The 72,089-nt window shown below is 42.8% G+C and overlaps 1 long non-coding RNA gene across 1 annotated transcript; it reads left to right on the forward strand.

Moving 5' to 3' along the window:
- Positions 1 to 20,109: 20,109 nt before the first annotated feature.
- On the forward strand, positions 20,110 to 20,515 carry LOC123727759 (uncharacterized). Its single transcript, XR_006759639.1, has 2 exons — positions 20,110 to 20,280; positions 20,443 to 20,515. It is a non-coding gene; the product is annotated as an uncharacterized lncRNA (long non-coding RNA).
- The last annotated feature ends 51,574 nt before the right edge of the window (positions 20,516 to 72,089 follow it).

Genomic DNA, 72,089 nt, shown 5'->3' on the forward strand with positions numbered 1-72,089 from the left:
TATATATATATATATATATATATATATATACACTGCTCAAAAAAATCAAGGGAACACTTAAACAACACATCCTAGATCTGAATGAAAGAAATAATCTTATTAAATACTTTTTTCTTTACATAGTTGAATGTACTGACAACAAAATCACACAAAAATAATCAATGGAAATCCAATTTATCAACCCATGGAGGTCTGGATTTGGAGTCACACTCAAAATTAAAGTGGAAAACCACACTACAGGCTGATCCAACTTTGATGTAATGTCCTTAAAACAAGTCAAAATGAGGCTCAGTAGTGTGTGTGTCCTCCATGTGCCTGTATGACCTCCCTACAATGCCTGGGCATGCTCCTGATGAGGTGGTGGACGGTCTCCTGAGGGATCTCCTCCCAGACCTGGACTAAAGCATCCGCCAACTCCTGGACAGTCTGTGGTGCAACGTGGCGTTGGTGGATGGAGCGAAACATGATGTCCCAGATGTGCTCAATTGGATTCAGGTCTGGGGAACGGGCGGGCCAGTCCATAGCATCAATGCCTTCCTCTTGCAGGAACTGCTGACACACTCCAGCCACATGAGGTCTAGCATTGTCTTGCATTAGGAGGAACCCAGGGCCAACCGCACCAGCATATGGTCTCACAAGGGGTCTGAGGATCTCATCTCGGTACCTAATGGCAGTCAGGCTACCTCTGGCGAGCACATGGAGGGCTGTGCGGCCCCCAAAGAAATGCCACCCCACACCATGACTGACCCACCGCCAAACCGGTCATGCTGGAGGATGTTGCAGGCAGCAGAACGTTCTCCACGGCGTCTCCAGACTCTGTCACGTCTGTCACGTGCTCAGTGTGAACCTGCTTTCATCTGTGAAGAGCACAGGGCGCCAGTGGCGATTTTGCCAATCTTGGTGTTCTCTGGCAAATGCCAAACGTCCTGCACGGTGTTTGGATGTAAGCACAACCCCCACCTGTGGACGTCGGGCCCTCATACCACCCTCATGGAGTCTGTTTCTGACCGTTTGAGCAGACACATGCACATTTGTGGCCTGCTGGAGGTCATTTTGCAGGGCTCTGGCAGTGCTTCTCCTGCTCCTCCTTGCACAAAGGCGGAGGTAGCGGTCCTGCTGCTGGGTTGTTGCCCTACGGCCTCCTCCACGTCTCCTGATGTACTGGCCTGTCTCCTGGTAGCGCCTCCATGCTCTGGACACTACGCTGACAGACACAGCAAACCTTCTTGCCACAGCTCGCATTGATGTGCAATCCTGGATGAGCTGCACTACCTGAGCCACTTGTGTGGGTTGTAGACTCCGTCTCATGCTACCACTAGAGTGAAAGCACCGCCAGCATTCAAAAGTGACCAAAACATCAGCCAGGAAGCATAGGAACTGAGAAGTGGTCTGTGGTCCCCACCTGCAGAACCACTCCTTTATTGGGGGTGTCTTGCTAATTGCCTATAATTTCCACCTGTTGTCTATTCCATTTGCACAACAGCATGTGAAATTTATTGTCAATCAGTGTTGCTTCCTAAGTGGACAGTTTGATTTCACAGAAGTGTGATTGACTTGGAGTTACATTGTGTTGTTTAAGTGTTCCCTTTATTTTTTTGAGCAGTGTATATATATAAAAATGGAAACAGTATGTTTCGTTAAAAATGTATAAATGCCGAAAGATCATTTGTTCGGTCGACATGGTGGGATCTTTTTGTATCGGTAAAATGTGTTATTTTACATTTACATTTTACATTTTAGTCATTTAGCAGACGCTTTTATCCAGAGCGACTTAAAGTCGTGAATACATACATTTCATACATTTCATTTTCTGTTATGTGAGAAATGGAGATGGAAATGCCTTTATGCACAAATATTGATATAACAACCATCATATTGAAGTAAACTTGGAGTCGCGATGACAAGGTGTGTAGTCCTACCAATATGACTCGGGAAACCATGCAGTTTACCAGGCTACAGACAAAATCAGTAGAGTAGAGTTGAAAATGCAAGTCCGTTTTGTGGAAACACCATCGCTGGGAAAATGCGCATATTTTCTTTATGCACATTTTAGAATGTTTGCATGAAAATCTGTCTGCAATTGGATGAAAACCTAGCTAATGAGAGAGGTGAAAAATAATTTCTTAGTTGTACATTCTCTAAATCTAAAGGATTTTTGTTATCCAAGCCAATGTCGCAAGTAGTTGAACATGTTATTACTCCAACCTTGTGAAAGTGACAAAGTAAAAATTTCTGTCAAACATAACTTATCACCTCTCGAGTGGCACAGCGGTCTAAGGCACTGCATCACAGTGCTTGAGGTGTCACTACAGACCCGGGTTCAATCCCGGATGTGTTGCAACCGGCCGCAACCGGGAGACCCATGATGTGGCGCACAATTGGCCCAGCATTGTCCAGGTTATGGGAGGGTTTGGCTGGGATGTCCTTGTCCCATCGCGCTCTAGCGACTCCTTGTGGCGGGCCGGGCACATGTACGCTGACTTTGGTCGCCAGTTGTACGGTGTTTCCTCCGACATATTGGTGCGGCTGCCTTCCGGGTTAAGGGGGCAGCGTGTCAAGAAGCAGTGCGGCTTGGCAAGGTCGTGTTTCAGAAGACGCATGGCTCTCGACCTTCGCCTCTTCCGAGTCCATACAGGAGTTGCAGCGATGTCACAAGACTGTAATTACCAATTGGATATCACAAAATTGGGGAGAAAAAGGGGTAAAAACCCCATAACTTATCATTAAAGGAGTGCCTTTGATTTGCCGGCCTGCACATGCGCAGTTCGGTGCGAAATAACTTAGACTGGATGATGTGTTTCTGCGCATGAGCTTACGTAGACAACGTCAACATGACATCGCATAGAAGTCTGATCAGGGATTTCTATCTTCATACTGTACTGTCTTTGGTAATGTCATAGGACAACTTAAATGTTTCTCTCTCTCACTACCTCTGCCCTTAAGCAATTTGAATGTCTAGTCCTAAATGTGGGCCTTGGAAGTAATGCCCAACCTACGCTAGTGGGAATTTATTGCGCTCCCTCTGCCTCAACATGTCCTCTTAGCCAATTGTCCCTGAAAACTGAACTACACTAAACAAAAATATAAACGCAACATGCAAAGTGTTGGTCCCATGCTTCATTAGCTGAAATAAAAGACCCCACGCCTGACAGGTGTGGCATATCAAGAAGCTGATTAAACAGCATAATCATTACACAGGTGCACCTTGTGCTGGGGACAATAAAAGGCTACTCTAAAATGTGCAGTTTTGTCATACAACACTGTTACGTACGCCTCTTGGAGGAGGGAACGCAACACCCAGCTACTCTCAATTCCCCGTGGAGTGAAAGAGGTATGGGATTGCAGGTGCGGGTAGGGATGACAAAGGCAGATAATTTTACTGTTAACATGGAATTTATTCCTTCACACGGTAATATGGGGAAAAGGGGCTGGACGGAACCAAAGCAAAGAAAGTAAAAAGGTTAAAGAGCCACCTCTCCTTCCTACAACTTATCCTCCGAAACACAACCCAACCAAGCCGCACTGCCTCTTGACACAACGCACATCCAACCCGGAAGCCAGCCGCAACAATGTGTCGGAGGAAACACCGTACACCTAGTGACCTGGTCAGCGTACACTGCGCCCGGCCCGCCACAGGAGTCCCTAGTGCGTGATGAGACAAGGATATCCCTGCCGGCCAAACCCTCCCTAACCCGGATGATGCTGGGCCAATTGTGCGTCGCCCCATGGGCCTCCCGACCGCGGCCGGCTGTTGCAGAGCCTGGGCTCGAACCCAGAATCTCTAGTGGCACAGCTAGCACCTCATAAGTCTAAAGCCAATGGATTTTTTGCTAATGAGTTCAGTGAACCTTGTCCCGTTGCCTGCATAAGAGATGCAAAGCTACCTAAATCTCACCCTCACATTGTTACAAAGAGAAATTATAGGAATTTCAATGAGCAACAATTCTTGTCTGATTTGGTATTGTGTGAATGGGGTATTGTGTCTGATACTGTATCTTTGACTCAGATCAGGCCCTAAATCGTTTTACTTCTTTTCTCAACTCTATTGCAGATAAGCATGCTCTTAAAAAAACTAAGGGTAAGAGATAGAGATAATCCCTGGTTCACGCATGAACTATCAGAGAAACTTCCGGAAAGAAATGCTTAGCTTGGACTAAGGCTAGTCTGACTGGCAGTCCTTTGCTTCTCCCAGTACTTGATTACGGTGATCTAAATGCATGCAGCAGCCTCTGCTTTAAAACCTTTAGATTCAGTGTATCATTCAGCACTGCCTTTTAATACTGGGGACAATTTTCGTACACATCACTGCATTTTGTATAGTTCCATTGGCTCGGGGTCTCTGACTACCGGAAAGGCCAAGCATTGGCTACTTTTTGTATATAAAGTGGTTCATCAGAGACTCCCCCACTACCTCAGCTCATGCATTAACTGGAGATCCAGGAAGGTATCCATTGGACAGTTTAGATTGAGTTTAAGGGAGGTGATATGTGAGAGTTGTGTTTGTTTTGATTAATCTTGTTGTATTTTCTGTACTGTTATTATTTGTTGTAGGTTCATGTTCACAGGGCTCCCTTTGCAAATGAGACCCTGGTCTCAATGGTGACCCACGATGTATAAACAAAAGTTAAATAAATATAGATTCTATTAAATTGCTAGAGGGGCTATGCCTTAAACCCTCAAAGTTCCAGAATGGGGTGAAAATGACTTCAATATTGGTCAGGGAGAAATCCAAACCAGTCTAATTGGAATGCATGGCAAGAGAAGCATAATCCTTTTTACTTATGCAGGGAAAATACAAGTAAGGCATGTGATATATCAGAAATTGTGTAATATTTATTGTCAACCTAAGATATTGTCATATAATTATAAATATACTATATACAGGTTTTATACCAATTGTATGTATATATATAGCCTCTAATATACATGTAAACAGACCATATTAATGTCAGATTTCTTTCTTTGGAAAGCTGTGAGTGCAATTATATGATACAATATCAGCACATTTACAACCTATCATTAACTGATTCTAGCCAGGGTATGGCTGTGGATTGACTGCATTGTTTAAATGGAATGTTGGCATATTGGCAGTTAATTTGAAACATGTAAGTAATCATTCCTCTAACATTGGCTGGCTAGCTAGCTAACATACACTACAGTGCAGATACATTCTTCAAATTCATTATTTGACACTATCCTATCACAGCACTGGAAAACCATGGTTGGCTAACTCCCTGACCAATATGGCTTACCTTTATTGCATCATATGAAAGTTCATGTCCAGCGTTCTGTTGTTAACTCTTTACTTGTGTTATAATTTTGTCAACAATAAACATACTTATTTTATACAAGTGTTAGCCTTGATTGTATTAGCATCTGTGGTAGCCTGCTGTGGCCATGTTTGGTTGGCTATTCTACTTGGAAGGTAGCTAGCTAGCTAATGTTAGTCATCTGTGTGTCTCTGATGTGCAGAGCTATAAAGTTAGCTAGCTACAATAAATACAGCAAGCGTTCCGCTACATTCAATCCCTTTAGGTACCATTGAAATGTCTTGCTCATTGCTCATTTAGACAGCAATAAATGCTAGCTGTCTTCTAGCTGATGCTAATCATGGCTATGACTCCAATGTGAAACGAATGTCTATATATATATATATATATATATATATATATATATATATATATATATATATATATATATATGTGGCTAGCTAACGTTATATAGACAATGCATAATGTCTACAGACATTGGAGTTAGCTAGCTATAATCTTAGCTACTACAATCAGTGTCAAATCTTGCAAAAAAAGGTTATACAGACAATCAATGTATATAGATATTTCTTCATAGCTAGCTTCTACAATCAGTGTCAAATCTCCCATTGAAATCAGAATTTCAGCATTGCTTACCTGCTCAGGTAGCTAGCTACTGTCTGAGCTTCACGAGGCACTTGAATATTTGGCTCCAATGTTATTGAATGTTGTAATAAGTTAGGCAATAGGCTTTGTGTAGCTTTAAGCTATGTAGACAGACAGTGGTTGACAGAGCTTGTGGTGCTTGATTGACTCAGATAAGTTTCAGATCTTGAGGTTAACTGTCTGTGACCACCGCTGACAGGCAGGTGTGCATGCGTACATGATTTCAGCTGTGAAATGTCCCGTGTAGTTTCTGGTATCACATGTTGAAATTTTGCATCCCCATGTCACATTTATTTAACATGAGATCGTGTTCTCACATGTGCTCACGTTGTCACGTGTAGTTTCATGTTATCACATGTTGCTTCACATGTTGTCACATGTTATCACATTAACTTCATATAAAATCACATGTAATCACACAAGATCACACGTGTTCCCGTGTTCACATGTGGAATTCATTTGTTTTCTTCCATAAGGGACACCACAAACACTCAATTGTTTAGTCCAGATGTTGTTGTTTAGTTGTCAGATGTTGTTGTTCAGTTGAGAAAGGCCAGTTAATGGAACGTAAAATAATAAACATTTCATGATTTGTATTATTATTTTATTATTTCTCCTGCACAAAATGTTAAACATGCCAATGTTGTTCTCATGTTCTCAGTAAAGGCTTCCAATATTTCGTTGCATGTCATGATTTATGCATTTTTTCAAGCTGTTACATTTCACCCCAAGCCCTGTTACAACTGACCTGTGAGGTAGGGTAAATTATAATTTCACTCCTTATATTTGAGACAAAGTCAAAACTGCTAAAAGTGTTATAACCATCCCCGGTCTCCCCTATTTACTTCACCGGCCCTCCCCATAACTTCTATGTACAAATAAGAGAGCAGGTGTCACGACTTCCTCCGAAGTCGGTCCCTCTCCTTGTTCGGGCGACGTTCGGCGGTTGACGTCACCGGTCTTCTAGCTATCGCCGATCCACCTTTCATTTTCCATTTGTTTTGTCTTCCCACACACCTGGTTTCAATTCCATCAATTACATGTTGTGTATTTAACCCTCTGTTCCCCCCATGTCCTTGTCCGGTATTGTTTATTGTGCTTGTGCACGTTATGTCTGGTGTGCGTCGGGTTTTGTACCCATTTATTGATTGTTCTGTTTTCCGGTGGTTTCTATTATTAAACTGCGCCGTTGGAAACACAGTTTTTGCTCTCCTGCGTCTAACTTCTCTGCCGCCAGTACGCACCCCTTACAGCAGGTCTGGAATCAGTGTGGCAGGATATGATGATTACACAGAAGGATCACCAAGCTTTTACGTGATGGTCTTTCTGGGAGGCAGGAGGAATAATGAGGAGGCAACTTGATTTAACGCTGATAGCTTTTAATATAATATTTACGGTGCCAACAGTGAAACAATTAGGTACCGGATCCGGACAACAAACTAAGTTAAATCTGAGAGGTGCCTGCTCAAATTATGAACTGGTGGGCTCCCACTGCAATAACAATGAGCAGGTAGTACAATTACAGTTCATGTAATAACAGTTGAAGAACAATGATTATGTTAAATGATTTCAGAACGTTAATTTGAACCATAGGTAGGTTGTTTACAGTAGAGTTTGTTTCTCTGCAAAGAAAGGTTTTCTTGTACATTTGCTTCAGTGTTCTTATTGTTCTGGTGATATAAACTTGAATAAACAAAGTTAGCCTTGAAGACAATCTGTTTATGAGTTAATGGGAATACTAGTCCTTTATACTGTTGCAACTGTAGTGCACCAAACTTTCTATTCTCTCTCTTCAGCTCATCCTCTCTGTTCAATCACATACCTCTGCTGAGTTAGCCCAGGTCTCAGCTGTGGACTCCTCACAGTGGCAGTGTAAAAGCTGGCTTTGTTACACTGAGTCACAGACATACAGCCAGGTTTTATTTGGCAAACCTCTCAAATCTAAGTGAAGGTGGGCATTAGCTCTTTATCTTGCTCTGTGTGTGTGTGTGTGTGTGTGTGTGTGTGTGTGTGTGTGTGTGTGTGTGTGTGTGTGTGTGTGTGTGTGTGTGTGTGTGTGTGTGTGTGTGTGTGTGTGTGTGTGTGTGTGTGTGTGTGTGTCTGTCATTGCAGCTGCGGATCATTAAGGGGCATCATTGTATGTATCCCATTTTGTCAGTGAGCCCTACAAAACCATGATCTGGAGAACCATCCATCATTATCCCCTCTGTGAACAGTTTGGCATTTCCCACCACACAGTTGAGTGTCAGGCGTGCAGTACCATGTGCAGTCAGTGGGACTGTGATACATGTCCTCTCACAGTACACTTCACCTGATGCATGACTCACATATTAAACTGTCTTTATTTCCTTTTATTCCTAGTTCTGCTCAACCTTTTCTATTAAACCTAACCACTTCTAGTGTATTCTCCAGGAGGAGAGAGAGAAGCACACACACAAGCATGCACACACTCACACACACACACACACCACACACACACACACACACACACACACACACACACACACACACACACACACACACACACACACACACACACACACACACACACACACGTCTGCCACTGATTAGCATAATGTTTTTGTGTTTTTTGGAGGGGCTGAGAGAAGGTAGTTTGCAAAACAAAGGCTGAAACCACGATTGTCTGGAAGAACGTTAGAACTTAAAAACAAACAAGCAGCGGAACACCTGTGTCTCTCTCTGAGCTGTTGCTTGAAGTGGCAAGGAGGGTGGGGAGGGGTGGAGGAAAGGAGAATCTATTTACGCTACAGCACCAGAAACAGGAAATAAAGCATTCCTCTAACAGCTAAATTAGCACTGTGGAAATGTTTTTTTCCATGAGTTAAGATTATAGGCATCCAAATCAGCACTGAATAACAAACCTGCTTAGTCAGTCAGTCCCTTACCAACACATTTCTGTTGAAGGTATGCTTTATGCTACTGCTGGGTATGTGCAGTGCTGTGCAGGGCTGTGTATGGGAGGCTCAGCAGTGAGCCATGGACCCCGAGCTGTGCAGCGATTTGCAGTGTATAATTGATATCTAGAACAGAGTAATTAGAAAGTGCTCCAGCACCTGTTTCTGACCCCGTTATAATGTTTCACTACCTGACGAGTCCTCCCCTGCAGGACTCCGGTTTTGACAAATGGGTGCAGTGAGAGTGGTGATGTTCTGCCGATCATAATTACTGCAATGTTTATCACTGTTTAATGTAATGCTAATCACTCCCCCTGTAGTGATTGAAATTAAGCAGAACAGAGTCGGCAACGGGATATTTCAGGGTAATTCCACCTGGGTCCGGCTAATATGGCCATCATGATGCTGTACTCATAATCCTCTTTGCGACAAGTGAGCCTTCGATACTGCTGCAGCTCCGCTCTCTCCTATATAATCAGCCCCTATCCCTCTCTGTTCTCCATCACTGCTCATTTCTATCCATTTCTTTCTGACCTTTTCCCTCTTTTCACCACTCTCACTTTACCTTATCTCTAATCTCTGTCTACATCTCTGTCTCTGGTTCACACCCCCCCCCACCCCCTCCTGGAGGCCCTCAATCATTTTTGTAGCCCCACAGAACAGATCTAAGACCAGTTCCTGTGTTCCTTCAAACATCTGACTCCAGGGTCAGTCCCCTTCACATACCTGACTCCAGGTCAGTCTCCTTCAAACACCTGCTGACTCGTGGTCAGTCTCACAGTCTTCACACACCTGACTTTAATTTTAAATTTCCATTGTTGTCAATGAGGAATTTTCCAATTCAATTGAAAACTGAATTGACCCCAAGCCTGATTTCACAGGCCCACAGGTTGTGACTTAAGATCATGTAGGGCAGATACCTTACAGTAGTGTATTAAGTTGATATGCAGACAGCTGTTTTCTCCTTAAAGGGAGTACTAGGAGTGGACAAACAAGCTGCCCTCCGGACCCAGTCATCTCTCTGGGGAGATGGAGAGATCAGGGGACAGCAGGCAAAGGAAGAGGGATGGAGAGGTGGATGCTTCGTAAACAACAGGTGTGGACTAACAGTGAAATGCTTACTTGAGGGCCCTTCCCAACAATGGAGAGACAAAGAAATTAGAAAATGAATAGAAAAGTAAAACACATAATAATAAAAGTAATAATAGATACACAATGGGCAGCTGGGAGGAAGTGCTCTTATTCTCCATGGACTTTACAGTGTCTCAAAACTTTTGGAATTAGTGCTACATGATGCAAATTTCTGTTTGATAAAGCTAGCCTTAGCTTTCATAACTGACTGTGTATATTGGGTCCTGGCTTCCCTGAAAAGTTGCATATCGCTGTGGCTATTCGATGCTCATGCAGAGCGCCACAGGATGTTTTTGTGCTGGTCACGGGCAGTCAAGTCTGGGGTGAACCAAGGGCTATATCTGTTCTTAGTTCTACATTTTTTGAATGGGGCATGCTTATTTAAGATGGTGAGGAAAGCACTTTTAAAGAGCAACCAGGCATCCTCTATTGACGGGATGAGGTCAATATCCTTCCAGGATACCTGGGCCAGGTCGATTAGAAAGGCCTGCTTGCTGAAGTGTTTTAGGGAGCGTTTGGCGATGATGAGGGGTGGTCGTTTGACCGCGAACCCATTACACACACAGGCAATGAGGCAGTGATCGCTGAGATCCTGTTTGAAGACAGCAGAGGTGTATTTATAGGGCAAGTTGGTCAGGATGATATCTAAGAGAGTGCCCATGGTTACAGATTTAGGGTTGTACCTGGTAGGTTCATTGATCATTTGTGTGAGATTGAGGGCATCTAGCTTAGATTGTAGGACGGCCGGGGTGTTAAGTATATCCCAGTTTAGGTCACCTAACAGTACGAACTCTGAAGATAGATAGGGGGCAATCAATTCACATATGGTGTCCAGGGCACAGCTGGGGGCTGAGGGGGGTCTATACGAAGTGGCAAAGGTGAGAGACTTGTTTCTGGAAAGATGGATTTTTAAAAGTAGAATTGTTTGGGTACAGACCTGAATTGTTTGGGCACAGACCTGGATAGTATGACAGAACTCTGCAAGCTGTCTCTGCAGTAGATTGCAACTCCGCCCCCTTTGGCAGTTCTATCTTGTCAGAAAATGTTGTAGTTGGGGATGGAAATTTCAGGATTTTTGGTGGCCTTCTTAAGCCAGGATTCAGACACGGCTAGGACATCAGGGTTGCCAGAGTGTGCTAAAGCAGTGAATAAAACACACTTAGGGAGGAGGCTTCTAATGTTAACATGCATGAAACCAAGGCTTTTATGGTTACAGAAGTCAACAAATGAGAGTGCCTGGGGAATGGGAGTGGTGCTTGGGGCTGCAGGGCCTGGGTTAACCTCTACATCACAAGAGGAACAGAGGAACATTAATGATAGTCAAGTCACGACATTGTCTCCCTGGCTACAAGTCCAAGGTGCTGACACCCACAAATATCTGACAGTGAACTCCCACCTGGATAAGCATGTATAATTATCAATGTGCGCTGGGAGTAAAATCAGGTGGAGAAGAGGTGAGAGGGGAGTGTAGTGGAAGGCGGCTCGACTGTATCTCTATGACACGGAGCACATCGTAATTGCCTTTACAGCAGGATCGATGACCGCTCAGTATTTGGCATCTGAATGAATCTGACTGTCAGTGATGATGGCTTTTACACTTCTGCTGTCATGTGTTTTAGTCATTTCTGAGAAGACCATATGCAAGGTATCTATCTCCGAGACATTAAACCTTATCGTAGCTGTGGCCTCCAGGTTATGTTCGTCATAAGAGACAAACTTGGTCATTTTTGTCATTCTCAAACTTGGTCTTTAACTTGTATAAGTAACAATCTGACTTTGTCATCTGAATAGACTACACAAGATGGTGTCCCTTCACCCACTCATGCTTCATCTTACATCTGTACTAGGGTTGCAAAGCTACCGGTAATTTAACAAAGTTATCTGAACATTTTGTAATTAATAGGTAATTTATGGCAATCTATGTTATCTTTGGTAATTTATACTTCAATAATTATTTTTTATCTATGTCCATATTGCCCATGAATTTGTAATTGATAGACCATATGGTTCAAGAGAATATAGCCTAATTAATGAAAAAAGAATCTGCATTATTTTAAATTAACTCTGTAACAATTTTATTTTTCACAACTGTCACCAGTTTGGCTTCAAAACATTAAGAACAAAGACAGAGTGACATAGTAAATAAATAAAAGTGTGTAAAATATAATTGATATTACATGCTGAAACCCTCATATAAAACACCAATTGTATTCACTAAGTTGATGGTTTATGATTAGGAGCATGTTTTACTGCTTTGTCATTCACATATTTTTTTATCATCTTATTTGAATATTGAATGTATTTTACATGTGATAAGGTCACACAGAGGGCCAAAGATAATTACATAAACATGATAATCTGAAGTACCCAAAAAGGTACAGAATTCTGGTACTTTACTGGTAAACTTAGAAAGTTTCCAGTAATATACCCTGCCTTTGCAACCCTAATCTCTACTTTTCGGCTTCCTCATTTCCTCCTTATCCTCCCCACTTTCCTTCTCGTCTCCCTCCCCCCTCCATCCTCCCATCCCAGAGAGTGACTTTCACAGTGAGAGTAATTAGCTGTTTAATTAAGATCAACACTGTCCATGTGGCTGCCAAGCAAAGCCAAGTAGGAGAGTGGCAATATTTAATGGTCTCTGCTCTTCTCTAATTGATTAAAATTCCCTTTTATGAACGCACAGGGACACATAATCGTATACACCCTCTCTTTGACAGCTGTCTAGTCTAGGCCTGTCCTTTTCAGTCTGATCGCTCTCCATTGCCCTGATGTCTTTGTCAGGGTCACATTATCATCAGGAGCATTTTGGGTCCTGCTATTTGGGGTCTCTCTCTCTCTCTCTTTCTGAATATAGCTGACCAAGGCCTTTTAATACAAATAAAGATCTTCCACCCCTAAGATGTCTTTCATATGCCTGCCATCCAACCATCCCTCACCTTTTGTCTGTGACCCTTTCTCCCATGCTGCTGTTGATTCCTCCTGCTGCGTGCTGCATTATCTGTATTCTGAAGAAACTGTCAGAGGAAACATGAGTATTTGACACAGTTCATAGTGTGGCTCTGTATTTGAAAGCTGGCTCATATGTTGTCTCTCAAGGGGTCCTGTTTAGATAAATAATACAAATTAGGTGGGAGCAATTACGGTTAAGTGACTTGCTCAAGGGCACATCAGCAGATTTTTGGCCTTGACAGCCTGGGGATTTGTACTAGTGACCTTTTGTTTACATCCTCACTCTAACCACTAGACTACTGGCCACCATATAGTCTTAGAGAAAAAGATGCTATCTAGCACCTAAAAGGGTTATTCGGCTGTCCCCATAGCATAACCCTTTGAAGAACAATTTTTGGTTCCAGGTAGAACCTTTTTAGTTCCAGGTAGAACCCTTTTGGGTTTCATGTAAAACACTTTCCACAGAGGGTTCTACATGGAACCCAAAAGGGTTCTTTGAGGAACCTAAAAGGGTTCTCCCTGGAACCAAAAAGGGTTTCTCAAAGGGCCATCCTATTGCGGCAGCCGAAGAATCCTTTCAGAACCCTTTTTTTGTAAGAGTGTAGAGGACAGAGAGAAGGGGGAAAATAAAATGTGATGACAGATAATGAATACAATTATGGCAGTGACTGCCCATTACTGCTTATAATTTTTTAACCATAATTTATTTACATCAATTTACTTTAATAAGATATTTCAGTTGTTGTGTATATTACATTTGTTTTATTTGATATTGTTTCATTAAATCATCAAATCAAATCAAATGTTATTGGTCACATACACATGGTTAGCAGATGTTAATGCGAGTGTAGCGAAATGCTTGTGCTTCTAGTTCTGACAATGCAGTAATATCTAACAAGTAATCTAACAAATTCATAACAACTACCTTATACACACAAATGTAAAGGTTTAAATAAGAATATGTACATATAAATACATGGATGAGTGTAACGCGGGTCATATAAAGGGGACCAAGGCGCAGCGTGTAGAGTACTCATTTCTTGACTTTAATGGAGACACTTAAACAAAACGACAGCCTACAGTTCCGTCAGGTACACTTGACAAAACGGAAAACAACTACCCACAAAAACCCCTACTTAAATATGATCTCCAATCAGAGGCAACGAGGATCAGCTGCCTCCAATTGGAGATCAACCCCAACATAGAAATAGAAAACCTAGAACTCAAACATAGAAATAGAAAACATAGAAAAACACAAAACACCCCCTGTCACACCCTGACCTACTCTACTATAGAAAATGACATCTTACTAGGGTCAGGACGTGACAATGAGTGATTGCTGTGAGGCATAGGCAAGAAGCAGTAGATGGTTTAGAATACATATGAGATGAGTAATGTAGGACATGTAAACATTATTAAAGTGGTGTTATTTAAAGTGACTAGTGATACCTTTATTACTAGTGATACCTTTAAGTCAATTTATTAAAGAGGCCAGAGATGTGAGCCTGTATGTTGGCAGCAGCCTCTCTATGTTAGTGATGATTAACAGTCTGATGGCGTTGATGGCCTTCTGTTTCCTAAAGTCCACGATCATCTCCTTTGTTTTGTTGACGTTGAGTGATGAACAAAACTTTCCGAAGATTAGGAGTCATGCTCAGAAGATGTTTGTACTGTTTAGGTCAACCTATGCATGTGAACAGACACAGCCTTACTCCATGGGCCTTCTCCGGCCATAACCTGCTCCCATGTCCATCTCTCCCGATTGTCCAAATCACAATTCCTCTGCTCCTTCCTCTGCTGCTTGGTCCTGGTTTGGTGGGAGATTCTGTCACGGCTTTCTTCGTCGGAGGACGATATAGCGAAATCGTCGTCTGAAAAGGTGGACCAATATGCAGCAGAGTTGGTGTTCATTTTCTTAATTTATTAAAGATACGTTGAACACGAAAAACAAGAAAACAATAAGCACGACCAATGACAGTTTTGCAGGCTCACAAAAACACGCAATGCAAAAACAATCTCCCACAAATACAAGACAAACACACCCAACTAATATAGGACTTCCAATCAAAGGCAACACCAAACAGCTGCCTTCAATTGGAAGTCCACCCCAATTAACTCAACATAGAAACACACTCACTAGACTACACATAGAAATACATAAACATAGACCATAACTCAAAACCCGGAAATAATATATCAAACGCCCTCCTAACTAACACACCACCCTGAACCACATAAAACAAATAACCTCTGCCACGTCCTGACCAAACTACAATAACAAGTAACCCTTATACTGGCCAGGACGTGACAATATGACTATTTTACACCATTTTAAAGACAAGACTCTCCTTTATCTAACCACATTGTCCGATTTCAAAAAGGCTTTACAACGAAAGCAAAACATTAGATTATGTCAGAAGAGTATCCAGCCAGAAATAATCACACACCCATTTTTCAAGCTAGCATATAATGTCACAAAAACCAAAACCACAGCTAAATGCAGCACTAACCTTTGATGATCTTCATCAGATGACACTCCTAGGACATTATGTTATACAATACATGCATGTTTTGTTCAATCAAGTTCATATTTATATCAAAAACCAGCTTTTCACATTAGCATATTTTGTTCAGAACTAGCATACCCACAATTTACTAAATTACTCACAATAAACGTTCACAAAAAACATAACAATTATTTTAAGAATTATAGATACAGAACTCCTTTATGCAATCGCGGTGTCCGATTTTAAAATAGCTTTTTGGTGAAAGCACATTTTGCAATATTCTGAGTAGATAGCCCGGCCATCACGGCTAGCTATTTTGACACCCACCAAGTTTGGCCCTCACCAAACTCAGATTTACTATAAGAAAAATTGGATTACCTTTGCTGTTCTTCGTCAGAATGCACTCCCAGGACTTCTACTTCAACACCCAATGTTGTTTTGGTTCCAAATAATCCATAGTTATATCCAAATAGCTCAATTTTGTTCGTGCGTTCAAATCACTATCCGAAGGGTGACGCGCCGGCGCGGTTCCTGACAAAAGAATTCAAAATATTCCATTACCGTACTTCGAAGCATGTCAAACGTTGTTTAAAATTCATTTTCATGTGTTTTTTTCTCTCGTAAAATAGCGATAATATTCCAACCGGGAAATGTATCCATTCAAACACTGAAATAAGAAAATGGAGTCTTCACATGCACGCGCACACCAGTGTCATTGTTCTCAGAAGGACCACTCTCCAAAAGCCCTACTGTTTTTCGCCCAGAGACTGCAGAGTTATCATTCCAAGTTCTGGCGCCTTCTGAGAGCCTATGGGAGCCTTAGAAAATGTCACGTTACAGCAGAGATCCTGTATTTTTGATAAAGAGGCTACAGAAGGCCAATAAATGGTCAGACAGGGCACTTCCCATATAGAATATTCTCAGGTTTTGGCCTGCCATATGAGTTCTGTTATACTCACAGACACCATTCAAACAGTTTTAGAAACTTTAGGGTGTTTTCTATCCAAATCTACTAATTATATGCATATTCTAGTTTCTGGGCAGGAGTAATAACCAGATTAAATCGGGGAAGTTTTTTATCCGGCCGTGAAAATACTGCCCCCTATCCATAACAGGTTAATCATCACCGCACCAGTGCACAAATTCATCCTCTGCCTCCCGTGGCTCCAATGTCATGACCCCACCATCTCCTGGTTGAGGATGGAAATCCCTGACTGGGAACCCAGAAGCCAAAGGACCTGCTTTCCCTTGCCTTGTGGTTCCATTTTGGTTGAGAGTCCTGTGATTGCCCTCCAGCCTGACATACCAGGATATCCGGGAGGTATTCTCCAAGACCCAAGCCACATGTTTCCCTCCTCATCGCCCCTTGACCTGCTAGAAGGCTCTGCGCAGCCGTGTCTATCCTCTGTTGGTGGCTGAGACCACAAGGCTCTCCAACAGGGTTTTGTCTGCTCATCCACCTCTCTTCGTGACCAAGAAGGATGGGGGTCTGCATCCCTGCATCAATTAAAGAGGTCTCAATTCCATCACCACTAAGAACCGTCACCCTCTCTCGTTGGCACCGGCCATTATCAAACAGCTCTGCTGAGCCAGTTTTTTTTACTAAGCTGGACCTGCGGAGGGCCTACAATCTTATCCGCATACGAGAGGGGGATGAGTTGAAAACAGCCTTCGGCATGACATCTGGGCACTTTACTTGGTGATGCCTTATGGACTAGCCAATGCTCCGTCAGTGTTTCAGGTGTTCGTAACCAAGGTGGTCCGGGACATAATCAGTTGCCAGGTGATCATGTATATCGATGACATCCTGGTCTACTCGGTCACCTTGGAGGAGGATCACATCGATCACGTCCTGAGATGCCTCCTGGATAACAACTTTATATTCAACCGGAGAAGTGCCAGTTCCATCAGGTCGACTTCTCCTTCTTGGGATACCGGATCAGCCCGCAGGGGGTGCGTATGGATGAAAGGAAGTTCAAAGCAGTCAGGTCATGGCAATGGTTTCTAGGGTTTGCTGCCTTCTACCAAGAACTTCAGCTACATCGCCTCTCCTCAAGATCCTAGTAAGTTGGTGTCCTGCAACCGATGAGGCCTTCCGCCTACTGAAGGGGCGTTTCACCTCCGCCTGTGGCTGAAACACCCAGTTCCTGCGCTGCCCTTCGTGGTGGAGGAGGATGCCTCAGAAGTGCGCATGGGAGCCATCCTGTCCCAAATTCAAGGTAACCCACAGAAATCTTATCGATTGCATACTTCTCAAAGAAACTATCTCCTGCAGAGAGGAACTATGATGTCGGCAACCGGGAGCTCCTGGCGATGAAGTTAGCATTGGAAGAGTGGAGACACTAGCTGGAGGGCACCAAGGAGACATTCCTCATCCTCACCGACCATCAGAATCTGGAGTGCATATGGACGGCGATGCGTCTGAACCTGCGTCAAGCAAGTTAGGCCCTTTTCTTCACTAGATTCAACTTCACCCTGTTATATTGTCCAGGTTCTAAGAACATCAAAGCCAATGTCCTGTCTCTATGATTGGGAATAGGTTCTGATCCTGAGTGCGCCCGTCATTCCACCCTCTAATTGATACCTGCACTCCGGAGCGCACCTACATCCCTACGGGGGTAAGTGATCGGCTGTTGACCTGGGCACACAACTCTCGCTGCTGGACACCCAGGTATCATCCGCACTATTCAATCTCTCTCCGCTAAGTACTGGTGGCCTACCTTAGCGCGGGATGTTGCCCACTATGTCAACTCCTGCTCCGTATGTGCCCAAACCAAATCTCCCCGGCACGCTCCGGCAGGGAAACGCCTTCCCCTTTCCGTGCCTCAGCGGCCTTGGTCCGATCTGTCACTGATATTCTCCTTCCTGATGGTTTTACCACTGTTGTTGACAGATTCTCTAAATCCTGCCATTTTATCCCTCTCTCTGGTCTACCTACCACTCTCCAGGTTGCTGAGGCACTATTCCGGCACTTTAGCCTACCGAAGGACATTGTTTCTGACCGTGGTCCTCAATTCATGTTGCGGGTATGGAGAGCCTTTATGGAGAAGCTGAGCGCCACGGTCAGCCTCACATCTGGGTACTGGCCTCAGTCTATTAGGCAGGTGTAGAAGATCAACCAGGAGCTGGGGAGGTTCCTTAGGAGTCACTGCCAGGGCCGACAGGGGGAGTGTGCCCAGTTCCTTCCCTGGGTGGATTACGCCTAGAACTCACTTCATCATTCCTCCACTGGGCTGACTCCTTTCCAGTGCATCCTGGGATACCAGCTGGCCCTGGCTCTGTGGACTTTGAGCCAGACCGAGGCCCCTGCTGTGGATGAGTGGTTACAGCTCACAGAGGAGGTGTGGAACACCGCCCACGTGAGGCACCAGTTAACCCCATCGCCTCCCCTGGATATCAAAGGGACCCCCGCCTATGCTGTTTGGTCCCTCCTGGACTCCCGACGTCATGGGGGTCGGCTCCAGTACCTGGTGGACTAGGAGGGTTATGGTATGGAGGAGTGCTGTTGGGTCCCAGTGGCCAACATCCTGGACCACAACATCATCTGAGATTTCCATCTCTGCTGTCCGGACAGGCCCGCTCCTCGCCCTCGGGGCTGTCCTCCTTGCCGGTGTCATCCTGCGGCTGGAGCTGCATGTCGGGGGTACTGTAACGCCTACTTCCGCTACAGAACTAACAACTGTCTTTGTAAAGTGTAAACATCTAAATTACATGATACATGATAACCATTCATAATGACTACTCGTTATTGCTAATTGATTTCACATAGTGGTAACCAGAATTGGTCACCATATAAAATGTTGTGTGTGTGAACACTTGCAATTTCTTTCAACATGGAGCAGGGTAGAGAGCAAGCAAGAGGAAGAAATCAAAGAGCTCGTGGAAAAGGGGCCCATCAGAGTGATGGGCATGGGCCCGTCAAAGAGGTGGACATCAGAGCGAGGCAGACGGCAGGGAACTGTTATCTAATGAAGTCCGGGCCATTGTCGTTGACCATGTGATAAAGCCTTACCATTGCAGAGACTGCCAGATTAGTTCACCCCAATCTGAAAAGATCAACTGCAAATTCGATCATGAGAACATTTTGCCAAGAAAACTGGTAACTCTGCAGGATATGCACTATGCTTTAGAGTAAATGCCATATTGTAATGCATGTTACAGTATTCTTACAGTATTATCTATTGACAGTATACTCTGTTCTACCCTCAGAATTGACAGAAGACCCCATTGTGGTGGCCGTGGCTGTGTGCAGCAGGAGTGGAAAGCGGTGGAAATGGTGAGGACCAGGAATGACATACGGCTGTCTGAAATAAAGCAGGCCTTTGAGGAGAATGATGACACCTTTCCAAATGTGGCATCCATCAGCCTTGCAACAATGGCCCGCCTTTTGAAGAGGCAACACGTATCTATGAAACACATTTACCTTGTGCCTTTTGAGAGAAACAACGACCGGTTGAAACAACTGCGGGCTGAGTATGTTTAGGTACTGCACTATATACTGTATTTGTAAGTGTTGTTACATAGATGCTGTGTTCACTATGCATGATTAATACATAATTCAAGGTTTATTTGATGTAGTAAATAAATAAATAATTTATTGATGTATAGATAAGAATTTAAATGTGATGTAACAGGTAAATTAACGTTAGGCCATTGATTGTGTTTTTATGTTCCATCCCGGAACTAAGGTTCTCTGTTGTGTTACTGCTACGGAATTTGTTAATTGACTGTGTGCAATCTAACTTAAGCAGATCTTAGTCTGAGTCATAATTGTTGATGGCAGAGGCTAAGAAAGACAGTAAAGGGACTTTCAAGGGACTTTAAGAATTCAAGAACCTCTTTTCAGGACAAGCAGCCAACGAGGTATTTTGTTCAACCTATAGAACTTTGTTTATAGTCGCGCCAAGTTCCATTTGTATTGTCGCGCCAAGCGCCATTTGTATTGTTGCGCCGAGCACCATTTGTATTTCTTTGTTTCAGTACTGTATAATTTATCAACGTTACTGTGTTCATTCAAACATATAGTTCTCACGGCGTGACGTGGATGCATCGGAGAAAAAGACGTGCAATGCAATAAACGCCCGTTTCAAAGAACCAACCTGTGTCTGTTGTCGTGAAGAGAGCCACAGTGAGAACTCGCCTGCTCAACACGGGTAGGAGAGACAACAAGATCGCCGCGGGTAACGACGCAACGAAGATCCAGCAGATCAGATAAGCAAAGCCCATGACATTGTCGGCTTAGCGACAGCAAGGAACGGTGATTGGACTGTGTTGAAAGCGCAACTTTTCAGGCCAAAAGCACTCTACCACAACATTCAAGTTAAGGTGGGATGAGAAGTGGTTCTACTTGGAAATTGCAACTAAGGACTCAGCTCTATGAATCATACATACTGTGCTTAGCCTACATGTTTTGGGGATAAATCGAATGTGCTGGTGTTTGTGGTTGTTACTTGTTACGAGATTTAAAGGGAAACTTAACTCCATAAGCAAGTGAACACGTTTTGAGTAAAGATAAAAGATAATCATACATTGAAATTAAGATTAGTGTTTTATGAAAAGTGGTGTTAGCCAAGCTTAAAGGGCAATTTAAGCAAGGTTTAAAAGGTACCTCCACTGATGTGAAATTATTTTATTATGTGAAGTGATATGTGATTTAATGCATTATATGCATATTCATTCTGTGATTAAGGTTTATACTAAGTTTATTTGTACCAAAGTAATTTTCAATCTTATTTCGAAATTGAAGTCAACTTGAAGTCTAGCTAAGTTTAAATGCTGATAGTTATCTTGATGCAATACTGAAGTTTATATTTAGAAGTTAGGCTACCCACCTAGTCTTCACACAGTTAAGGAATTCATACAGTTATTAACCTTCCTGGCTAATCACATTTAGGCCTACTGTAGCCTACATTCACCCATAGCCTAATATAAATCCAATTCAAGCTCAATAGTTGAGACACACATACCACATCCATCTCAAAATGTCAGACACAAACACTGAGACATGCCGTGAAATTACCAAATCACCTGCTCAACCCGACGCAACAGACACAGAGTCTGCAGAAGAAGTGGAAAGGCTACGAAGAAGTGAAAGAACCCGATCCCTAACAGAGAAAGGAAAAGAACTTCAAGAAGAAAGGCTGAAGAGTGTACAACGTCGGTACAGGATCATCCATGAGAAGTGGAAGTATCATGCAAGAATAGGCAAGGAAATATTGACTGATTCGGCCTCCGAGGACGAATTAAATGAGCTGATTGAGAACATGAAAAGCACCTGTTCTGATGTACAGGTCATTTATGAAGAGTTACGTAGAATGCAAACTCCTGAACCAAACCTGCGACGCAGAATTGACACGTGCATTTCGCTTTCAGGATTTATCATTCAAAAGGCAGAAAGGCAACTTAAAGGGCATACATCAGATGAGGAGGAAGAACCTTGGCCCGATGTTGGCTCGATCCTAGACTCAACAGGTTCTCTATCAAGGCCACCGTCTCGTCGATCAAAATGTGTTTCTATCCACTCTAGCATCCACTCAGTTAAAAGAAATGAGGCTGCAGCTGAAGCTGCCGCATCCAAGGAGATTTTGGCAGTGTTGGATGAACAAGAAAGGGAAGCGATAGAACTTCAAAGGCTAGAGGCTGAAGGAAAACAGCGGCTGACACAATTTGAATCTGAGAACCTAGCCAGACAACAGGCAATGCAAGACAAGCGTAGAAAGCTTGAACGTCTAGAGGAAGTGAAGAAGTTGAACGCTGCAAGAGCTCGAGTAAAGGTCTACGATCAAGTCGAAGACAATTTTGAGACCACTGACTTTCTGCATGATGTTGAACCAGCAGGAGAACTTCAAGTTCTTAACCTCACAGTTCCTCCAGACCGCCCTCAATCTCTACCAGTCACAACGCAAGCCCTATATGCCTCAAGTCCCTCATTCATTCCTCAATCTCTACCAGTCACAACGCAAGCCCTATATGCCTCAAGTCCCTCATTCATTCCTCAACCTCTACCAGTTACAAGTCAAGCTCTTAGTTCCCAAAGTCCACAATTGGTACCTCAAGCTCCACCAACTTCAGTGTCCATGCATCAAGTGCAGAACAGCTTTGATCTGGTCAACATGCTAGCAGAAGCTATAAGTGCCAATCGTCTCCCAACACCAGAGCCTGCACTATTCACTGGAGATCCTTTGAAATTCAAAGACTGGCAGCTATCTTTCGAAACATTAATAGACAGGAAAAACATTCCAAAGAATGAAAAACTGTATTACCTAAGAAGGTACTTAGGTGGTGCCGCAAAGAAAGCTGTTGAAGGATTTTTCCTACTAGGCACTGAAGCAGCATACGACTCAGCCTGGCAGCTGTTGCAAAAACGTTTCGGAGACCCATTCATAATTGGGAAGTCCTTCAGAGACAAGCTGCATGGATGGCCAAAGATAAGCTCTAAGGATGGTTGTGAACTAAGAGACTTTGCAGACTTCCTCAAGAGCTGCGAGGCTGCAATGCCCCACATTAAGACATTGGAAGTTCTCAATGACTGCAATGAGAGTCAAAGGATTCTGCTGAAGTTGCCAGATTGGCTGGTATCCAGTTGGAACCGCAAAACGATGGAAGTCAGACAAGCAAACGCTGGGTACCCACCATTCAAGGTGTTTGTAGACTTTCTATCAAAGGAAGCAGATCTCGCTTGCAATCCTATATCCTCAATACAAGCGCTCAAGAGTGTGGAAAGCGAGAAACCAAAGCATCCACGAAGTCAAACCATTCAAGCAAAGACACTGTCCACAAACACAACACAGAGCAACATCCCATCATGCATTTTTTTTGCAAAAGAACAGGACATGTCCTCGTCAAGTGCAGAAAGTTCAGTGAACAGACGGTTCAAGATCGTGTCAAGTTTGTGCAAGCAGAAAAGCTTTGCTTTGGATGTTTGAAGACCGGTCATCACTCAAGAACGTGTGATAACAAGAGTACGTGTGAAAGGTGTCAGAAGAGACACCCGACATGTTTGCATGATGACAAGTTCAAGGAACATCACAGGTCGACACCTCCAAAGGTAGACGACTACTCAAAGCACAGGGCAGACACCAAGGAAATAGCTGCAGCAGCAATTACCAACAGAGTCATACAAGAAGGCCTAAGCACACAAACGTCCTCAATCATACCAGTCTGGGTCTCGTCCACAAAACAGCCAGATCAAGAAGTTCTCGTCTACGCGCTCTTAGACACGCAAAGTGATACGACTTTCATCCTAGATGAAGTGGCCCAAGAACTCAACACAAACAAAGAGAATGTCAGTTTGCGGCTGTCCACAATGTCTACAAGGTCAACAGTCATACCCTGCCAGAAACTGACAAGTCTACAAGTGAGAGGGTACAACTTAAAGAAAAGGATCCCATTGCCACCACTTTTCACACGAGAATTCATTCCAGCAGACAGGTCGCACATTCCAACTGCTGAAACAGCTCTAAAATGGCCTCATCTGGAACAATTGGCAGACAAGATTCCACCACCACTGGATTGCGAAGTAGGCCTTCTGATCGGCTATAACTGTCAACAAGCCCTTCTTCCAAGGGAGATCCTGTCCGGTGAAGAAAATCATCCATATGCACAGCGAACTGATCTCGGCTGGAGCATTGTTGGCTGCTCAACTCAAGCAAGTGACTACGGTGATGCAATAGGAACGTCACAGAATCATAGTGCGACAAGTGACACCTGCTGTGCAGCCATCAGTTGAGCTGAAGAGAGAAGTACACTTTGTGTGCAAAACTCAAGTCAAAGAGATCAATCCAACAGACATAATCAAGGTCCTCGAATCTGATTTCGCAGATCACACTGCAGATGACAACCCAGTTTCTCAGGAAGACCTTCTCTTCTTGTTTAAAGTGAAAGAAAGTATAAGGCAGAAGGAAGACGGCCACTATGAACTCCCACTTCCTTTCAAGACGGACAAACCTAATCTCCCAGACAATAAACGAAGTGAAGTTCAGCTGAAAGAGTCTAACTGGCTGAAAGGACCCAACTTTCTTTGGCAGCGGAGTCTTCCACGTGAAGAGGAAATGGTGGGAGAAGTAGAAACAACCGACCCTGAGCTTCGCAAGGCCCATGTCCACGCAGTCAAGATGAAAGAAGTGAATTCAATAGTGAATCGCTTCATTAAGTTTTCTGACTGGTCCAGAGCCGTGAGAGCCATCGCCAGGCTCCAGAAATTTGTCAGGGAATTCAAAGGACTCACCAAGAAACTAGTGGAAGCTTGCCAGGGTTGTAGAAGCTCATCCTACTGCAGACGGCATGGTGCGAAAGCTGAAGCTACTAGTCAGTGACACTACACTTGGTAAAGGAAAACCATACACTAGATCAGTCCACCTTGAAAGGCCTATTCACAACCTTACTAGAGGATAACTAAATCACATGCGTTCATTCAGACTTAAAACATTTTATTAATTATTTTCATAATTTTGTTTAAAAGAAAATCCCACATTCCAAGTTAATGAGTGATTTGGTGGGAGTGTAAGTGTTGTTACATAGATGCTGTGTTCACTATGCATGATTAATACATAATTCAAGGTTTATTTGATGTAGTAAATAAATAAATAATTTATTGATGTATAGATAAGAATTTAAATGTGATGTAACAGGTAAATTAACGTTAGGCCATTGATTGTGTTTTTATGTTCCATCCCGGAACTAAGGTTCTCTGTTGTGTTACTGCTACGGAATTTGTTAATTGACTGTGTGCAATCTAACTTAAGCAGATCTTAGTCTGAGTCATAATTGTTGATGGCAGAGGCTAAGAAAGACAGTAAAGGGACTTTCAAGGGACTTTAAGAATTCAAGAACCTCTTTTCAGGACAAGCAGCCAACGAGGTATTTTGTTCAACCTATAGAACTTTGTTTATAGTCGCGCCAAGTTCCATTTGTATTGTCGCGCCAAGCGCCATTTGTATTGTTGCGCCGAGCGCCATTTGTATTTCTTTGTTTCAGTACTGTATCATTTATCAACGTTACTGTGTTCATTCAAACATATAGTTCTCACGGCGTGACGTGGATGCATCGGAGAAAAAGACGTGCAATGCAATAAACGCCCGTTTCAAAGAACCAACCTGTGTCTGTTGTCGTGAAGAGAGCTACAGTATTACTGTTACCACTTATTGCACATGCTACTTCACAATATCATATTGGAACTAAACTGTAAAAATAACTAACCAAAATATATTTTTAGAGGCTGATGGTTCTTGATGCTGCTGTGAACCATGACCAGTAGATCTTTGTTGATGAAGTGGGCTTCAACCTGCCAAAACTCGACGCCCTGGGCGGAACCTCATGGGCAACTGTCCAAGTGCCTGGGCAACTGTCCAAGTGCCTGGACAACGTGGGGGAAACATCTCCACGTGCACAGCTATCTCTGAACATGGTGTGGTAGGCTGTAGGCCATTACTTGGATCCTACAACGCTGCAGACCTCATTGTTTCTCAATGAAATTGAGCAGGCCTGTCAAGGTGAAGTGGTCACCTATGTCATTGTGTGGGACAATGTCAGGTTCCACCATGCAGAGGTGCTTCAGGCATGGTTTCGCACCCATCCCTGATTTGTTACCCTAGACCTGCCCCCATACTCTCCTTTCCTCAACCCTATTGAGGAATGTTTTGTTTCAGTATGGAGGTGGAAGGTGTACGATCGCCATCCCCATGAGCGTGCGACCTTCCTTCTGGCCATGGATGAGGCATGCGACAACATCAATGCAGACCATTGACAAGCTTGAATTCGCCATGCCAAAAGGTTTTGCCTGCGATGCATGAACAATGAGGACATTCACTGTGATGTGAATGAGAATTTATGTCCAAATGCTCAAGACCGGCTTGATGCAAATTAGTGTGTGCTAACCGTTGTATTATTTTCATGAATTTAATTTGTTTAATCTAATTTATTACATTTGATTACAGACAGTACATCTATGTTGCAATTATACCTGAAAAACAAAATCTTATTTTTTTGCATGAACAATTGTAGGGGATGTCTTCATTGATCACACCTTGGATTACACATTGACAGAAAATCTATAATTTCAATATTATCTATCCAATTTTGTTGGGTAATGTAAGTGTATTGCTTAATGTGAAAACTGTAATGTACGGTAGAATATTACTTTCAGCACTACTAAGAGTGATTTGAAACACTGATCTTGCATTGTTTGCTATTGGATTAACTGGTAGTTAAAATGACTACATTTAAAACATATCATTATGTTTTACTTATCATTATGTTTTGGGGATTAAACCAATGTTCTCATTACATATCACAAACTTATTTTGAATCAATGGTTGTGTGGTGAGAGATGTTTACAATCTAAATGAATGCACAATGACAGGTTTTGAATGAAGGACTGGCTGCATTACAAATGTGACCAGTTTGGAGTTTTGTCCTAAGAGTTGTGAAAATGTACCACATACTTGTGAAAATGGTACCAAGGCGATTAAAAACTTGAGGAAAAAATAAAGGACATTTCTGTTAATCGCACAGCACTAAATGTTGTACTTACTCTAATCTTCAGGACATAATAATGGCTTAGCTCTTCAGGAGACAGGCTAAAGCACAATAAACTACAATTAACTATTTTTTTAAGGAGAATCTCTTAAAACGACCGGCCTCTCTGAGAGAATTTAATGATCAGCTCAGTCTCACCGTCTGAATCCTATTCAAGCTACACTCGTCAAAGAGTGGTTGTAATCCTGTGTGTGTCTTCTCCTTCCCTTTCAAGTGACTGAGGAAGGACAGCTAGAAGCAGAAAGAAGACACTTAAGTCTTTTCGGGATATCCTCATCCTGTTTGTCTTGTCTCCTTTAATCTCAGAAGCTGGGGTCCGTGTCCTCCCAGGGGAGGTGGAGGAGGACCTTCTGTGATGTGCCTTTTAATGAGGAGAGGCTTCTGTCTGGCTACTCTACCACCAAGGCCCTTCTCCCCCGATTGCTCAGTTTGGCCGGGCGGCCAGCTCTAGGAAGTGTCATGGTGGTTCCAAACTTCTTCCATAGAAGAATGATGGAGGCCACTGTGTTTTAGGGGACCTTGAATGCTTCAGAAATGTTTTGGTATCCTTCCCAAGATCTATGCCTCGACACAATCCTGTCTCGGAGCTCTACGGACAATACCTTCGACCGGATGGCTTGGTTTTTGCTCTGACATGCACTGTCAACTGTGGGACCTTATATAGACAGGTGTGTGTCTTTCCATATCATGTCCAATCAATTGAATTTACCACAGGTGGATTCCAATCAAGTTGTAGAAACATCTCAAGGATGATCAATGGAAACAGGATGTACCTGAGCTTAGTTTCGAGTCTCATAGCAAAGGGTCTGAATTCTTATGTAAGTAAGGTATCTGTTTTTTATTTTTAAAACATTTGCTAAAATTAGAAAAAATCTGTTTTTTGCTTTGTCATTATGGGGTGTTGTGTGTAGATTGATGAGAATTTTTCCCCCCCTCAATTTTAGAATAAGCCTGCAACGTAACTAAATGTAGATAAACTCAAGGGTTCTGAATACTTTCCGAATGCACTGTATATGTATATTGTATAGCTATAACCATTAACTAAAAATGTTTACGTGTGCAAATCTTTGTCTTATAGAAGCACAACAATAAGATTCAAAGTAATTCGGATGACCAAATCATATAAACATTCTCAAATAGAAACGTGTGTGTGTGTGTGTGTGTGTGTGTGTGTGTGTGTGTGTGGTGACTATCAAGAGTACAGGGATGGGCCTCAGCATCATGTCCTGACCGGACAGCACTATAGTGGGAACCAAGCCATTCAGTACATAGCGGTGAGGGCATTCACAGCCGACCGCTCAGACTGGCGAGGGCATACCAGCCAACCGTTTTTACGTGGTCCTTCTAGACGGATTTAGTGACCAACAGTTTTTTACACGGTCCGTAATTTCTCTGGATTTAGTGACCAATAGTTTTTACAGGTACTCAGTGATGTGTCATGTCGGATTTGACCCAAACGCTTTGTATTCAGTACATAAAATTAATTTCTTTGCCACATTTTTTGCAGTTTTACTTTAGAGACTTTTTGTAAACAGGACCATGTTTTGGAATATTTGTATTCTGTACAGGATTCCTTCTTTTCACTCTGTCATTTAGGTTAGTATGGTAATGTTGTTGATCCATCCTCAGTTTTCTCCTATCACAGCCATTAACCTGATACGTTAATAGTATTGACACGGCTGGATAAAAAACATCCCCGATTTAATCTGGTTACTACTCCTGCCCAGTAACTAGAATATGCATATAATTATTGGCTTTGGATAGAAAACACCCTAAAGTTTCTAAAACTGTTTGAATGGTGTCTGTGAGTATAACAGAACTCATATGGCAGGCAAAAACCTGAGAAGATTTCATGCAGGAAGTGGCCTGTCTGACAAGGTGTCGTTCTTCTTGTCTCTGTTTATTGAAGAGTGAGGATCTTAGCTGTCCCGTGACACTTCCTACGGCTGCCATAGGCTCTCAGAAAGCGGTAAAATGCTGAATCGTGGCTTTGCAGGCTCTGGCTGAAAAAAAGTACCGCGTTTGGGTAGTGGCTGGTTACAGTACTGTGAGACTCAGGCTCGTGCCCGCGTCGACCGAAAGCTTTCTTTTCTTTCCTCTGTTTAGCTAAATGGACATTCCCGGTCGGAATATTATCGCTTTTTTACGAGAAAAATTGCATAAAAATGGATTTTAAACAGCGGTTGACATGCTTCGAAGTACGGTAATGGAATATTTCGATTTTTTTTGTCACGAATTGCGCCATGCACGCGACCCTTATTTACCATTTAGGATAGTGTCTGGGACGCACGAACAAAACGCCGCTATTCGGATATAACGATGGATTATTTTGGACCAAACCAACATTTGTTATTGAAGTAGCAGTCCTGGGAGTGCATTCTGACGAAGACAACAAAAGGTAATCAAACTTTTGTAATAGTAAATCTGATATTGGTGAGTGCTAAACTTGCAGGGTGTCTAAATAGCTAGCCCGTGATGGCTGGGCTATGTACTTAGAATATTGCAAAATGTGCTTTCACCAAAAAGCTATTTTAAAATCGGACATATCGAGTGCATAGAGGAGTTCTGTATCTATAATTCTTAAAATAATTGTTATGCTTTTTGTGAACGTTTATCGTGAGTAATTTAGTAAATTGTTAGTGAATTTGCCGGAAGTTTGCGGGGGGTATGCTAGTTCTGAACGTCACATGCTAATGTAAAAAGCGGTTTTTTAATATAAATATGAACTTGATTGAACAAAACATGCATGTATTGTTTAACATAATGTCCTAGGGTTGTCATCTGATGAAGATCATCAAAGGTTAGTGCTGCATTTAGCTGTCTTCTGGGTTTTTGTGACATTATATGCTAGCTTGAAAAATGGGTGTCTGATTATTTCTGGCTTGGTACTCTGCTGACATAATCTAATGTTTTGCTTTCGTTGTAAAGCCTTTTTGAAATCGGACAGTGTGGTTAGATTAACGAGAGTCTTATCTTTAAATGGCTGTAAAATAGTCATATGTTTGAGAAATTGAAGTAATAGGATTTTTAAGGTATTTGAAAATCGCGCCACTGGATTAGACTGGCTGTTGCGTAGGTGGGACGAATTCGTCCCGCCTAGCCCAGAGAGGTTAAACTCAAACTGTTTTAAAGTCACCATTGGCCTCCTTCCTGTTGTCGTGACGTTACGTTTAACGTGGCGTTAATGTTTTCGTTATAACGTCTTCATACAACTTTTAATGACATCACAAAATAGACATTCATTTTCCATCTCTCATCATTCCCAACATTCGGATGTTGAAATATATTGTCCCAGTGTCCATTGTTTGGGGTTGAAGTTTTGGGAGGAAAACCCTTCTGTAACACAAAGACATTCTATCACCTCAACTAGGTGTCATAAAACTCCCAACATCAATCCCTCCCCCCTCTGCGGGTGAGAGGGCTCTATTGAACACTGATCCACTGTGACCTGATCCTTGAATCCTCACAGGAGAGTCATGACACTATCCGGCAACTGAGTTAGGAAGGGCACGTCTCTTTGTAGTGACTGGGTGTATTGATACACCATCCAAAGTGTAATTTATAACTTCACCATGCTCAAAGGGATATTCAATGTGCTTGTTTTTTTACCCATCTAGCAATGCCTCTTTGCGAGGCATTGGCATTGGAAAACCTCCCTGGTTTTTGTTGTTGAATCTGTGTGTGAAACTCACTGCTCAACTGAGGGACCTTACAGATAATTGTATGTGTCGTACAAAGATGAGGTAGTCAATCAACAATCATGTTAAACACATATCTTTGCACACATAGTGAGTCCATGGAACTTATTATGTGACCTGTTAACCTGTTGGGGATAGGGGGCAGTATTTGCACGGCTGGATAAAAAACGTACCCGATTTAATCTGGTTACTACACCTGCCCAGTAACTAGAATACGCATATAATTATTGGCTTTGGATAGAAAACACCCTAAAGTTTCTAAAACTGTTTGAATGGTGTCTGTGAGTATAACAGAACTCCTATGGCAGGCCAAAACCTGAGAAGATTTCAAGCAGGAAGTGGCCTGTCTGAGAAGTAATGTTTCATCTTGGCTCTTTTTATTGAAGACTCAGGATCTGTGCAATAACGTGACACTTCCTACGTCTTCCATAGGGTCTCAGAGCCCGGGAAAACGTTGAACGATATCGAGGCAGGCTCTGGCTGAAACACTTTATCGCTTTTGGCATGTGGCCACTCAGAGTACTATGGGCTTAGGCGCGTGCCCGCTTCGACCGAATGGTTTCTTTTCCTTTGTTTGTTTATCTAAACGCAGATTCCCGGTCGGAATCTTATCGCTTTTTTTATGAGAAAAATTGCATAAAAATGGATTTTAAACAGCGGTTGACATGCTTCGAAGTACGGTAATGGAATATTTAGAATTCTTTTGTCACGAATTGCGCCATGCTCGTCACCCTTATTTAGCCTTTAGGATAGTGTCTAGAACGCACGAACAAAACGCCGCTGTTTGGATATAACGATGGATTATTTTGGACCAAACCAACATTTGTTATTGAAGTAGAAGTCCTGGGAGTGCATTCTGACGAAGACAACAAAGGTAATAACATTTTTCTTATAGTAAATCTGACTTTGATGAGTGCTAAACCTGCTGGGTGTCTAAATAGCTAGCCCTGTGATGCCGGGCTATCTACTGAGAATATTGCTAAATGTGCTTTCACCGAAAAGCTATTTTAAAATCGGACATATCGAGTGCATAGAGGAGTTCTGTATCTATAATTCTTAAAATAATTGTTATGCTTTTTGTGAACGTTTATCGTGAGTAATTTAGTAAATTCACCGGCAGTGTTCGGTGGGAATGCTAGTCACATGCTAGTCACATGCTAATGTAAAAAGCTGGTTTTTGATATAAATATGAACTTGATTGAACAAAACATGCATGTATTGTATAACATAATGTCCTAGGGTTGTCATCTGATGAAGATCATCAAAGGTTAGTGCTGCATTTAGCTGTGGTTTGGGTTTATGTGACATTATATGCTAGCTTGAAAAATGGGTGTCTGATTATTTCTGGCTGGGTAGTCTGCTGACATAATCTAATGTTTTGCTTTCGTTGTAAAGCCTTTTTGAAATCGGACAGTGTGGTTAGATTAACGAGAGTCTTATCTTTAAAAGGTTAAGCAAATATTTACTCCTGAATTTATTTAGGCTTGCCATAACAAAGGGGTTGAATAATTATTGACTCAAGACAGTTCAGCTTTACATATTTTATTCATTTGTAAAAATGTCAAAAAACATAATTCCAATTTGACATGATGGGTTATTGTGTGTAGTCCAATGACACAATATCTCAATTTAATCCATTTTTAATTCAGGCATTAACATAACAAAATCAGGAACAAGTCAAGGGGTGTCACGTCCTGACCAGCAGATGAAGCTATTGTATTAGTTTTGGGGTCAGGACGTGGCAGTTTTTGTATGTGAATGATTGTGTTGTTGATTAGTGTCTCAGCCTCCAGTATTTATGCTGCAGTAGTTTATGTGTCGGGGGGCTAGGGTCAGTCTGTTACATCTGGAGTATTTCTCTTGTCTTATCCGGTGTCCTGTGTGTATTTAAATATGCTCTCTCTAATTCTCTCTTTCTCTCTTTCTGTCTTTCTCTCGGAGGACCTGAGCCCTAGGACCATGCCTCAGGACTACCTGGTATGATGACTCCTTGCTGTCCCCAGTCCACCTGGCCGTGCTGCTGCTCCAGTTTCAACTGTTCTGCCTGCGGCTATGGAACCCTGACCTGTTCACCGGACGTGCTTGTTGCACCCTCGACAACTACTATGATTATTATTATTTGACCATGCTGGTCATTTATGAACATTTTAACATTTTAACATTTTGACCATGTTCTGTTTTAATATCCACCCTGCACAGCCAGAAGAGGACTGGCCACCCCTCATAGCCTGGTTCCTCTCTAGGTTTCTTCCTAGGTTTTTGGCCTTTCTAGGGAGTTTTTCCTAGGGAGTTTTTCCTAGCCACCGTGCTTCTTTCACATGCTTTGCTTGCTGTTTGGGGTTTTAGGCTGGGTTTCTGTACAGCACTTTGAGAATATCAGCTGATGTACGAAGGGCTATATAAAAATAAATTTGATTTGATTTGATTTGATTTGATTGGGACTTCCAATTGAAGGCAGGTGTGTTGAGTTGCCTTTGATTGGAAGTCCTATATAGGTGTGTGTGTTTTTCTTTGGGGTTGTGGGTGGTTGTTTTTGCACTGCGTTTAATAGCCTGCAGAACTGTTGCTGTTGTCACCTTTATTGTTTTGTCAAGTGGATGCTTTACTCCTTTTTTGAAATTAAATATGAGTATTCACATACCTGCTGCGCCTTGGTCTTCTCTCCATGACAACTTCTGTTACAAGGGGTGTGAATACTTTCTGAAGTCACTGTATCTACCTCAATTACCTTGTACCCTGCACGTTGACTCGGTACTGGTACCCTGTGTATAAGTTATCGCTACTCATTGTGTATTTATTCCTCGTTATAATTTAAAAAATTCTCTATGCAATGTTGGGAAGGGGCCGTAAGTAATCATTTCATTGTTAGTCTTCACTTGTTTTTTATAAAGCAGGTGACAAATACATTTTTATTAGATTTTATTTATATTTCAAATATTTGAGCGGGCTTGTCTTAATTTTCCAAATTCCAACCTACTACTTGTGTGTTTGTATGTGTGGGAGAGAGTTAGTGTGTGCACGAGAGCGTGAGAGTGTGACATAGGTTAGCAAGAGTTCATACTGCAGAAAAGCTGAAAAAAATCTTCCAGTGCGACTGTTGTTTTACTTTAAAACATTAAGAAGAATGTGTGCAGCGTGACGCGTGTGTAGCAGCCTACTCAGTCTGAACGCAATGCATATTTAATGGCTGTTCCTGTCACCTCACATTTAATTGGTGGGTGGCAGGGTTGTAACAAGCCCAAAGAGGACAAGACCTTTTCACAATCACGTCTTAAAAGTTCAAAAGCAGACATGTTTGAAAAGCTAACACGCAGTGGAACACGATTCCTTGAGTTGTATGTGCAAGCTGGTATTTATGTACTATGTATGATGCTCTAATGTATTTCTCTCTTCTTGGTAAAAGCTGATACTATGTGGTAGTTCTGTAGAACTATACATCATTGACTGTAGTAATGTATTATTATAATTTTTTAGAAAGTAAGTCCCATCACATATTTTCTTTGTATTATTGGTTACAATATCATAGAAAACACAATCTAGGAAAGGTTGTTGAGTATTGCATTTTGCGTTGGGAACTAGGTTTCAGTTCATATTCCTTAGCTGACTGAATTGCGTGTATGCGTGCGTGTAAGGTAACATCTCCTGCTGCTCTCTTGCCTTGTGCAGTTAGAGCAGACTCTCCTCCCCAGGTGCTCCTGTTGTGTTGTGTGTGTGTGTGATGAGGACTGTGACCACAGCCCTTCGTTAGGTGCTACCCCACCAGGAGCCAGGAATGGGGAGGGAGGTAAGGCGGTCAACACTCCTCTTCGCCCCTGCATCTTCACCCAGCTTCCCACAGCTGCAGCGTTAGTGGGCCACCAAAGGCAGGTAACCCCCAGGTGAGGAAAAGAGGAGACAGGAGAACACAGAGGAGAGCACAGTAGAGAAGTCAATGACGAATATCTCAACTCCTCCAGCTTGGTACATTATTCTGAGTCCTGGGAATAATTTCTAATACTTTTAGCTGGGCATGCCTAGCAGAATGGAACCAAAATAAAACTTGCAAAACTGCAAACCCCACTAATCTGGGACTCCGGGCATGCTAAAGCAAATTCTTGAAGTATTGGAAAGATTGTAAATAGTATTTTAACCAAGGTCTGTTACCCTATGACCTAGTAGCCATGGCATTCGCTGTGTGTGTGTGTTATACTAAGTAGAATATTGAAACGAAAAGCAGACAGTAAATCAGAATTCCAGCCTCCCTTATTATTCCTGCCCTGGGTCAGTTCTACTCTGTTACTTGCAGCCAAGAGGGGCTGAATTTATTACCAAGCTCCTTTATGATTTAATATACACTGTTCTATAGTCCAGTTATTTATTGATGTTATCATTTGAATGATTCCCAAGATAGTGTGTGTGATTAAATAAGAATAATTTCCGCCTCAATAATTATCTTTGGAAGTACTGTAATCATACGAAGCTTAACAAACACAAGGCTGGTTTGGGTAGACTAGAGACAGAGAGAGGCTGAGACAGAGAGCAACACAGCCAGGCACCACTGAATATTCATACAATTTCTACTGTACATGCCGAGGAAGTTTTTTCCAAGCCCATGTTACCCCAGTGGAGGTATCAAAACACACTGATTTATAAATATTTTATTATTTTGCCCTTGCCTAATTTGTCTACAGCATGCTTCCTTGCAGTATAATAATTGAGTCTGGTTTAGTTTAGTGGTGGGGGTAAGGAGGGAAGGAGAGAAGCAGGATGCTTCTTTCTTCCTGAGGGTGTCACTGTTGACCCATGTGTGGCTCCGCCACATTGGTGTGTATGAGGTCTAATCCAGGACTCTAACTGCATTGATCGGCTCCACACTGGTGAGTCAGCCCACTGTCTGTCTTCACTGGACACATCAGCACACATGAACACACATACAGGCAGGAATGCACACAGACATAAGGGTGCGCACATACAGGCGCTCACACACACATACTGTTGTCATGGCAACATTCAAGCTCCACCCAATTAACCACTCTGCATAAATAATGTAAATACAGGTTTGATGAGAACAAAACACAAAAGATGTAATTCTGCAATCTGAAAGTCACGCACTCTCCACTTAAGAAATTATTGGTAACATTTTATTTGGATAGTCTATCTGTAGATGCTCTGCAAACTATCTACAGACTATTAGTAACTATTAGTCAACTGCATCTCTGTTGCAGTAATGTCTCCCTTCCTTCTGGTCCTTGCTCCACTGCTCTATGACGGATTCCACTGGGGAGCTGGAGATTAATGGACTCAGGTGGCTCTGATTTATGTGCGCATACTGTATCTTCGCTCATGTTCACATGTACATGAACATGAGTTAACATTATCTCTGTGTTATTTGATTCTCCCTTCCTCAGCTCTCTTCCCTCTACACACATTTATATGGATGTGGCCAGAAAGCTAAAGCTGTGTTGATGTACTCAGGTATGAAATAATGCTTCAATAAAAACGTATGACAATAAAGCATCACGCCAGAGGGGGGGAGGGAGGAGATGAGAGAGGGAAAGAAAGGAATAGAATAATGGGAGGGAGGAGGGATGGCGAGATGACTGTTGATCTCTGGAGCACTATTTTATGTAAATTCTCCTCCATGCCCCCGTGACAGTCACCTTACCAGAGCCCAGGGTGGCAGCACCACTCCAGGCTATCCTGGGCCACCTGCGGAGACCTGCTCTGGATGATGCTGGGTTTTGTGGCGGATCAGTGGGATTGAGAAGGACAAACAGGCAGTGCTGTAGGCGCCAAGCCTGCAGAGGCAAACTCCTTGGCTCCACTCCTTGGCTGTGCTCTTTCCTGATAGAGATGAGGGAGGGTCCTCTTTTTGCTGCTAGATGAAAAGTCATCAGGCAGAGGTTATGGATACATCATAGTAAACGTTATTGGCTGTCTATAGGATGTTATCTTATTCTTTGTTTTGTACAAGGACAGCATCAATGTCTTTCTACCCGTTATGAAACGATGACGTTAACCAAGAGTGATATTCTCAAGTGGTCGTTCAGTCAAAGGTCTTCACCTTTCAAATTTACTCCACATGGGTTACATATCAGCTTATGCAAGCACCCAGGGACAGTCTTATGAAAAATGGTCTGAAATGATTGTGATTGCAGCGTACTAATGACGTCCACCATTAGCCCCCAGCATAATGATCATGAACCTAATGTGTGAAACAGCATATTAGCTGGAGGCCAAAGGTCACTGATGTGATCTGATGTGATCTGACAAACATAATTTGTTCTGATGAAGTGAATGTGACAGGTCACATCCATCCTGCCCTTTAAGATCCCTATTCCACCACCTGTTGTACCTAGACAGCATATAGGAACACTTTACATATAATTCCATTAAACTGTATGGAGTTTCTTATCCTTAAAGGTAGAATCCTTAATTGATTTGATAAAAAAATTAGGGATGGGCCTAGAGAAATGTAACCACTCACCAATTCATAGACAGAGCTATGGATGCAAGGACTGACCATCTCTCATGAGGCTATAAAGTTTGTTAACATTTACATTGTTCACAAACATTGGTGTAAAACAAGCTTATATTTTGGGTTCTAATGCGGTACGACAGTTAAACTGAACTCATGAGGTATTTATAAGTTATGTTCTACAAGAATCAATGGGTATATATAATTAATTTATACTTTAAGTCCAAAATTGGATTTAGCAAATACGGATTCCAGCTTTAAGAATTACATCTTGCTTTGTTAAGTGTCTTTGTTTATGGTAAAGGGTGTTTGTTTGTTTTGCATTATAAGCACTTGTGACAGTTAACTGGGTTTGCTATTTTGCCTCTCCTTTGAACTCATACTGCATTACCAATTATTTTCAAACACTGCAATTATCGATCGTCGCCTGTCATATAGCGTCTATGATGGCTGGATATATCAGCTTATTACGTAAAGCTATTTCCTGTATATCGGCATCTTAATAGGGACAGACCACTGTATTTGGGACCAACTTGGATTTAAATGGTCTATGACTTATGTGCTATTACAGTAAATACATCCTCTGTACACAGGCAGGTCATAATGTAGGCACAGCAGTCCATTGGGAATCATTTAGGTCTTACATGGTGAATGACCCAGCATTTACTACTCTTCCCCTGAGAGACAGTTGTGACACTCTTGCAAGGTTGTGTGTGTATGTATGCTTGTGTATGTTTTTATGTATATATTTTTTTATTTAATCTTTATTTAACTAGGCAAGTCAGTTAATTAACAACAAATTCTTATTTACAATGACGGCCTACCCCGCCCAAACCCAAATGACACTGGGCCAATTGTGCGCCACCCTATGGGACTCCCAATCATGGCCGGATGTGATGCAGCCTGGATTCGAACCAGGGACTGCAGTGACGTCTCTTGCACTGAGATGCTTTACCTTAGACTGCTGCGCCACTCGGGAGCACACGCGTGTGTGTGTGTGTGTGTGTGTGTGTGTGTGTGTGTGTGTGTGTGTGTGTGTGTGTGTGTGTGTGTGTGTGTGTGTGTGTGTGTGTGTGTGTGTGTGTGTGTGTGTGTGTGTGTGTGTGTGTGTGTGTGTGTGTGTGTGTGTGTGTGTGTGTGTGTGTGTGTGTGTGTGTGTGTTTTTGTGGGGTGATGATCCTCACATGTTCCTTGATATCCTTGGGACGTCCCTACCCCATTGAAGTTGAAATGAAAAAGGGTTAGGGTTAGGTAAGAGTTATGGTTAAGGTTATGGCAAAGGTAGGGGTTAAGGTTATGGTTAGGTTTTAGGGAAGGGACATCCAAAATGATCCCAGATAGCATAATGGCATTCTCTTTTAAAAGTCTGGCTCTGCTGTTAGTATAAATGCAAGAAAGTAGAATGATATATTAATCTGGTGTTTTTTCTCCATCCTACAGACAATGCAGATTTATCAGCGCTATGGTGGTGGGTGTCTGTTTGACCCATATGAAACATACAGTCACGGCCTTCGCTGTCTGTCTGCTGAGGACAAATGGAAATTTTGAGGTGAATAGCCTACTTAGTAGTGCCTCTCCTCCTCCCAGTCCTCTCCCTGGCTGTGTCGAGTAGACCTCTGTGTAGGCAGACGCAGGAGGGAAAAAAGTAATTTTGTGTTCGGTTTACGGTTAACGGAGTCTGAGGGCTGAGTGATATGTATCACCAGAGAAACATTCTGTGCTTTGAAGCCCCGGCAGCGCAGCCATTGCAAGGCAGGAAATGAGAGGGAGGTTTTTCATTTCCCTGTCGTGCTATCTCCACTCACCAACTAAATAAGTTCCTTTTGCCACAAGTCCCTGATTCCATCTACATAATCCTAGTCAGGGAGGGTGGTAAAGGAAGATAGCGGCTGTGGTTCTGCAATCAGGGAATGTATTCTATATCATGTATTTTATATTTATCAGGGGGGAGGGGGTGCTTGACAATTGATTAAACTACCCCTGTTTGTGTGAGGTGGGAGGCAGGTGAGGTAGGCAGAACTGGAACCAGGCAGGGAGGGATGGTGAGAGGGATGGGGGAGGGAACAAGGAGGGAGGGGGTGAGGGAGGGAAGGAGGGGGGTAAGGGAGGGAGGCGGGCAGGATGGGACAGAGGGAGGGAGTGTGATTGACACCGTGAGGGGCTGTGGGAGACGCAGGCTAAATGATGGATAGATAACATCACATCATGGAGGGATAGAGTGAAGCTGGGATTATCACTTCATAACACCTTAAGAATGGCGGATGGCAAATATGTCTTATCTCTGCTCCAGTGATTCTCTTTAATGTATTCTCTCCATTTGCTCCACATGGGCTCTTCATTTTCTTTTGCATATCAACGTCCTATGAGTTGGATCTCTCTCTCTCTCTCTCTCTCTCTCTCTCTCTCTCTCTCCCACTGTGTATCTTTGTCTATCTCTCCTCTTCCTTCTCCCTCTATTTCTTTGTGACTGTCTCTGTTGTGCCTCATAGTCGATGTTGTAGTTGCCAGAATGCAGAAATAATGGATCATTTTCACACCTCTCCTCATTACTTGTCTCTTCATGGCCAATGACAAATGGGATGACCATACAGTGGTTCCTCCTATAAAAGTTGCGAGCTTGCACCACGGGACTTGCTTCAGACCACCACAAGGGGGAGTTAGAGCACTCATTATGCATTTGGGTTGCAAGGTTTTTATATGACCAATCATATCGAGTGGTTCCAATCACGAATTTTGACGCGAGCCACCTTTGCCTTGTGGCGTTCTTCAACAAAGATGGCTAACAAAACATTACGGTGGAACCAGATGTAAGTTGTTATAATGCCATAACGAGTCAAGCAAAAAATGTACAATTGAGAGGAATATGTTAGTTAATGTAGAGACAAACGTTTGTGCATATATTTGTCATAAAGTTCATTTACGAAAATCACTATTTAGCAAGTTATCTGACTAGCTAACATTAGCCAGCTAGCTAGTGTTAGGAGAATGAATTTGTAATTTGTGTTGTTTAATGTTTTAGGGACTCCTGAGAAAACCAGCAAACCAGGCTGTCGTCTTGTGAAACAGTGGATGTAAAGAATCTAGCTAGCTAGATTTACTGCATTTACTGCAAATTGAATAGTACAATTGTGTAAGCTTGCCTTGCAATGCAGCTGAAGTAACATAGCTAGCTAACTATTTACTTGCTTATTGTGTAGTGGAGGATAAAAACAACTATGCCTATGGATGTGTAGCTACCTACAATATGTAGCCGATCTGTGTATGGACCCTAAAACGTTAGGTTCTGAACTAATATTCATACCAATCTATGAACCTCAGCTATCATAGTTGTTGTATCAACTTCAAGTCTGAATTAATGAAACCTATGGATAGAGTAGAATATAATAGCTTTATTGTGCCAAAGATGCAAGTCCTATATACAGATATACTGTAGTTATTACCACGCATGAGATTCCCACATTGTAGCCAGTACACTGAATATATTCATTGATCATCTACTCTTACATGGCAAATAAAGTTGCGGTTCAGGTAGGAATCTCTGAGACATTATTTTTCAGTCAGCATGTATGTATTACAATTATACACTTCAACAGTGTTTACCACTCCTGCTCCAGGGACATCAATGATTACACATTGTAACTATGCAATAGACTAGAAACGTGATTGATTTGTAATTCATATATACAGAAAAAAAAACGATGCATATCTAACTCCCTTCATCTGCATTAATCTGAGGATACAGGATAGTATTTCAATGAGATACTTAATTTCAAACAGTGGAGAATGTGAAACACTTTATTGAAAGAAGTTCAGGTGTTATAAATACATAAATGCATTATAATTATGATAACTGTAACATTATAAATACAAGTTCAATCTGTACTTCAATGCACATATGGTGTGCATTATAAAACGAGGAAGAAAGACAAGGTGGGGAGAGAGGTGTAGAAGACAGAAAGGGAAAGAGGTAAGCACAGTGGCAGACAGCATATGATTCGTGAATTACAGTGCTACCCTAATATTCGCTCAGTTCATGACAATTGCGGTGTCTCCTAACCAGCCTTGGGACCCCAGTTGGCCCGAAGGTTATCTTAAGAGCAAGTGAGGTGGCGATGACGGGACTGGCTTCCTCTCTCACATCAAAACATACCTGCAGATGAGTGACAGATGGATAGAGGGAGAGCATGATTAAGCCTTGTTTTTTTTATTCTAACACGGTCAGTCATCTTAAATCAGGAGGTGAAATGCAAAACTGACCTTGGATCATTAACTCTGGGACGACTACATCTCTGTCTGTATTTAAATGTAAAGCATCTCTTTAATAATACTTCCTGTTGACCCGACCAAGTGACATCTCACCTATTATCATGCTGTGCCCTCTGTGTCAGCCAGTTCAGATGGGGGAGGGGTTCACCAAAACAGCTGATATAACCTAGAGGATTTAGGGAGAAGGTGGAGAGGGATGAAGTGAAGAAAAGAGACTGTTATTGTGTGTGTGTGTGGTCTCACCTGGTGTCCACACTATGTGGCTACAGAGTACTTTATGCTGAAAAACAGACACACGAGGACAAACAGTAGAAGATAATGTCAATAGAAGATACTGTTTGTGATGCAGACACCTCTCGGAGTGTACCTGAAACATGTAAATATAGAGGGCTATGTGTCTCACCACTTGGTTATTGCAAGGCTAACCCCCATGGAAATCATGACTTGGCAGCAACAGATAGTCCAGTGAAAATGGCTGTGTTTATGTGGTGTAAATCTGAAAATTAGCAGCTGACATATTAAGGGTTTTTTAATTAATGCATGTGAGACAGGTTCCATGTACAACAAGACAGGCAGAGATAGAGAAAAATAACAGAACAGTTTAATTACCTCTGGTTATGGACACTTTTGCCAGCAATAAAGCTTCCACGGCCTGTTCCTCGGACAGTGAACATCTGGCAATATCTACATTTTCGACCTCTTGGCCAGCTCGCTCTCTGAAAGTAAAGAAAACAGCTTATTTTTTATAGATATGAAAACAATAACTGAGATATGACCGTTCAATCTAAATGTAGTTATACATCAAACTTGCCAGTATATTAACTACCCAACGTTTATTGACTTGATTATTCTTGTCATTCTTAGCTTAGCTTAATGGTATAGTCGTTGTGCTTTCTCAATAGACATTCGGGTGCATTCGTAAATTCGCTCTGGCTATCTATAGGCTCGACAATAGAACGAGTCAAAATTCAACCAAGGCTGAACAGCTTAAGAACGTTGGCTAAACTGGAACACTAGCGCGAGCCCATAGGAAATTAATGGAATCGAACTTTAGCAGAGCCTGTTTTGACTGGAGTGATGCTTAGAAATCCATTAAAAATGTATCTCTTTTTTTTTTACCACTACAATCTGTTCGTCGGATGAAAATGGAAAAAAAACTTCAGACTATTTCTGGTCTTGCGATCGATGACAAACGAGCTCGCTGCCCAGACTTACATAATTACAAAGAGGAGATTCTCCTGATTAAAATGGTGCCCGTGTAACAGTTTTGCTTCCGTCCCACTCCTCGCCCCTACCTGGCCTTGAACTAGGGGCAGAGTGAGTCTCAGAGTGAGTGACATCACCGATTGAAATGCCATTAGCGTGCACCCCGCTAACTAGCTAGCCATTTCACACCGGTTACACCCGTCATGAAAATAATCTAAATATACACATTGCGAGATATTTGGCGAAATAGACAGACATGCCTATATTTCCCCATAGGAAACAATGGGAAGACGGCAGAGTTCCAATATTATTTTTTTTGTTTACATTTTGTTGTTTGCATTTTAACTATAAAACAATGTGAGCAGGTCTCATTGCCAACAATAGCGAAGCAGGCATTGTGACGTTGAACATAAGCTGGGAATAGAATGTTCGGAAGGTGAGTTGGTGCCACAGTGCTCAATAGAACTAATAGGAGCTGGCAGGGTAAAAAAATGCACTAAAATAAGGCCTGTTTCTTCGCGATTACTTCAAAACAACGGCAAGCAGCTGGGAAATATGGTCATATTATGAAACATCCGCACCTCGATGGTGTCAACTGTGTTTATGTCTGCATAATGAAAAAGTAGGGAAAAATAGGGGAAAATAAAAACTTCTGACTATTTCTAGTCTGGCAATCAATGACAAACAAGCTCACTGTCCAGACTTACATAATTACAAAGAGGAGATTCTCCTGATTAAAATGGTGCCCATGTAACAGTTTTGCTTCTGTCCCACACCTCGGCTGTGCTTCCCTTTGTAGTATGTAATAGTTTGCAAGCCTGGCCACATCCGACGAGCGTCAGAGCCGGTGTAGTACGATTCGATTTTAGTCCTGTATTGACGCTTTGCCTGTTTGATGGTTTGTCGGAGGGCATAGCGGGATTTCTTGTAAGCTTCCGGGTTAGAGTCCTTCTCCTTGAAAGCGACAGCTCTACTCTTTAGCTCAGTGCGGATGTTGCCTGTAATCCACGGATTCTGGTTGGGGTATATACTACTGCACTGTTGAAGCTATGAACACAAGCATTTCGCTACACATAACATTTTATTTTATTTTATTTAAATATAAAGCCTGCTCCTGCTTGGCCCACTTTTCTTCTGCAAAATGAAAACAATGGTGCCTATTTGATTGGCCGTGGCCTCCCTGGACTCTGTGGGAATTGAGGATAAAAAGCAAAAGCGTTTAATCTATATTCATCCATCTGCATAGAAAATCAATGGGCCTCTTGTCTCTGAGACATGTCCTGGCTTTCTAGGAATCATGCCTCTGGCCTGAGTCAGCAGTACCAAACTTGTGAACTGCCTGGCTGTGGATTGATGGGCACCGTCACTGTCACAACTTGTCTTCATAAATCCTCCAGCAGTTCAGCATCTCTAAAACAGTTTGTGTAGTATTAGATATGTTGTTATGAATCAAGATTAGTTTATTTGAAACATTCATGGATATGGCTATGGACTTGACTTTCAGCTGTTGATGGTGAATTTGGTGTTAGTGTGTGTGTGTGTGTGTGTGTGTGTGTTTGTGTGTATATGTACTGTAGATAAATTAAGAATACAAGATTGACTGCACGGTTAGCCAGGTTCTCCAAATGAGACCGGTGGGGTTGCCTTGGGCTATATAGGGTGCTTGTTAACCTTTATGACGCCTATGGAAAGGTTACTGGGCTCATAGTTTTTTATCTGTAATTTTTTATATTATTAATTTACCCCTCCTGTAGCTAAAGAGGAATCCTTAGATTGACAGTGGGTTAACCGTGCTACTAAGGAAGGTATTATTGTACAAATGCAGTTTGTGTTGCACAATGTCATTTTGTCATTAATTAAAAGTAAGTTTTACAGTGATAGGGGTGATATGTGATTGTCTGACCAACTTCAGTCGAATGCTCTACTAAATTACTTAAAATGGTCATAAAAAAATATGTGAACTTTGCACTCATTGGTCAAAGTAAAATGGACTTAACATTGCATAAACTTACTTTACTCCACCTCACAATGTTAAGTGCATTTAAATGTCTCATCCGACAGACAGTCAGCTTTGTGCTGTAACACGTCACACGCTGCAGAAGAGTTAGGATGGAGGAGGAAGAGGAGAGGAAAGGGGGAATGTTGCCACCCATACACGCTCCCAGATAGAAGAGAGGGAAACGAAGTGAATGGCTGATTGAAAATCAATCAAGCGAGTCTGTCTGATTGACAGCTTGCCAAAGTGTTTTCTGTGGAGGTGTCAAGAGAGGCACAATTGCTCTCTCTCCCTCACTCCCTTCTCTCTCTCTTTTTCTCTCATGTCTCATCCGTCACTCACTTTCTCACCCATCATCACACTATCCTATTCTCCTGAACGTCTCACCAAACACCCTCAATATTTCTACACTTTTCACTCCATCGTACCTCTTCCTCCAATCCCTCTCTCCACCACACCCTCTCATTTTTTTCTCTTCTCCGTCTCCGTCTCATTCCTTTAGGAGAGATGCACTCACCGCCAGCCACTTAGGGTTGCTGACTGACACTTCTTTAATCTTGTTGTTCACTAACCTTCACAGGAAAGGGAAGTGATGCTCCAGTGGCACTGCCTTCATATAAATACCCCTCCATTCCTTCCCTCCATCCCTACCTCCCTCTTTCCCCCACTCTATCCAGCACAGTAGCTGCTTTCTTCCATTTGTTTTCATTAATATGTCTGCATATACATTATAGTTGCAGGGAGGAGAGAAACAGGACGGAGGAAAATGGCATTGGGTTTGTCATTGAGGTTGCGCCAGGAAACCTGTGTAACTTCTAGACTTCCAAGCTCCAAGCTGCACTTGCAGCTGTATTCAATAGTCTGACGACAGTGCTGACATTAAATGTTGTAAAATAGGCCTGAATATAGTGTGGTATTGCCTTGATCCACAGAGTAAAAGTCATAGTGCACAGGATGATAGACAGTGGTGTAAACTATTAAGTAAAAATACTTCAAAGTAATACTTCAGTAGTTTTTTGGGTATCTGTAATTGACTTTACTATTTATCTTTTCAACAACTTTTAATTTTACTTCACTATATTCCCTAAATAAAATGATGTACTTTTTACACAAGTAGTATTTTACTGGGTGACTTTCACTTTTACTTGAGTCATTTTCTATTAAGGTATCTCAAGTATGAGAATTGGGTACTTTTTCCACCACTGATGATAGAGCATTCACTTGTTGTTAACCAACTCGTTTAGGAAGCCTCCCAGTTCAGGTTAAGTTTTTTAATACGATTTAAAAAAAAAAGTTTGTTCAGTCCTTGAAAGTGAGGTGAAGTAACTTGCAGCAGCTACTTTGGGTCTGTTGCTTCGATGGACTTCAGAGACCACGTTCTAAGATTGGGAGGGCGTTAGGAATGGAGCCCTGTTGAAATGACTTGTCAGTCAGTCTGTTGTACTATAAGTGCAGGGAAGACATATTGACTCAGCCATCGCTGAGCGCCTTTGCTGGCTGGCTTCTAGACAGAGTGAGCCTTAATGCTAATTCGAATGGGAAGCCAAAATCTTTCTGGCTGGCACATAAAGACAAATGGTAGGAGCCCAAAAATCATGAATCATATATTTTCTTTCCACAGCTGTCATAAGGAGAGATATTCATTATTGTATCACTCACTGCTCTCAGCATGAAGTCGATTGGCCACCTACTAAAGAGACAAATAGTGTTTGTTTAACAGTATCATCCCAATAAAAATTATTCTGTTTTATGGGTAAAGTATTTTGCATTTAACAAGGGAATTTGGAACTAGCTGTGCGTTTTGCACACTGCACATATTTAGAAATGTTAGCTGACGTGGACAATTAAGACAATGAAGCAGCTGGCATTGCCAGGATACAGATATAAACAAACCATTGTCCTCATGATCATATATATTTATATATTGTATATGCTTGTATTTATCCAGAAAGCATGCATGTACGCACACATATATGCAAGGATGAAAACATGCACACACCATTTTTACATAAAAATATTAATTGATTAATTTTGATTGATTGTTCATGAGTGTCTGAGACACAGTGGTTCTAAAATTCAACTGAGTTAGGAATGTGAAAGGGCTTTCTGTGTGCTGAATAGCCAATAAGCATTTGGAATAGTGATGATGTAGACTGTCACTGCTCCTCACAGAGGTCTTACAGTCCTACAGCTAGCCGCAGCAGCTAGCCAACATAATGTCATTTCAATTTGCCCCCTAGAATCAGGACTTTGAGTACATCAGCACTTCTGCTCTGCCTCTAGCCTACCTACTCTGGAGACCTAGGAAGGAAGGCAAGCATGCAACGACAACACATCCAAGATGGAAGGAGGACAGAGAATATGTATCTTAGGATGAGTGTTTAATGCTACCTTCTATTGTATGCTAGCGTTTGATGATGCCACACTTACTTCAAATTTTGTGAACAGTGTAAACTGTTTTCTGTATGTGTCTAGTTAAACTCTTTTACGCAAACATAATTCCACCTGCTTTTCTGCAACATGAATGAAACCTTCATAAAGATGAATGTTTTTGTAAGACACAAATGAATAAAAGGAACGCAAGTCACTCAATCCTTTAGTGTTGTTTACAAGTACATTGGGACGTCTTTATTTGCATTATCACAACTCATTTTATGACAAGACAGGGAATTCTTGATTCATTGTGTTACCTTTGTTGACCATTTAAATTATATTTCTTCTCACTGGATGTGTTATTGCTATTTAAACCCTGTGACTTGGTATTGATATTATCCTCCGTTCACAGTTCAAGAGTGTGAATGAGTGAAGCCCATAGCTTTGGAGCTGCTGTATGACTGTATTTTACTCTATATATTTTTCAGGGAAAGTAAAAAATGGTAACACTTTCTTTGAAGGGTACCTTCACAAACGTTTTTGTCATAATTTCAGTAAAAGTGATTACTCAAAGTGAAACATTTGACAGTTATAATGCAATTATCCTGTCTATCTGTGGTGCACAGAATTATAACCTTCCCATCTTTATTATGTCTACAGATGCATGCTCTTTGAGATCAGCATAGCTCGCTTCATTCCTAATGACAAAGGTTAACATAGGGATGAGACAGCTCAATGGACTGGTTATCAGTACAGTAATTGGGGCTGCAAAATGACAGTGGAGAGCCAAATGTCAGAGCCATGGTAGTGGTAAATCTGGAATGGAGCTGCTCTGGTAGTGGCAGCAGAATAAAGAGGATTATGAAAGATAATCAGACACTGAGTTTCACCTAGCGGAGAGAGGGAACGAGAAAAGGAGAGAGAGGGGCAGAGAGAGATAGAGGTAGAGAGAAAGAGCAGGGATTAACCAGCGTTTTCTTAATCTGTGCTTTGGTTCCGCAGAAAAAGGCACCTTGGGAATTTCATAAACAGGCCTTTCACACAGTACATAGATACTATATTGGATGTGTTACAGATGGATAAGAGCAGAGGTGGCAAGCCGATGCTCTCAATTCTGAATTCATTCGGTACTCTTCACTGTGTCTTCAATACAGGCATTGTGCTCTTGTCATTCAATGCATGTCTGAAGCTCACATTTTTCTGCTGCAAAGAGTTCAATTATAAGACAGTTCTCTTGGTATGTTATTCAAGATTTATTGTCTAATCTTACATTTCTACCTTTAGTAGAAGACGATACATAAAGGGTCCATTTGATGCAGTTCAATAATCGGTCTATGGCTCCTGTTGTTCCCTTTCAACTGGAATGGCCTGAAGAGTTCTTCTGCCTTGTTTTGTATGTTTGTATCTTGCTTATTATTTGTACAACCTTCATGGAAACACAGAATTCAATGGCTTTGCAAATCAAAACTATTTTGTTCCCAACATCTCAACTTTTTCACCATCTTCTTCTTTTCTCTTACTGGGACCTATACTACTGTTGCATTTCCAGGAAAGCCACAGTGTCATGCCCTGATCTGTTTCACCTGTCCTTGTGCTTGCCTCCACCCCCTTCCAGGTTTTGCCCACCTTCCCCACTTATCCCCTGGGTATTTATACATGTATTTTCTGTCTGTCTGTGCCAGTTTGTCTTGTTTTTCAAGCTTAGAAGCGTTTGTCCTGTCAGCTCCTGTCTTTTCCCACACAGTCTGCACTTGTGTCTAACCTTGATACCTGATAGTACGAACTGGCCATGACTGACACAGCAGACTTGGACCAGCTCCGCAACGCCATCTCCTCCCAAGGAGCCACCATTTGTAAGCACGAGGAGTTGCTTCACGGTCTGATGGAAGGGTTCCAGGCCATGGCCGAACGTCACGACCTAGCCTTGGATGCACTGTGGGTGTCACACCCTGATTTGTTTCACCTGTCCTTGTGCTTGTCTCGACCCCCTCCAGGTGTCACCCATCTTCCCAATTATCCCCTGGGTACTTATACCTGTGTTTTCTGTCTGTCTGTGCCAGTTAGTCTTGTTTTGTCAAGTCAACCAGCGTGTTACTCTGTGCTCCTGCTTTTTCCTTTTCTCTGTTTTTGCTAGTCCTCCTGGTTTTGACACTTGCCTGCCTTACCATACTGCCTGCCCTGACCTCGAGCCTGCCTGCCACTCTGTACCTCCTGGACTCTGACCTTGTTATGATCTTTTTCCTGTCCACGACCATTCTCTTGCCTGCCCCTTGGATTATAATAAATATCAGAGACTCAAACCATCTGCCTCCCATGTCTGCATCTGGGTCTCGCCCTGTGCCCTTATAGTGGGAGCAATTCCGTGGGTTGCCTACTAGGCAGCCTACCACAATGGTAACCTCCCAGCCCCTCTGTAACCCGGCTGGTAGCAGCGCTGTCACCCCAGTTTTCCGGGAACAACCACTTACCTCCCCCGGAGCGCTATGACGGAGATTCCAGAACCTGCTGGGCCTTTCTCTCCCAGTGCTCACTCATTTTTGAGGTGCAGCCTTCTTCATTCCCCTCGGAACACTCGAAGTGTACATTATTATGCTGATGTCCGGGAGGGCACTCGCCTGGGCCACGGCAGTGTGGGAGCAAAAGTCCACCGTCTGCCTCAGCCTGGAGGTATTCGTGGCGGAGGTGAGAAAAGTTTTTGAGGCTCCGGTGTCCGGGCGAGAGGCTGCCCGGAAGTTACTCCAGCTTCGGCAGGACACCCTCAGTGTGGCAAACTATGCAGTGGAGTTCCGCATGCTAGCAGTGGAGGGTACCTGGACCCTGGAAGCGCTGTTTAACACATTCCTGCACAGATTATCAGAGGAGGTAAAGCATGAGTTGGCAGCCCGAGAACTACCGGCGGATCTCGACTCACTCATCGCTTTAGCCATCCAGATTGATGGTCAGCTATCGGAACGTAGGAGGGAGAAGAGGTCCAATTGCGGTCCTAAACGCTCACTCAGGGACCCCACCTTGCATCTGATGAACTCCGGAAGTCCCAGGCGTCTACGTGCCCGAGAGGATCCGAGCTTACCCAAGTCCCCCCAAGAGCCTCCAGAGACTGCGGATTCACCTCTTCCCGAGCCGATGCAGCTCGACAGGGCTAGGCTGTCTCCCACCGAACGCGTACGCAGACTTGAGACCCAGAGTTGTCTGTATTGTGGTACTGCCGGTCATTTTGTGTCTTCCTGTCCCTTCAAGAGACCTAGCTCATTCGTTGGAATGAGTACACTGGTGGGTCTTAAAGATAATTGTTCTTCTCCCCTTACTGCCCCCTCTCCATACCACACTGCTGTGGGTGACCAGTCCAAGTCTCTCCAGGTACTCATCGACTTGGGGTCCAATATGAGTCTCATGGACGTTAACCTGGCATCCGAGCTGGGCATCCCCACTCAACCCCTCTCCATTCCCATGAGTGTTAGAACCCTGGATGGGCGCTCTATAGGCCAGGTCATGCCCTGATCTGTTTCACCTGTCCTTGTGCTTGTCTCCACCCCCCCTCCAGGTGTTGCCCATCATCCCCACTTATCCCCTGGGTGTTTATACCTGTGTTTTCTGTCTGTCTGCCAGTTCGTCTTGTTTGTCAAGCTTACCAGCATTTGTCCTGTCAGCTCCCATCTTTTCCCAGCCCCTCTTTTTCTCATCCTCCTTGTTTTTGACCCTTGCCTGTCCTGACCCTGTACCCACTGCCTGACCACTCTGCCTGAGCCTGCCTGGCATCCTGTACCTTTGCTCCTACTCTGGATTATCTACCCCTGCCTGCCTTGACCTGTCGTTTGCCTGCCCCTGTTGTTACAATAAACATTGTTACTGCACTTGGGTCTTGCCTTGATACTTGATACACAGGGCACTATGGTCCTCATTGAGTCAGTAATACAGTACCTGCACAAAAGAGAGGTTGGAATGCGAACATTACCATGTAACCAGGTAGTCAAGAAATGTGACCATCATCAAAACATGGTTTTCATACACATGATGGCGTTATCAGGAGCCGTCAGCCTCACTCACTCAATTATAGTGTGTGTGTTGGTATATGCTGTTATCAATCATTATACAATGTGTGGGTATAATTCTGGTAGCTGTTTTACAGCTTTGTCATTACATTTTTTATTAAAAAATTCTTATTTAATATGTGATACAGTGCCTTGCAAAAGTGTTCATCCCCCTTGGCGTTTTTCCTGTATTGTTGCATTACAACCTGTAATTTAAATAGATTTTTTATGTGGATTTTATGTAATGGACATACACAAAATAGTCCAAACTGGTGAAGTGAAATATAAAACATTACTTGTTTCCAAAAAAAAATTAAAAGTGGTGCGTGCATATGTACATTTACATTTAAAACCTGTTAGGGCTAGGGGGCAGTATTGACACGGCTGGATAAAAAACATACCCGATTTAATCTGGTTACCACTCCTACCCAGTAACTAGAATATGCATATACTTATTACATATGGATAGAAAACACCCAAAATTTTCTAAAACTGTTTGAATGGTGTCTGTGAGTATAACAGAACTCAAATGGCAGGTCAAAACCTGAGAGATTCCTTTACAGGAAGTGGCCTGTCTGACCATTTCTTGAACTTCTTTTCCATCTCTATCATTTACTAAGGATCTCTGCTCTAACGTGACACTTCCCACGTCGTCCATAGGCTCTCAGAGCCCGGGAAAAAAACAGAATGTCGTCATTCCAGCCCCAGGCTGAAACACATTATCGCCTTTCTCAAGTGGCCGATCAAGGGACACTGGGCTTATGCGCGTGACCCCGACCGCCCCCGCCTTTGTGATTTTTTCCTCTGTTTGCCGAAAAGGAGATTCCCTGTCGGAATATTATCGCTTTTCTACGAGAAAAATGGCGTAAAAATTGATTTTAAACAGCGGTTGACATGCTTCGAAGTACGGTAATGGAATATTTCGAATTTTATTGTCACGAATTGCGCCATGCGCGCGACACTTCTTTACCATTTCGGATAGTGTCTGGAACGCATCGAACAAAACGCCGCTATTCGGATATAACGATGGATTATTTTGGACCAAACCAACATTTGTTATTGAAGTAGACGTCCTGGGAGTGCATTCTGACGAAGACAACAAAAGGTAATCAAACTTTTATAATAGTAAATATGATTATGGTGAGTGCTAAACTTGCCGGGTGTCTAAATAGCGAGCCCGTGATGCCTGGGCTATGTACTTAGAATATTGCAAAATGTGCTTTCACCAAAAAGCTATTTTAAAATCGGACATATCGAGTGCATAGAGGAGGTCTGTATCTATAATTCTTAAAATAATTGTTATGCTTTTTGTGAACGTTTATCGTGAGTAATTTAGTAAAATGTTAGCAAATTCCCCGGAAGTTTGCGCGGGGTATGCTAGTTCTGAACGTCACATGCTAATGTAAAAAGTTGTTTTTTGATATAAATATGAACTTGATTGAACAAAACATGCATGTATTGTATAACATAATGTCCTAGGGTTGTCATCTGATGAAGATCATCAAAGGTGAGTGCTGCATTTAGCTGTCTTCTGGGTTTTGGTGACATTATATGCTGGCTTGAAAAATGGGTGTCTGATTATTTCTGGCTTGGTACTCTGCTGACATAATCTAATGTTTTGCTTTTGTTGTAAAGCCTTTTTGAAATCTTGTGATTGTGTTGTGTGGTTGGCTAGCTCCTATAAACAGTTTCCTGACGAGAGAGAACATTGTCTCTGTCAGGCGAAATTGCACGTTATTAGCTCATTGTTATGGATGTATCCAAATAAATGTCACTAGAAAACAGCTTAAACAAATGCAGCTACTTTGCTGTTATTCTGGCTGCACTGTTTGACTGTTAGCCGTCGTTGGCCACCTAGCAAGCAAGGGATAAGAAAGTTGCCAGCCAGAATCGCAATGGAACATTTAGAAGTAACGATATAGAACAAAAAGTCTTCATGACTGGGTCACGTCTCTGGCAACCTAATGACCAGCCGGCTTGGGTACCAACCCTAGATTTGTGTCGGGACTATATCTTGTGGAAGGATGAAATAGTATGAATACATTCATAATAATAACGTCTTTGATGAAAATATGTCAATCATTATTTGAATATGTTGTGACCCGTTGTATAAAACGAATAATGCACTCAAAGTCGGTGTTTGGAGGATATATTGGCACGGTTTGTTGGCCCGAGACAAAAAAGACACCTGTGCCAATGTATCCTCCAAACACTGGCTCTCGAGCATTATCACTTAAACCCAACTTGCACACATCCTGTTCTTGTTGCTCGAGTGACTCACTCTCGTTACTACGACAATGAAACGCCTTAATGTCACCCCCCTCCCCCCCACACACACCAAAAGGAATCAACTAGCCTGATACAATAATGAATATTTTCTTGTCAGAAGCTGCCAGCCAATTATTTGATATGTGGCATCAGTTTCATGCCTAGTTTAGAGGGGTTTGCTTATGTGTGGGAGACAACCGCCATCTGTATAAGAGGTTGACCATTGTGTACAGTGCCTTCAGAAAGTATTCACTCCCCTTGACTTTTTCCACATTTTGTTGTGTTACGGCCTGAATTTAAAATGAATTAAATTGAGATTTTGTGTCACTGGCCTACACACAATACCCCGTAATGTCAAAGTGGAATTTTATTTTTAAAAAGGTATTGATCCACTTTGTTATGGTAAGCCTAAATAAGTTCAGGACAAAAAATGTGCTTAACAAGTCACAAAGTAAGTTGCATGGACTCACTGTACAATAACGACTACCTACCTCATCTCTGTATTGCAAAAATACAATTTATATGTAAGGTCCCTCAGTCGAGCAGTGAATTTCGAACACAGATTCTACCACAAAGACCAGGGAGGTTAACCAGTGCCTCACAAAGAACGACACCTTTTGGAAGATGGGTAAAAATAAACAAAGCAGACATTGAATATCCCTTCCAGCATGGTGAAGTTATGAATTACACTTTGGAGGATGTATCAATACACCCAGTCACTACAAAGATACAGGCATCCTTCCTAACTCAGTTGCCGGAGAGAAAGGAAACTGCACTGGGATTTCATCATTAGGCCAATAGTGACTTTAAAACAGTTACATGGCCCTCGGAGTGTGGTGTCAGGAAAATAACCTCACACTCAACATCAACAAAACAAAGGAGATGATCGTGGACTTCAGGAAACAGCAGAGTGAGCACCCCCTTATCCACATCGATGGGACAGTAGTGGAGAAGGTGTAAAGTTCCACGGCGTACACATCACGGACAAACTGAAATGGTCCACCCACACAGACAGCGTGGTGAAGAAGGCGCAACAGTGCCTCTGTCTTGTCACCGAAAACATTCACAAACTTCTACAGATGCCCAATCGAGAGCATCCTGTGGGGCTGTATCACCGCCTGGTACGGCAACTGCTCCGCCCACAACCGTAAGGCTCTCCAGAGGGTAGTGAGGTCTGCACAACTACCTGCCCTCCAGGACACCTACACCACCCGATGTCAGAGGAAGGCCAAAAAGATCATCAAAGACAACAACCACCCGAGCCATTGCCTGTTCACCCCACTATCATCCAGAAGGCGAGGTCAGTACAGGTGCATCAAAGCTGGGACCGAGAGACTGGATAAACAGCTTCAATCTCAAGGCCATCAGACTGTTAAACAGCCATCACTAACATTGAGTGGCTGCTGCCAACATACTGACTCAAATCTCTAGCCACTTTAATAATAAAGATTTGGATGTAATAAATGTATCACTAGTCACTTTAAACAATGCCACTTTATATAATGTTTACATACCCTACTTACTCATCTCATATGCATATACTGTACTCTATACCATCTACTGCATCTTGCCTATGCTGTTCGTCCATCGCTCATCCATATATTTATATGTACATATTCTTATTCATTCCTTTACACTTGTGTGTAAAAGGTAGTTGTTGTGAAATTGTTAGATTACTTGTTAGATATTACTGCATGGTCGGAACTAGAAGCACAAGCATTTCGCTACACTCCCATTAACATCTGCTAACCATGTGCATGTGACCAATACAATTTGATTTGATTTGAAAGGATGTGAAAGGAGAAAACTGAGGATGAATCAACAACATTGTAGCTACTACACAACACTAACCTAAATGACAGAGTGAAAAGAAAGAAGCCTGTACAGAATACAAATATTCCGAAAGATGCATCCTGTTTGCAATAAAACAGAAAAGTGAAACTGCAAAGAAATTTGTTTTATGAACTGAATACAACGCGTAATGTTTGGGGAAAATTCAACACAACACAACGCTGAGTACGACTCTTAATATTTTCTAGTATGGGGGTGGCTACATGTTATGGGTATGGTTGTCATCGGCAATGACTACAGAATTTTTTAGGATGAAATTAAATGGAATAGAGCTACGCACAGGCAAAATCCTAGTGGAAAACATGGTTCAGTCTGCTCCAGCAGACACTGGGAGACAAATTCACCTTTCAGCAGGACAATAACCTAAAACACAAGGCCGTATTATACACTAGAGTTACCTACCAAGACGACATTGAATGTTCCTGAGTGGCCTAGTTACAGTTTTGACTTAAATTGGCTGTCTTGTAATGATCAACAACCAGAGCTGGAAGAATTTAAAAAACAATAATGTGCAAATATTGTACAATCCAGGTGTGCAAAGCTCTTAGAGACTTACCCAGAAAGACTCACAGCTGTAATCACTGTTAATTCAGGTGTGTGAATATTTATGTAAATTTGATATTTCTGTATTTCATTTTCAATACATTTGTAAAAATGTCTAAAACATGTTCACTTTTTCATGACGGTGTATTGTGTGTAGATGGGTCAGAAATAAATTGATTTAATCTATGTAGAATTGAAGCTGTAACACAACAAAATGTGGATTAAGTCAAAGGGTATGAATACTTTCTGAAGGCATTGTATATACAGGTAGGTAGAAACTGATGACATTTCTGTTGGTGTTTAATTGTGGACCCTCTAACTTGTTTCACAATATGGTTGAAACGTTAGTGCTTTTTTCAACAGCCCTAAGTACAAATAGAACCTTATCAGATGTGTAGATAGGCACAGTAGCCTCTACTAAAGGAGCAGCCACTCTATACTGTTTCAAAAGAGTGAGGAACAGGCTACAGTATGAGATGTTTCCCCACTTCACTATGAGACTTTAAATAGCTCACAATGTAGGTCATGACGCAAAGTCAACGTGTAGAGTACAGAGACTTGTACGGCGACACAGAGAGTGTAGAGTATAGAGGAGAATAGACAAGAGACGTGCGTGAGCATATGGATTCTCTCTATGTACCACATACAGTACTGCATATACTAAGTGGGAGACTTCTGTTAGATGCAGTGTTTGAGACTGTTTCCCTCTAAGTCTCCCAGTAGGTTATAAATCGTGATGGTGATGGAGGACTTGGCCTCCTTGTTGTGATTGTCCCTCAGAGTGAGACACTCTTTGCTTCCCTCCTGCGAATGGAGAAGGAGTGGGATAGATGTGAAGCATGGAGGAGGAACAAAATAATCTGTCAGCTTTTGTTGATGAAAATACACACACACACACACACACACACACACACACACACACACACACACACACACACACACACACACACACACACACACACACACACACACACACACACACACACACAAGCGCGAGCATGTATGTTTGTCTCTCTCATCCTTCCTGTGTTCGAGTTCCCTTGAGATTAATGGCATTTTAGTGTAGACCTGTTAACTATTAAAGTAAATAAAAGACCAAAGAGTAGTTATTCCCCCACGTAAGCATTTTCAGTATACACTTATGTTTTGTAAGTATTCCAAAAACTCTCCTTCCCCCACCTAAGCATGTAAAGTAACCTTTAAGACTTTTACATTTTGTTCTTAGGTATGACAACAGCACTCCCTCTCCCTCCACTCCCGCTCCCTCTTTGCTTAAAAGTCACGGATGGACAGACAGTCAGACAGACAGACTGACACTAACATGCCTGGGAGGAGTCCCGTCTAAAGGATGATCCATCCCGGAATGACTGAAATTAATAAGATCACATTGGGGGACATAATGTAATTTAGCTGCCTCATCAGCTAATGGAGAGCAAATTCACTTTCTCCAAAACAGGAATGACCACATACATTAACTAGATGGCGGTGCAGAGTCAAAGGGGTTGTGGCTAATGAGAGCTGATGTGATTACTGTCCACCTCTCATTTGAAAAGGCCACAAACAAAATAAACCCTAAACCCCATGCAGGACAAGGTAGAGAATGAGAAACAAAAACAAAACCTGGAAGAAGAAAAATGACTTTGGGCTGCCGACATCACTGTCTACCTCTATAGAGGGTCTGCAGTAGTCGTTTCTATCAACAACAAAAAATACAAAATGAGGGGGAATGAAGAAGTGTGGAGTGGCTGGTGTTTTAACAGTATCGCGCAGAAACTCTCCAGTCGATGGGTGAATGGCTTCAAGGGAATAGAATCAGAGTTGGGTACAAAATTTAGATAAAGGCCTCATCCCCTCCCCTCCTCTCCTCCCACCCCCTTCTCCTGCCTCCTCTCTGGATGATAATGTACTTTTTTTTGTGAAGTTTCAGTGCACCTCTGTCTCTTTCTCACTCTCTCTTTGTTCATACAAGGTGACGACAAGGTGACTTCCAGAGTGGTCTAAGGCTGTACTGTGCTGTAGAGGTTACAGGGAGAGAAGCGTTGGGTGGCAGTGGCAAACTCTCTCTCTCCCTTTGCTTTGTTTCTGCTTCAGATCCGACAGAGATATTGATACAGTAGTGTTATTCAGGAGAGAGGAGAGTGGTTATCTGAACCCAGCCTGGTAATTCCATTCCATTAAGTTATGCAAAGTGTGTGAGAGTAGGGAGAAAGGAGAGAACAGGATAGACCACAGATACCATAGATGCCATAGGAAGAAATCCAGAATGCATTGATATGCTAAACGTTCTCCCATTCTCAGGCCCACAGGACACCATTTAAATGTTCAGGGGAAAAGAAGTTCACATACTGTACCAGCTTTTTCTGTGAGCCTGTTTATCCTATCCAATTGTATTTACTTATTTTAGGGCTATCAAAATGTCCTCGAGCTAATCGCAGGATTAGCTGTCATTAATCACAATTTCAGTATTTGCTCAAATTGAGCTGTAATTTAAGATTTATTTATACAAAAATCATATTTATACAAAAATCATACAAGGTTATGGTAAACTGATAAAGCACACTTTATTTACCCTCAATGTCAACTTGTTATCACGTTTCAAGTAAGACCCAAATGCAAACTGTGTTGAAGTAACAATGTTTATTACAGCAACAGGAGCAGGCAAACGACAGGTCAAGACAAGCAGGGGTCGATAATCCAGAGTAGAGGCAAAGGTACAGGACGGCAGGCAGGCTCAGGAAAACCAAGGAAACAGGAGACAAAGGGCCGTGAGACATGGGTTTACATCTAGTCACAGAAAAGTTAGGAAAAATACGGAGGGTACGGGGCAACAGAGGACGAACAGCAGAGGGGCTAATGAACAGGGGGGAAAGGTCTCGGCTTCAGGGGTGTAGCTGTGGCACTATAACGGCGTACCAGCACCTCAGGCTTGACCTTCTTGGATACCGGTCGGTGTTGCAGAAGTGAAGAGGCCCGGGCCTTACTGAACCCATCCCGGAGTTCCTGGTACTCTGTGGGGCTGGTGGAGAGGGCTGGGGCAATTTACAAACTCTCAAGAAGACGTCCCAGAATAGGCAGAGCTGACTTCAGGCAATGAGTGATAGCGGACTTCAGGCAATGAGTGTGGCAGGATGGACTCCAGCCCACGATAGTACCAGTAGCCCAGCCAATGGAGGGATTGTGTCGCTGGAGACAAGAGAATCCCAATACCGCGGGAACCTTCGGAGACTCAACTAGCAGAAATTGGATTGTTTCGCTGTGGTTCCCTGACACTCGTAGGTTGATGGGGGTGGTATGGTGGGTGACCCAGCCTAGAGAGCGCCCATCCAGCGCTCTAACATCGATAGGAATGGAGAGGTGTTGAGTGGGGATGCCTAGCTCGGATGCCAGGGTAACATCCATAAGACTCATATCGGCCTCCGAGTCAATGAGTATCTGGAGAGACTTGGACTGCCCCACAGCAGGGTGGCATGGAGAGGGGGGCGAGCAGGGGGCGAAGCAACATTATCCATTATTAAACATTATTAAACAGGTTAAGACCCACCAGAGTACTCATTCCTACCAATGAGCTAGGTCTCTTGAAGGAACAGGTAGACACATAATGACCGGCAGTACCACAATACAGACAACTCTGGGTGTTAAGTTTGCGTACGCTTTCGGCTGGAGACAGCCTAGACCTGCCGAATTGCATCGGCTCGGGAAGAGGTAAATCGGCAGTCTTCGGAGGCTCTTGGAGGAGCTCGGGTAAGCCCCGGATCCTCTCTAGAACGAAGTTGCCGGGGACTTTTGGAGTTCATCAGATGCAAGGTGGGGTCCTTGAGTGAGTGATTTGGACCGCAATCAGACCTCTTCTCCCACCTACGTTCCCGTAGCCGACCATCGATCCGGATGGTTGAAGTGATGAGTGAGTTGAGATCTGACGGTAGTTCCCGGGCTGCAAGCTCATCATTTACATCCTCCGATAATCCGTGCAGGAACGTGTCGAACAGCACTTCCGGGTTCCAGGCACCCTCCGCTGCTAGCGTGCGGAAATCCACCACATAGTTTGCCACACTGAGGGAGTCCTGCCGAAGCTGGAGTAACTTCCGGGCTGCCTCTCTCCCAGACACCGGAGCCTCAAACTTTTCTCACTTCTGCCACAAATACCTCCAGGCTGAGGCAGACGGCGGATTGTTGCTCCCACACCACTGTGGCCCAGCCAAGTGCCCTTCCGGACATCAGCGTAATAATGTACGCTATCTTCGAGCGATCCGAGGTGAACGAAGAAGGCTGCAGCTTGAAAATGAGAGAGCACTGGGAGAGAAAGGACCGTCAGGTTCTGGAATCTCCATCGTAGCGCTCCGGGGGAGGTAAGCGGGGTTCCCGGGAAACCGGTGTGACGGTGCTGCTACCAGCCAGGTTACAGAGGGGCTTGGAAGTTACCGTCATGGTAGGCTGCCTAGTAGGGAACCCACGGATTTGCTCCTGCAAAGCGTCCAATGCTAGGTCGTGACGTTCGGCCACGTCCTGGAACCCTTCCATCAGACCGTGAAGCATCTCCTTGTGCCTACCAATGTGGGCTCATTGGGAGGAGATGGCATTGCGGAGCTGGTCCAAGTCTACTGGGTCAGTCATGGCCAGTTCGTACTATCACGTTTCAGGTAAGATCCAAATGCAGACTCTGTTGAAGTAACAATGTTTATTACAGCAGCAGGGGCAGGCAAATGACAGGTCAAGGCAGGCAGGGGTCGATAACCCCGAGTAGAGGCAAAGGTACAGGACGGCAGGCAGGCTCAGGTTAGGCAGAGGTTGGTAATCCAGAGTAGGGGCAAAGGTACAGGACAGCAGGCAGGCTAAGGGTCAGGAAAAGCAAGGTACAAAATCAGGAGGGCGAGAAAAAGAGACTGGAAAAAAGCAGGCCCAGAGACAAACCGCTGGTTGACTTGAACAAACAACATGAACTGGCAACAGACAACAGGAAACACAGGTATAAGTACCTAGAGGACAATGGGGAAGATGAGCGACACCTGACGGTGGGTGGCGACAAGCACAAGGACAGGTAAAACAGATATGGACGTGACACTTGTTTTGACATTGCATTGTTGTTTAGCTGTATAGATGAGGTATTTTACATGTTTTCACTGTATTTTGAACTCTTTCAGACAATGCGCCAAATGAGTGCACTAAAATTACCATACATTTAGTGGAGTTAACTTGTTAACTCTGACAACCCTAATTTATTTATATTAATTTATCTTTATCCTCATTTGGTAGTTTTTTTTGTGGGAGAAAACCGGACGGGTGAAAGTATGGGATGTGAATAATTCAAACAAAATAAAATGAATAAAAATAACAAATGGGTAAATAACCTTATCCGATCCACCAGCCCACCTCCCCACACTCCCACACCCTTCCTTCCCCTAAAGACATCCCCTGTCCATTACCACGTGGCCTAAGCTGCTTATAGATGTTTATAATTACAAATGGAAGTGGGGTGAGTAATGTCTTTACAGTACCACCCCAACCACTGCTGCTCCATGTGTCTTTGATGCTCAAACAAGAGTTTTGATGTGATTGCTTAGTTTAGGAGCCCAGAGAGACTCCAATCTACTCATCCCACTCCTCTCTCTCTCCCTACCTCCTCTCCTCTAGTCTCTCCTCTCTCCACACACCCGCCACCTGTTTAGGAGTTCATTAGCTGTTTGTTTCCCTAAATAAGGGAGGGTTGTCTAACTTTAAAAAACTTGCTTAGGGGAGGGGTGTGTTGTTTTTTTATTGATCACTGGTATACATTTTCCCTTTTGCAGGTTTTACTGTATCATTTCTTAATCTGTTTGCTTATCTGCTTGCATGCACCTCCTCTATCAAGGTGTTTTGGTACCTTATGCACTCCGCTTTTCAGGTCAGTAGAGTTTACCAGTCTAACTGTCTATCCTGCATTTTATCCACCATTCATAGTGACAGAAGTGGTAGGTGGATCATTTGTCCAGATCTGCAGTAGGCTAATTAGCAATCATACCACACATAAAATCATTCAATGCTGCACCAATTTTCAATAAGGAATAGCTGAAAGAACAATGAAGATGAGACAAGCAGCTCAAAAAGCCCCCCAATTGATCTGGTTTAGGGACAATATAATGAACCTATTTATAGACTAGCTACAACACTACAATGCAATGAATAATTGCATTATTGTTTTAAAGTGAGAACAAAATTCTGTTCTAGGCCGTAAAGTGCAGTGAAAATATAATTTGAATAACGGTGCAAAAGCCCTGTGATTTGAATGTTTAATTCCATTCATTCCATTTGGGTCAGTTATTGGTCTGCTCTCGACAGTTAAAAAAGTCTAGAAAGGCACAGTAGCATGCCAGTTTGGCTGTATTTTTACTTCTGATACTGAGATGCGCTGTCTGTTGCGAATCATCATTCTCCCAAGTTGTTTTATAATAATGTGGCTCCATACTGTAGGCCTACATTCCGAGCAGGCCCACTTATTTAGGAAGGCTTAATGCACGCTCTGCCTCCTCTCCAATTCGCAGCTATTCCATGCGCACCAGGAACCTAACGCTTAAATATAGCCTAAATATTTAACTTTTAAATTGTATTGCCTTTTATGTGTGGCATAAACACAACCAGTCACATTGTTTTAATCTGATTAGGCTACTTTAAAAGTCTCCTGTAGGCTAAGAAGTCGGTATGCTTTGCTTATTGGTTGTGTGGTGCATTGACACAGAAACATTTTGATGGAACATTCGTTGCATATATTTTATATAATTATAAACATAGCATCAAAATGTTGAATATCTAATTTCCCCCTAGCTGATCATTGTCTGCAGCCGACTCTGATTGTAGTGCTATGAAACAGGCAGGGAGAGTGAGCTTGTTTGTGGTGGTCGGCGAATCCTCAACCTTCTTGCCCTTAGCCCTGCGTGGCATTTCATTTGTTTCGTTGACTAAAGAATTAAGATTCATTCAGACAGCACAACTTTGTTTAAAGGGTTCAGAAAGTAGATTTTGAAGGTAAAACTTCAGTGAGGTTTGTGGTGATTGAGGTGTGGCAGGGGGCGGAAGGGGAATGGTGTGTGTATGAGTGAGGGTGAGACAAGGGGTGAGAATATGTACACTGAACAAAAATATAAGCGCACCATGTAAAATGTTGGTCCCATGTTTCATGAGCTGAAAAGAAAGGTCCTGTTTGGCTAAGTTGGTAGAGCATGGTGCTTGCAATGCCAATGTTGTGGGTTTGATTCCCACAGGGGACCTGTATTAAAATAAATGCCCTTACGTAAGATTGTCTGCTAATTGACATTAAAAAAATGATATCACCTAGCTAAAAATGTTATAAAAAAACATTTACTGATATAAAGAAAACAGAGATCATGTACAAAAGTAACATTGTTTGAGGTCCTTTGTGGCTCAGTTGGTAGAGCATGGTGCTTGCAACTACAGGGTTGTGGGTTTGACTCTCACGGGTGACCATTATGGAAAAAAAGTACTGAAATGTATGCGCTCACTACTTTAAATTGCTCTGGTTATTAAGAGTATCTGCTGCAATACAGATTTTTTAAAGATCACAGAAATGTTTCATACTGTCACGTCCTGACCAGTAAAGGGGTTAGTTGTTATTGTAGTTTGGTCAGGACGTGGCAGGGGGTGTTTGTTTAGAGTGTTTCGTGGTTTGTTGGGCTATGTTCTTATGTAAGAGGGGTGTTTGTTTTATGTGTTTCGGGGTTTGTAGTTAATGTTCTATGTTAGTATATTTCTATGTTCGTTCTAGTCTTTCTATTTCTATGTTTAGTTAATGGGGTTGACCTTCAATTGGAAGCAGCTGCTCCTCGTTGCTTCTAATTGAAGGTCCTATTTAAGAGGGGTGTTTTTCTATGGGATTTGTGGGTAGTTGTTCCTTGTATAGCTAAATGCCTTACAGGACTGTTTATCGTTGTTATTTTTGTAAACGTGTGTTTTGTTTTTCCTTCTTTCTGCCGAATAAAAGAAGATGAGTATACACATTCCCGCTGCATTTTGGTCAAATCCTTACGACAACCGTGACACACACAAAAAGCTTATTTCTCTTAAATGTTGTGCACAAATTTGTTTACATCCCTATTAGTGAACATTTCTCCTTTGTCAAGATAATCCATCCACCTGACAGGTGTGGCATATCAATAAAATGATTAAGCAGCATGGTCATTACATATGTGCACCTTGTGTTGGGGACAAGAAAAGGCCACACTAAAATGTGCAGTTTTGTCACACAACACAATGCCACAGATGTCTCAAGTTTTGAGGGAGAGTGCAATTGGCATGCTGACTGCAGGAATGTCCACCAGAGCTGTTGCGAGATAATTAAATGTTAATATCTCTGCCATAAGCTGCCTCATACGTCATTTTAGAGAATTTGGCAGTACGCCCAACCGGCTTCACAACCTCAGACATCCGGCTTCTTCACCTGTGGGATCGTCTAAGCCACCCGGACAGCTGATGAGTATTTCTGTCTTTAATAAAGTCCTTTTGTGGGGAAAAACTCATTCTGATTGGCTGGGCCTGGCGCCCCAGTGGGTGGGCCTATGCCCTCCCATACCCGCCCATGGCTGCCTTTGCCGTCCCCTGCCCAGTCATGGGAAATACATAGATTAAGACCTAGTGAATTTATTTCAATTGACTGATTTCCTTACAGTATATGAACTGTAACTAAGTAAAATCGTTGAAATTGTTGCATGTTGCGTTTACATTTTTGTTCAGTATATTTGAGAACATTCCCAAGTTCAAAGCAGTTGGAGCACATTTCTAGAACATTACCAACAATTAAATTAAATCTAACCATGTTTGAACTTTTAGGAAATGTTCTGTTAAAGTATGAAATACCCAGAAAATATTATTATTATTTTGTCAAGTTCCTTAAATGTGCTACGAATGTTCCAAAGCCAAGCAACTATCCTGCACCATTCCCAGAAACTACACTCTCACCAAGCTCTAAGAAAGATATGGTTCTCAGAGCATTGTGCTAGCTGAAATATATTACAGCATCTCTGCTGTAAAGCAAAATTACAGTATTAAGCTGGCAACTCTGGTGCCAGGGTAATGCTGTACATTTACAGTGAAATTCTCCCTGAAATCTAAATGTAAGAAAACAATACATTTGTACATTTAATAAAAGTATTCAGGGCCCCCCGAGTGGTGCAGTGGTCTAAGGCACTGCATCGCAGTTCTAGAGGCGTCACTACAGACTGGGTTCGATCCCTGGCTGTATCACAACTGGCTGTGATCGGGAGTCCCATAGGGCAGCGCACAATTGGCCCAGCGTCGTCTGGGTTAGGGGAGGGTTTGACCGGGGGGGCTTTACTTGGCTCATCGCGCTCTAGTGACTCCTTGTGGCGAGCCGGGTGCCTGCAGGCAGACCTCGGTCGTCAGTCGAATGGTGTTTCCTCCGACACATTGGTGGGGCTGGCTTCCGGGTTAAGCGGGCAGGTGTTAAGAAGCGCGGTTTGAAGGGTCATGTTCCAGAGGACGCATTACTTGACCTTTGCCTCCTGAGCCTGTTGGGGGTTTGCAGCGATGAGACAAAATTGAAATTGGGGAGAAAAAGGGGGTAAAAAATACAACAGCAACCCCCCCAACATTTTTTTAACTGGTAGCAAATTAACAACAGAATTGACAATAAAAGTAACAACACGTACGTAACCAAATAAGAGCATCATTACAACACTAATTTAAAAACGATATTGTGTGTCTGTGGGGTGTGGGGGGGAGAGCGACAAAGAGAGAGAGGGAGTTAAAAATTGGGATTGGGTACAAGCTAGATCTATGATCAGAGGCAGCTCTATTCGCGGTAAGGGGGTTCAGAGGTGGTGAAACACACAACGGGACAGTTTGGGCAGGAGAGGACCCAGGAGAAAGAAGTCAGAGCAGCATCAGGTGTTCCTCACTGGGCTCTGTAACAATCTTCTTCAGTTCTGATTTAGCTCTTCTCACCCCTAGGACAGGCATAAAAAACAAAGAATAGAATGAGAGACAGAGCACCAGAGCTGTTACTCTGTGGGTAAAAAGACAGGTGACAAGGGACATATAAAGCTGGTGACGTGTGTGTGTGTGTGTGTGTACTTACCTCACTAGAGGTATTCATTCAAACTCAGCTAGCTCTTGGAAGAATGGGGAAATGTAGGGGTTGAGAACAGCTGTTTCCCTCTGGGCCACCTTGTCATGCACTTTGTCCTATCTTCAGGGTTCATCATCTTGGGTTGATTCGAACCTGGAATCTGTACAGCTATAGGTAAATATCCAATATCACAAAATGTTTCCTTTCTGTGCCACCAAATGTTTCCATACTCCTAGTAAAGTGAACAGGTTTAGCTAATATTGTAACATTATGGAACAATGTTGTTTAAATTAAACAAACGTTTAGTGGGTAGAGGCAACAGTATATGGACACTCCTGGCCTGTAAAATAATGATGTAACTGAGAGCCAAGTAAACCAAATCACACAGGGTTGTGACCGGTTATGACAGCCAAGGAGGAAGGACACTGTGATGCAACTGAGAGCCAAGTAAACCAAATCACACAGGGTTGTGACCGGTTATGACAGCCAAGGAGGAAGGACACTGTGTCCTGGAGTTGTTGCCGTTCATGCATTCCCCATTGAGTAGATTGCATCACGGTGACATCTAGATGGCTACCAATATTAGTTATTTCTTGTGTAGGCCGCTATCCTATTTCAAATCTAATCCTGGGAGGGAAAACAATTGGCTACGTTACTAGCTACTGCTGGCAACATTGTGTTACAGATGGCCAGTGGAAAGCTCCTTAGGTCAGCAGGCACTTCGATATTCCCATCAGCATTAGCAGCATGAAAGTACCGGTAGTTTAACGGCCCACAACACAGTTTACAGCGCATTCGGAAAGTATTCAGACCCCTTGACTTTTTTAATTGTTGGCACGCTGCAGCCTTATTCTAAAATTGATTAAATAGTTCCCTCCCCCCATCAATCTACACACAATACCACATAATGACTGAGCAAAAACAGGTTTTTAGAATTTTTTGCAAATGTATAAAAAAAAATCATAAAACTGAAATATCACATTTAGTATTCAGACCCTTTACTCAGTACTTTGTTGAAGCGCCTTTGGCAGAGATTACAGCCGAGTCTTCTTGGGTATGACGCTACAAGCTTGGCACACCTGTATTTGGTGAGTTTCTCCCATTATTCTCTGCAGATCCTCTCAAGCTCTGTCAAGTTTGATGGAGAGTGTCGCTGCACAGCTTTTTTCAGGTCACTCCAGAGATATTACATCAGGTTTAAGTCCGGGCTCTGGCTGGGCCACTCAAAGACATTCAGAGACTTGTCCTGAAGCCACTCCTGCATTGTCTTGGCTGTGTGCTTAAGGTCGTTGTCCTGTTGGAAGGTGAACCTTCGCCCCAGCATGAGGTCCTGAGCACTCTGGAGCATAAAGGATCTCTCTGTACTTTGCTCCGTTCATCTTTTCCTCAATCCTGACTAGTTTCCCAGTCCCTGCTGCTGAAAAACATCCCCACAGCATGATGCTGCCAGATCGTGCCAGGTTTACTCCAGATGTGATGCTTGGCATTCAGGCCAAAGAGTTCAATCTTGGCTTCATAAGACCAGAGAATCTTGTTTCTCATGGTCTGAGAGTCTTTAGGTGCCTTTTGCAAACTCTAAGCGGGCTGTCATGTGCCTTTTACTGAGGTGTGGCTTCCGTCTGGCCACTCTACCATATAGGCCTGATTGGTGGAGTACTGCAGAGATGGTTGTCCTTCTGGAAGGTTCTCCGATTTCCATAGAGGAACTCTGAAGCTCCGTCAGTGACCATCGGGTTCTTGGTCACCTCCCTGACCAAGGCCCTTCTCCCCTGATTGCTCAGTGCAGATGGGCGGCCAACTCTAGGAAGAGTCTTGGGGGTTCCAAACTTCTTCCATTTAAGAATGAAGGAGGCCACTGTGTTCTTGGGGACCTTCAATGCTGCAGACATTTTTTGGTACCCTTCCCCAGATCTGTCCTTTGACACAATCCTGTCTCGGAGCTCTACGGACAATTCCTTCGATCTCATGGCTTGGTTTTTGCTCTGACATGCACTGTCAACTGTGGGACCCTATATAGACAGGTGTGTGCATTTCCAAATCATGTCCAATCAATTGAATTTACCACAGGTGGTCTCCAATCAAGTTGTAGAAACATCTCAAGGATGATCAATGGAAACAGGATGCACCTGAGCTCAATTTCGAGTCTCATAGCAAAGGGTCTGAATACTTATGTAAATAAGGTATTTGTGTTTTTAATTTTTAATACATTTGCAAACATTTCTAAAAACCTGTTCTTGCTTTGTCATTGTGGGGTATTGTGTGTAGATTTATGAGGAACATTTTTAGTTTGATTAATTTTAGAATAAGGCTGTAATGTAAGAAAATGTGGAAAAAGTCAAGGGGTCTGAATACTTTCCGAATGCACTGTATATGTAAAATGTGGCCCGTCAATCCGAAAACAACGTTGCGCCTCATAATATGGGTCATATCTTTTGAACTGCTTGCTAGAGACAAGCTATTTTCTCTGTAGTAATGGTGAAAACATAACGGTCAAGAATCTGCGCTCAGTATTTTCTATATGTCACTCAGAGGCTGCAGTAGAGGCAGCGAAGCCTATCATCACAACAATTATTATGTGGGTGATTTCTTTCTCGGTCGCACAGGAAGATATTCACGAGCAATTTAGAGCAGACAGAAATGGCTTGTGTCAACTTGAACTAGCTAACTAGCTAGCTAGCTAGCAAACATCAGCTAGTTGGCTAGGTTAGCTAAGAAAACATACATTAATTCAACGTTGGCTAGCAATAAAGATACTTATAAACAGGTCAAGATACCTACCCAGCAGCTGCTGAAAATATTATTCCACTTCACAACCGCTTAAAGAAGATATTTACTAAAATAGTCTGAGCTTCATGTGTCTCACCTGACAGCATGAGGTTCGTGCCTGACACTGATAATTTAAATCTACAGTAGGCAAAAGCTATTACTGTAACAAAATACAGTATGTTAGTAATTTCTATTGGAGGCTATTGCAGTTAATAACAGTATTTATCAGCATTTTACCCATAATGCAGTGCAAATTACAGGATTAATGCTGTAAAACGTTGAACAGTTTTACTGTTGAAATTACAGAAAAGTCTTACAGTGTGTGTTTGAGGCTTGGTGTGAGAGAGTGTATGTGGGAAGCTCTCCCTTGAGTGAGTGTAGCAATGTGTGTGTGTGTGTGTTTTTCTGTGCGCTTGCGTGATTATGTGTGTGCGTTCGTGTGTCATCCCGAGGGCCACAAGCGCAGATATCGACCTCTCCTCATTTGGGTTCAGGAATAAAGATGAGTAACAAAACCACCAGTAATTACAAATCACTTCTGTCATGAAAGTCAATTAGACGAGAGAGCAGAAAGAAAGTCCCCCTCAAACAAAGCAAACTGATAAGCTGTGCACATTTCTCATCTCAAGTTTTGTTTGTCAGTTCCAATAACTTCTTCCCCCATCCTATCCAGTGTAATTTCTCACTCTCGCACGTTCATTAATCAAACACGTTCCCTTGCGACTATTTGTCAGTTGGTTCATAACTAATGAGAAACATGCACAAATGAATGCAGATACATGTTTTATCCACATTCAATATGCACGTTCCACTGTCTTTCACTGAGCACGTAATCAGTAACCCGGGGCCTACAATAATTATGGTCCATAACACTGCATATATTCAACATGTGTTCAAGTGAATGTTAATGTGAGGTTGGACCGTGCGGGGTGCTGTGATGCAGTCGGGTCATGTCGTGAACAGGTGGACAGTTTAGGAAGAGATGATCCTCTGGCGGACGGGTTCACAGACAGTCTCTGTCTCTGCTCTCTAGTCTCTCTCCTCCCCCTGGTGCCCCAGACAGGTTGCAGTGTTCTGGTGGTCTTTGCATTAGCATGGCAAGCAACACACTACTCCTCCACCACCTGCAATCTCTCTCTCTCTCTATACGTGTTGTAATAAAGTGATGTTGAAACTCAAACTAAACATTGCTCTGTCTCTTCTCTTCCCATGTCTCTCTCTAGCTTTCTACCTCTGTGTAGCAAAAAACAATGCTGTTCAAACTGTCCTCTTCTACAGTGTCTTTCTCTTACTTTCCTTACCTTCACCCCTCCCTCCCTCCCTCCTCCTTTTTTGGGAGAGACCTATGTCTGTGTGATTGTTAGCTGTGTGTGTAAGCAATCACTACTTATCCATGCAGCCTGGTCTTCCCTGGCCTGACAGGCATGCCTGAGCACAAAGCACTGCCCTCCCTCCCTTCCTTCCATTCTACAAAGATGATTTCAAACACAGACATTTCAGACAAGGTGCACCACAACAGCTTGTGAAGGGAATGGAGCTTAACAACTCTCTCTCTCTTTCTGTTTGTGTCTCTCTGTCTCGCTCTGCTCTCTCTATCTTACTCTGTAACAAGGGACAACAAGTCGTGGCTTCAATACTTACACAATAATTTATTGATAGTGTGTCTCTATTTGTCTGCTATCACCGTGATAAGATGGCTTTCCTTCTCCTCTGGGTTTGTTTTGTCTTGGCACAGATGGGCAGAATAATGTACTTAGTCTGTCCTTCCTCTCTCTCTATCCCTCGCTCTCCTCTCTCTTTCTATCTCTGTTGTCTCTCATATCTTTGTGAACACTGCATACAGTGAGTGAGAACTCATAGCAGGCAGAGAGAATTGGAACCTGCATGAGAAAGTGCTCAATGAGGACAGCAGTAATTATTCCCAGTGTTAAATTGAGGATTTGACATGAGAATTGACTGAATGGGTATGATGGCACGTATACCAAAACACAGGCTAGCCTCTTAGCCCAGTGTTTACCCCAGTGTCCTCAGAGCTGTAATCACAGTTAACTGTCCTGTTGCTGGGTGTAACTGTCAGGTGGTGGAATTGATCAGAGCTAAAGGAACCTTACTTACCAGTGACATTTCCCCATGAAATGGAAAGACAAACAGTGTGAAAGAAGCCACTCTGTGACACCTGACATGGGAGGGAGGACGCACTTCGATTGCATTTGCCCTGTTGGAGTCGCAAAATCAATAGAGACTGCGTGCTTCAGACACTAATCAGGCCGCCTATTAAAGTATGGGGAATTTAAAAGAGATACATCAGTCCCTCTTTACGGCCACCACATCCATCCCACCACCTTTGGATTTTATTTGTATGTGATTACATTCTTCAAGACCTTAGGGTAGAGGGATACAGCGATAAAAATACAGAGTTTTCCTGCAGTAAATCCATGTTATTCCCCCATCCTCTGGAATACCTGGTGTGGCTGATCTGCTTACCGTAGCTGTAAACATCAAATAATACATTGTTGTTTCTGCCTCTCTGGCACACACACACACACACACACACACACACACACACACGGTTCAGCCTGAGATGGAGACTATAGAGCAGTGATGGGAAATTCCAGTCTTTGGGGCCGGAGTGGTGTCACACTTTTTCCCCATTCCTAGCAAACACAGCTGATTAAACTAATTGCATTCTTAATTGAAGATCATAAATAGTTGATTATTGGAGGCAGGTGTGTTAGCTGGGGCTGAGGCAAAAGTGTGACACCAATCAGGCCCCCATATGAACGTAAGTGTACAAGCATGTCAAGTATGATTTGCACATATAAAATATGAGTTGCACCTGCATAATCAGTTTTGTAGACATACATGGCAGCTCTGCTTATAAGCAACTTTGCAGTATTTTGTTTTTTTTGTGTGCCATTTATTACATTATTAGCCCAGAACATTTTTGGTGTTATTACATACAGCCAGAAATAACTTTTGGATATCAGAGTGGTAGTAACTCACCAGCATTACAACCAGGAATACAACTTCCCAAATTGGATCCTTTGTTTCTACCCCCAGGGCAATTTAACTTATCCCAGTGGCTGCTCCAAGATGCCATCGGTTGAGAAGAGGTATTCAGCATGGACTTTTTTTTTTAACAAGGCAAGTCAGTTGAAGAACAAATTCTTATTTACGATGACAGCCTACCGGGGAACAGTGGGTTAACTGCCTTGCTCAGTGGCAGAACAACAGATTTTCACCTTGTCAGCTCTGGGATATGATCCAGCAACCTTTCGGTTACTGGCCCAACGCTCTAACCTGCCGCCCCACTTCTAATCCGACTCAGGAGGCGTGCACACCATCCACCACTTCCGAGTATATTACTCGCTAATGTTCAGTCTCTGGACAATAAAGTAGACGGGCTCAGGGTGAGAATCTCCTTCCAGAGAAACATCAGGGACTGAATCACGGAATCATGGGTCTCTCGGGATATACTGTCCCCGTCCATACAGCCAGATGGGTTCTCAGTACAGCGTGCAGACCGGAATAAAGAACGCTCTGTGAAGAAGAATGTTTCATGATTAACTGATTAACTACTCATGGTGTGATTGTGATAACGTATACAGAAAGT

The sequence above is a fragment of the Salmo salar genome, chromosome ssa16 (genome assembly GCF_905237065.1).
Source record: "Salmo salar chromosome ssa16, Ssal_v3.1, whole genome shotgun sequence".
In the NCBI taxonomy this organism is placed as follows: Eukaryota; Metazoa; Chordata; class Actinopteri; order Salmoniformes; family Salmonidae; genus Salmo; species Salmo salar.